This window comes from Gossypium hirsutum, chromosome A08, assembly GCF_007990345.1.
Source record: "Gossypium hirsutum isolate 1008001.06 chromosome A08, Gossypium_hirsutum_v2.1, whole genome shotgun sequence".
Taxonomy (NCBI): Eukaryota; Viridiplantae; Streptophyta; class Magnoliopsida; order Malvales; family Malvaceae; genus Gossypium; species Gossypium hirsutum.
In genome coordinates, this window is record NC_053431.1 from 16160445 (window position 1) to 16232533 (window position 72089).

A 72089-nucleotide genomic window follows, 5' to 3' on the forward strand; every position below is an offset into this window, starting at 1 on the left:
GAAGCTATTCCAACTCGCACACTTAGTGCCATTTGTAGCCGAAGCTATTTTGAACCGCACACTTAGTGCCGAACATAGTCGATTATCATCATGCTCAAACCGTAATAAAATATTTATACAATTTATGCATTATCAAAGCATTAAAACATAACTATAACATCATTTATCATGTACGAACTTACCTCGTACTCAGAATTGACGATTCAGATCGTTTACTCGATAATCTTCGATTTTCCTCGATCTAAATTTGAATTCTTCTTTTCTTGATCTATATACATTCAAAATTAACCCTTTAAATCAGAAACACATTAAATTTAATACACAAACACATATTTGGGCATTTTTTCACTTTAGCCTCTAAAATTACATATTTTGACATTTTAGTCCTTATTACACAAAACACCAGATATATAAAATTCATCAAAACCATGCCTTATCCAAATTTTCCTATGGTCCCTATTTGCCCATATTTATCTTTATTTTACATTTTAGTCCCTCAATTTCTCATTTTTATAATTCAGTCCAAAATACTCAAATTCATCAAAAATCCCGATACAAAACATAGTAATCTAACACATATCTTCCATTTACTATCATCAGACTTCATAAAACTCACATTATCAACAATATCTCAACTCAAAATCATCAACCATTTCCAAAATTCATACATGGGCATGATAGTATACAGAGCAACGATCACTAAAACGTAGAAATTATCAAAAACCAAACAAAACTCATACCTTAATTGATGCTTGAACTAGCCGAACCCTAACTATCTCTTTTTATTTTCTTTTTCTTTGATTTTTGGTAAAGGATGAACGTAAATGACCTTATTTTCATGTTTATTGTTTTATAACACATATTAATAATCAAATACCAAAATTGCCCTTTGTTTAAAACATTATAAATCATCCATTTTAAGGTCATTTATGACCAATCCCACTAACCATGGTCAAATTACAACATAAGGACCTCATAATTAAAAAGCCATAGTAAATGGGCACACTTAACATATAGCATGCAACTTTTACAATTTACGCGATTAAGTTCCTTTTATCCAATTGAGCACACAAACAATTAAATTTTCACACGAAACTTTCATAGATATCAATTCACATATTATAAGTACAAAAAATAATATTAAAATACTTTTTAGACCTCAAATTTGTGGTCTCAAAACCACTGTTCCGACTAGTGTCTAAACCGGGCTCTTACAGCCTGTCTCTATTATTTCATATGGAGACCCTTGGTTTACATCTCGATTCTGGAGCAAATGGAAAGAAGCTCTGAGTACTCAATTACACTTTAGTACTACATATCATTCCTAGACAGATGGTTAATCTGAACGAGTAATACTAATCTTGGAAGATATGCTTCAATGTTGTATACTTGAGTTTGAAGTTAACTGGGAAAAGTATTTACCTTTAGGTTAATTTACTTACAATAGCAATTATTAGTCTAGTATCAAAATGGCACCGTATGCAGCTCTGTATGTCACAAATGTAGAAATCCATTGTATTGGACAGAATTCAGTGAGAAAAAGTTATACGGAGTTGACTTAGTCCATGAAACTGAGGAAAAAGTGAAAGTGACTCGGGATAATTTGAAAGCAGCTTCTGATCGTCAAAAGTCCTATACTGATCTTAAACGGAAAGAAATAGAATTTCAAGTTGGTGACAAAGTGTTTTTGAAAGTATCTCTTTGGAAGAAAGTTCATATCGGTTAGCTTTACCACGAGAACTTGATCGGATTCATAATGTTTTTCATGTGTCTATGCTATGACGGTATCAATCCGATCCTTCCCATGTTATTTCTTCAACAGAGGTAGAGATTTAGCCTGATATGATATATAGTGAAGAACTGATCAAAATCTTAGCTCGGGAAACAAATGAGTTAAGAAATAAAAAGGTAGCATTTGTAAAAGTTCTTTGGCGACGACACGGTACAGAAGAGGCTACATGGGAACCAGAGGATTTTATGAGGAAGCAAAATCTGAACCTTTTTACTAGCAAGATTTTCGTGGACGAAAATCCTTAAAGGGGGGAGAAGAGTTGTAATAGCCCATTTTCAGTGAAATGAACAGTGGTTTCGGGACCACAAATCCGATCCGAAAATAAATTTTATTTTTATTTTATTTTATGGTCCGTATTATGATAGACATGTTGTGTGAGAATTTTGATACGAAAATTTAATCGGTTAAGTGTTTAATTACGAGAAGGACTAAATCGCATAAAATGCAAAAGGTGAATTCTAGTAGCTATAAGAATTAAATAGCTATAGAATTCAAAACTAGAGGTGCTTATATGGTAAGTAGACTATTAAAGAAAAGTATGTAGATTTTTGGTGACTCATCCATGGAAATTTAGAAAAGGGCAAGGACTAAATTGGAATTTGAAAAATATTTAATTAATTAAAAGATGAAAAGAAAATATCATCTTATTTTCTCATCTTCTTCAGCCTAAAATACATGGAAAACCTAGGAGAGAGAGAAGAAACTTTCATGGCTTAATTGGGTAAGTTTCCTCGTCCCGTTTTTAGTAATTTTGATATTTTTGAAATCTGGATAGCTTAATCTATCTATTTGGGGGATTAATTTGAAAAGTTATCAATGTATGAAATTTTGGTCATGGATGAGTATGCTGAAAATTAGAAATTTATGGTAGAAAATGAAAGGTTGTTGATAGATAAACAACTTTTACAAAATGATTTTTGATGAAAACATGATTTAGGAACTAAAATGTAAAATTGTGAAATTGAAGAAAAATGATGAAATTTTATAAATGCATGTGCTGTAAATTTTGTAATGTGATTTTGGTTAGGCTAGGAATAGGGAGTAAATTTCACAAGTTTCATTTTCCAAGCCTAGGGACGAAGTTAGAATTTATGGAAAAGTTAAGGGGAAAATTGTAATTTTTCCTAGGAGGTAAATTGAGTCCAAATGAGTATGAAATATGAGGAATTGAAAATTAAAGCTATTTATATAGATCCAGACAACACAAATTTGAGGTTAGATCGTGGAAAAGAAAAGGTTCCAGATTAGTAGATTACTTACGCGAACAAGTGTCGAGGTAAGTTCGTGTAACTTAATCGAGCATGTAATTATGTTAATTGAATGTTGTGTTTGTATGTAATGTGACTTATATTGAAATGTATTACTTGAATGCTATAATGGAAAATTGAATATATTCTTGAAATGGTGAAAAAGGGGTAAGTCCCGATTGAATATTAAATTCCAATGAATATTTGTGCTTTTCCAAAATGGATGAGGTCCTGCATTTGTTGCAGACGGGATTTAGCTCGAACGAGTAATTCTGATAACCTCATTATAGAAAGGATTTAGCTTGGATGGATAATCCTGATATAATGCCTCTCGAGTATATGTTATGATAAGGGTTTAGTCTGGACTGGTAATTCTAATTGAGCTCCTCTGAGCATACGTTATATATTAAGGATTTAACTTGGACTGGTAATCCTGTCATACGATATGTGGCTCGAGAGTGTGTTCCTTGGTTAAGTGCCCTAATGGGTACTCTTGAAGAAAAATTGACGGATTATTGAATCGAACACCTCAAGTGTACTATTTGAGCATCCATCAGAATTTCAATGATTCAATGGACACGAAATCTCTTGGTATGATAAGAGAATTATGTAATGAAATGAATTATGTCTTGAAGAAAAATTGTATGAAGAGATCACTTATGTTTATTTGATTGATATGAAGATTTTGGTGACTAACATGTCTGATTGAATGCATGTGTTTAGGCAAATTTTGCTAATGGATGAAAAATATGATATAGTATGCTTAGATTTAATAAATAGGATTGGTAAGTTTAGTTTTCGTTATACGAACTTACTAAGCATGTAATGCTTACTCCGTTTTATTTCCCTTGTTTTATAGTTCTCAGAGGCTCGTGAAGGTTGGAGATTATTGGAGCATCGTCACACTATCAACTAGCTTATTTTGGGTATACATAGTAAAATCATTTTGGTATAATGGCATGTATAGCCTAACTTGGCCGTAGATGGCTTAAGTATGTGGTGTAACACCCCTAACCCGTATCCGTTGCTAGAATAGGGTTACGAGACATTACTAGACAAAACATCTCATTTAGATACATTTAAGCATTCATAATCAAAGTCCATTCAATACATTCATATTGTCCCTTATAAGGCTCTACGAGACCTTAAAACATGCTTAGAAGTGGTTCGGGACTAAACTGAAAACATTTATGTACTTAGGGAAACTCAGAAAATTTTCCAACATTTAAGGGTCCCACGCCCGTGTGCCTCATACGGCCACCAGACATGCTTATGTCATAGGTCGTGTGAAAACAGGGTATACATTCTGACATGTACCACACGGCCGGAGACACCATGGCCGTGGGAAAATTAGGGAGGTTACTGACTGGGGTCACACGGTCGGCCACACGCCCATGTGCCAGCCTGTGTATTTCACATGACCAATAGACATGCCCATGTGTCTAGGCTGTGTCAAAGCTGTAGGGTATATTGCCTTAATTCGAAAGGGGACACACAACCATGTAACATGACCTTGTGTCACACACGGCTGAGACACATGCCCGTGTCTCTGCCCGTGTAGACAAAAATAGGCCATTTGTAAAGCCAATTTGCCGCCCTTCTCCCAAACACACTTAGCAACCAAAATGATACCATTTCCATACACTTATAGGCAGCCAAAACATACCAATTCACACACATATCATACCATCTAGTATCAACCATTCCAACTACTCAATTCCACATTCAAAACCTAGCATATCATTATGCCAAAATCATCACAACTTGCGTAAGTTCCATATACATTAATTTATCATATTATCATCTAGTTCATATCACAAAACACATCATTAATGTAACACCCCTATCCTGTATCTGTCGCCAAAATAGGTGAAGGGGCATTACCAGACTTGAAACTCATATCAGAACAGTAAATTTTTTTTTGAGAACATTCCTTTAGATAAATACTAAAGACAGTCAGGGATACAAATTTAAACTTCTATAAGTACACATTCAAAAGGTTCCATTTTCGCATGGCTTATATACATTAACCAAAATATTCTTCGGCCACTGGTCTATTCTATACATGCCATAAAATAATTCAAACATAACAGCAACAAGCAGTGGATAGTGATAGTGTGACTAGTTGCTGACGATCCCCGAGTCTGTAGCTTCCAAATGAGATCTATAAAATAGAGGAAACAAAGTAAACGGAGTAAGCATTACAATGCTTAGTAAGTTTTAAGCAGTGTCAACAGATAACAATCAAATTATAACATAGTTGTTCATATTTTTATTTCACTCTTCCTTCGGGCATACCATCCCTTTTACCGAATATGCACATCTCATCATATACAATAGGCAGATAAACTTTCACATAAAAGTGAGCTCATGTGACATAGATATATTGTTTAATTTCACATAACCTCTCACACTGATCCAATATCACATAATCATAGGAATAGTCTCATAGATTGCTCACGTATGTATCACATAACTACCTTATGATTTAGTTCAAATCAAGCTCACATATAAACTTGGAGTACATACCTGTTTAACCTTTCGTATTAAATATATTTATAAGTAATTCTTATTGCGAAGTCTTATAGCTTTAAACTCTACTCGGATTATCAGCGAGACCTTTAGCTCAGATGAAATCTCCACACGAGTCAGCGGGTCTTAACCCAGACATAGTCACCACATATGGTCATCTGGTCTTAAATCCCGGGTTTACATCATAGAGTTTCATGCATATTTATTCACATGTTACAACATTCACATCGACTATCATATTTGTAATTTCATTTACCTCATAAAATATCTAATAAAACACACCTTCCGCCGTTTGTCATTTGGCCACAATATATATATATACACATCGCATACATATCTCACATTAGCCATTTGGCTTTACCGCATGTCCATCTCATACACGTTTCGCATTAGCCATTCGGATTTACCTCATATCCATCTCATACACATTTTGCATTAGCCATTCGGCTTTACCACATATATACACTTCCACGTTCATCACATTGGCCATTCTGCCTTGTCACATATATGCATGTTCACATTCATCACATTGGCCATTCGGCCTTATCACATATATGCATGTTCACATTCATCACATTAGCCATTCGGCCTTATCACACATACGCATGTTCACATTCATCACATTGGCCATTCGTCCTTATCACACATATGCATGTTCACATTCATCACATTGGCCATTCGGCCTTATCACACATACGCATGTTCACATTCATCACATAAAATCCTAAATCAAAATATAAATTTTCATGTATTCACATCGCAATTATCCAAATATACTTCACATACCACATATACTTTCATGTATACACTTTGTCTTGGCTGAATCTACATCTATCATTTTCCGATGAATAATTCAATTTTAAGCCATACTATCATTTCATATTCGAATACTTATAAACTTACAATTTCACAAATTTTAATATCAAAGATCCATCTAACACTCATATATCATTTTATAATATCACAATTTAGAATTCACGTATGGGTTTAATCAATAGCTTATGAGCAACTAAAACAAGTTTTATCCATGTTTACAACATAACCACAAATTCTCTACAAGCTGTTTTTCCTGAGCAACAGTCATTAAATTATTTGTAACTGGGGCTACGAAATTCCAAATTATGTGCCGTTAATTTTCCATGAAAATAGACTCGTATATCCTCTATCCAAAAAATTTTCAGAATTTTTTGTTTGGCCAATCAATACCAGATTTTTCTTAAAGTTTCCCCTATTTTACTGCTTGACTACTCTGACTACTCTTCACTAAGAATTTAATTTCTCATTGTACAAAATTCAAAATATGTTTTCGTTTATTTTTTTTAAAACTCGACTCATTAAGGAGTCTAGGCATATAATTTTATCTTATAATAATTTTTGTACGATTTATAATGATTTTCCAAATACTGAACGGGGGATTTCGGAGCCATTCTGACTCTATCTCACACAACTTTGAAAATCTCATTATCGGCAACCCCTTTACTTACACGATTTCTTTTATATGGAACTAGACGCGTCAAGCTTTAATTACATAATTTATTCAGCCTTTAACTCAACTCCCACAATTTATGGTAATTTTTCCAAAACACGCTACTGCTGCTGTCCCTAGCAGATTTATACAATTTACTCTGTAAAATTCTCATTCACATATTTAAAACATAATATCATATATGCCGTCATTCAGAAAATTCATTGACCTTAACGTATATACATAATTCATATTCATCCCGTTTTAAAACTTAAAACTTACAAAGGAATCAAACTCAAATACTTAAGAACTTACCTAGTATCTTTCTGAGTAGTTACGGGTCGGCTATTTCGTCACTTTAGCTTTCACCTTATCCGAAGTTGTCCCTATGTGCTCTTAAGCTTAATTGAGTAAATTAAGTATATCAATTTCATATACTTCACTTAATCAAAGAAAGAAATACAATTATCCTCACTATCTCACACATATACGTTCAGTCAATCATTACTATGTTACAAGTCAAGCCTAGCTTAGGCTAGATCGAACATATATAATCTTCTAACTCACATTCGGCACATAAAAACATACACAAAATTTTCCACACAAGCTAGTATATGATACAAATTAAACCAAAAGTTTCCAATAAAATTACGAGGTACATACATAGGGCCCATATACATGTTTATTTTAAAACACCACCCTTTAAACCCTCTAGCTCTACTTACAAAAGACTCTCATAACTAAAATCCATAAGTAAGTCATCCAATTCCACCATTTAAAATCCATAAGTAAGTCATCCAATTCCACCATTTCAATAAGTATTTTATACCAAATCTAATAACTAAATGTTATTAATGAGATTCATACCAAGACCGAATATTCATTAACAACTAAAGCATATATTCAACAATTTAACAATGTGTTTAACCTCCATGGCCGAATAGATCCTTTCTATTCCATTTAACTACCATAATTTAAAGTATTTAAATCAAGTTCATGAGTTTCTAATTTCATTACTTCAACCATTCAAAGCCTATCTAATTTCTCAAATAGATTTCTAATACAAGAATTAAGCCAACCTACTAACCTTAACACCCACTACTTATGTACAAAAATTTATCCACCCTAGCCTATAGTTCATTCGGCCATTCTTCACTCAACCAAACAAAATTTCATAGCAAACTCCTATGACCGAGCACACACATATACTTACATCCCAATACTCATAATATTCAAAATTCACATTTTAATAAATTATCTTAAACAATGCCGAATCTTTAAGTGATTAAACATCAAATTTTACTCAATTCAAAACATATAAACAACATTTATTCATGACATCAAGAATCTTTATTTCGGCTATTACTAGTATAAGCATTAACCATTCATGTTTTTAGAAAGACCAATTTCTTTCCTCAACACATTCATCATCAAAATTCAAATAAAACAATCAAAATTCCTTCCTTTATAACCATAACCGAATGCTCCATTCACCCATCATTATTGAAAATTTTAGCATGGGCTAAGCAAGAACCATGATAATTTACCTAAAACAAGTAAACATTTCACAAATTTAACACAATATACTAACGTCCCTAAGGATTCAAGTGACCGAAATTCCTCCCCTCCTTTCTTTCTTCTATTTGGCCAAGTTGAACAAAGAGAGAACTTTGTTTTCATCACCAAATTTCCTTATTTTTATTTAAAGTATAAAACCATTTAACTAAAACTAATACATATTTTAATATGAGTCCATCATCTTGGCCGGCCACTACTAGCAAAAGGGGTTATTTGACATGCAAGTCCAAGCATTCTTATAACATGCATTAATAAGTTACTTCAACATTTGCCTAACACATTTCTAAATTTTCTCACATAAGTCCTATTTAATAATTTCGCATACAAATGATAAAATTAAAGTATGAAACTTCCACACATTCATATTCACATATAATAAGCATCGAATATGACTGTTAATTATTTTTATGACTCGGTTTCGCGGTCCCGAAACCACTTTCCGACTAGGGTCAGATTAGGGGTGTCACACTCTCCCCCCTTTAGGGATTTTCGTCCCCGAAAATTTCTACTGATGCATAGTTTAGGATAACGTCCTCTTTTTGAATTATATCCATATAAACATTAGCTCATCGATAGCAATTGTAATCCATTACTGATTTCGCATCGATCTATAAAATCATTTTCTTATCTTAAAACAAATACATAAACATTTCTACAAGTATGCACATATATCTCATTTTCTTGATTTCATAAGCAATAATCACTTAATTTAATTCACAAATGCATTTCAAACGACATATTAACATGTATAATTCACATCATCAACCCACATATTTGTAACCCACATTTTCATTCATGTATAAGATGTAACCTGACCGAAAGTACACATATACTCAAACATCCCAATAAATATCCTTTATAACTCCATCATATCTCACTATTCAACTTAACCTATTTCCAACAGAAAATCAACTTCCACATACTTGAACATTGGATTCATTTAGCACATTTAATCACCGTTAACGATACCCGTATACAATCGATTTGGCATAAAGCCTCATATAGTATACCGGCATGGGATTTATTTTAGCACATAACCCATATATCCAAAATTATCAGCATTCATCAAAAATTCTTACAGACTTTCAAATGTCGAACTTAATCGAAATAATTTCTTGAACATGATTAACAAAAATAAGGGTCATTTAGCAATAGCACATATGACTTCATATACCAAGCATCCCCTAAACTAAATCCATAACACATTTATAACATGAATTCATTTCTTAACAACATATCCACCATCTTAAATCAATGCCTTCGTTCCATACGAGGTCTTACATGAATCTTGTTTTACTCGCTTAATGTCTACTGACCGATCTCGCACGCATAGTGCTCGGTTGAAGAACTTGCACTCTCAGTGCCTCTAATCATTTGCACACATAGTGCCCCTATTCATTTGTTGTTACACATTAAAATGACTTAACCAAGTCTATAAACATCATGTATGTACACTTTTAAACAATCCTCTCATTTAACTTTGAATTCGTATAGTAATGAACACTTAAACTTTGTTCAAATTACCAGCACGAAGCCTACTAGGCACGAAGACCCGAATACACATCACCAGCATGAATGCTCTTCGGGACTTAGCCCAGATATAACACCAGCACGTATGCTCTTCGGGACTTAGCCCGGATATAACACCAGCACGTATGCTCTTTGGGACTTAGCCCGGATATAACACCAGCACGTATGCTCTTCGGGACTTAGCCCGGATATAACACCAGCACGTATGCTTTTCGAGACTTAGCCCGGATCATATATAACTCTCAATTCTCATGTACATATACATATATAACAATACACATTAGTATATCATTTACATTACTTGAATACAAACACAACATGCTTATCGACCATTCAACTTTCAGTTCCATAGCCACATACAAAGATCACATTTATAGTCATAACACTCTTTCAAAATTGCATCACTTATACCCTTATAATTCAATCCAAATCAAAATTCAAATACGAGTACATGATACGTACCTGATCAACTTAATAATTTAAGCATATCCAAGTGAAGTTATATCGCAAATTCTCATAGTCAGAAGCTTGCTACAGCTCGATCGGGATCAAGATTCATTACAATACAACAAACACATTTTAATAGTAAAAAATCATCACACTATCATTTTATCACTTTATGGCATGTATAAATAGACTCACGCATTCTACATTAGTCTTAGAATCGACTAAACCGTGGCTCTGATACCAAATAAAATGTAACACCCCTATCCCGTATCCGTCGCCAGAATAGGTGAAGGGGCATTACCAGACTTGAAACTCATATCAGAATAGTAAAATTTTTTTTGAGAACATTCCTTTAGATAAATACTAAAGACAGTCAGGGATACAAATTTAAACTTCTATAAGTACACATTCAAAAGGTGCCATTTTCGCATGGCTTATATACATTAACCAAAATATTCTTCGGCCACTGGTCTATTCTATACATGCCATAAAATAATTCAAACATAACAGTAACAAGCAGTGGATAGTGATAGTGTGACTAGTTGCTGACGATCCCCGAGTCTGTAGCTTCCAAATGAGATCTATAAAACAGAGGAAACAAAGTAAACGGAGTAAGCATTACAATGCTTAGTAAGTTTTAAGCAGTGTCAACAGATAACAATCAAATTATAACATAGTTGTTCGTATTTTTATTTCACTCTTCCTTCGGGCATACCATCCTTTTTACCGAATATGCACATCTCATCATATACAATAGGCAGATAAACTTTCACATAAAAGTGAGCTCATGTGACATAGATATATTGTATAATTTCACATAACCTCTCACACTGATCCAATGTCACATAATCATAGGAATAGTCTCATAGATTGCTCACGTATGCATCACATAACTACCTTATGATTTAGTTCAAATCAAGCTCACATATAAACTTGGAGTACATACCTGTTTAACCTTTCGTATTAAATATATTTATAAGTAATTCTTATTGCGAAGTCTTATAGCTTTAAACTCTACTCGGATTATCAGCGAGACCTTTAGCTCAGATGAAATCTCCACACGAGTCAGTGGGTCTTAACCCAGACATAGTCACCACAAATGGTCATCTGGTCTTTAATCCCGGGTTTACATCATAGAGTTTCATGCATATTTATTCACATGTTACAACATTCACATCGACTATCATATTTGTAATTTCATTTACCTCATCAAATATCTAATAAAACACACCTTCCGCCGTTTGTCATTTGGCCACAATATATATACACATCTTATACATATCTCACATTAGCCATTTGGCTTTACCGCATGTCCATCTCATACACGTTTCGCATTAGCCATTCGGCTTTACCTCATATCCATCTCATACACATTTCGCATTAGCCATTCGGTTTTACCACATATATACACTTCCACGTTCATCACATTGGCCATTCTGCCTTGTCACATATATGCATGTTCACATTCATCACATTGGCCATTCGGCCTTATCACATATATGCATGTTCACATTCATCACATTGGCCATTCGGCCTTATCACACATACGCATGTTCACATTCATTACATTGGCCATTCGTCCTTATCACACATATGCATGTTCACATTCATCACATTGGCCATTCGGCCTTATCACACATACGCATGTTCACATTCATCACATAAAATCCTAAATCAAAATATAAATTTTCATGTATTCACATCACAATTATCCAAATATACTTCACATACCACATATACTTTCATGTATGCACTTTGTCTTGGCTGAAACTACATCTATCATTTTCCGATGAATAATTCAATTTCAAGCCATACTATCATTTCATATTCGAATACTTATAAACTTACAATTTCACAAATTTTAATATCAAAGATCCATCTAACACTCATATATCATTTTATAATATCGCAATTTAGAATTCACGTATGGGTTTAATCAATAGCTTATGAGCAACAAAAACAAGTTTTATCCATGTTTACAACATAACCACAAATTCTCTACAAGCTATTTTTCCTGAGCAACAGTCGTTAAATTATTTGTAACTGGGGCTACGAAATTCCAAATTATGTGCCGTTAATTTTCCATGAAAATAGACTCGTATATCCTCTATCCACAAAATTTTCAGAATTTTTGGTTTGGCCAATAAATACCAGATTTTTATTAAAGTTTCTCCTATTTTACTGCTTGACTACTCTGACTACTCTTCACTAAGAATTTAATTTCTCATTGTACAGAATTCAAAATATGTTTTCATTTATTTTGTTTGAAACTAGACTCATTAAGGAGTCTAAGCATATAATTTTATCTTATAATCATTTTTGTACGATTTATAATGATTTTCCAAATACTGAACAGGGGATTTCAGAGCCATTCTGACTCTGTCTCACACAACTTTGAAAATCTCATTATCGGCAACCCCTTTACTTACACGATTTCTTTTATACGGAACTAGACGCGTCAAGCTTTAATTACATAATTTATTCAGCCTTTAACTCAACTCCCACAATTTATGGTAATTTTTCCAAAACACACTACTGCTGCTGTCCCTAGCAGATTTATACAATTTACTCTGTAAAGTTCTCATTCACATATTTAAAACATAATATCATATATGCCGTCATTTAGAAAAGTCATTGACCTTAACGTATATACATAATTCATATTCATCCCGTTTTAAAACTTAAAACTTACAAAGGAATCAAACTCAAATACTTAAGAACTTACCTAGTATCTTTCTGAGTAGTTACGGGTCGACTATTTCGTCACTTTAGCTTTCACCTTATCCGAAGTTGTCCCTATGTGCTCTTAAGCTTAATTGAGTAAATTAAGTATATCAACTTCATATACTTCACTTAATCAAAGCAAGAAATAAATTATCCTCACTATCTCACACATATACGTTCAGTCAATCATTACTATGTTACAAGTCAAGCCTAGCTTAGGCTAGATCGAACATATATAATCTTTTAACTCACATTCAGCACATACAAACATACACAAAATTTTCCACACAAGCTAGTATTTTAGTAATTAATATGATACAAGTTAAACCAAAAGTTTGCAATAAAATTACAAGGTACATACATAGGGCCCATATACATGTTTATTTTAAAACACCACCCTTTAAACCCTCTAGCTCTACTTACAAAAGACTCTCATAACTAAAATCTATAAGTAAGTCATCCAATTCCACCATTTCAATAAGTATTTTATACCAAATCTAATAACTAAATGTTATTAATGAGATTTGTTGACACCATTTTTTGATGAAAATGGGGTCGACTTGGATTTTGAAAATAAAACGAAAAATGGGAGTCGCCACCAATCTTTTTTCATGAGGTGTGATCGGGTCACCTCGTAAAATGGTTGTTTTTAATAAACGATTTAGATTTTATTAAAACAACGATTTTTGTCTACGAAATTCAGAAAAATTGGGTCGGGAGTCGGTTACGCACGAGGAAGGATTAGCACCCTCGATACGCCCAAAATTGGTACCTAGTTGATTAATCATTGTCATAGTGCCGAAAATTGAAAATTTGAAGAGTTTTTTAAAAAAATACGATCCTTAAAAGAAACTCGGATAACGTGAATTGAAATATAAGATTCTCTTGTTCCGAAGGAATATCACATCCAGCACGTTAGGACACGATACTCTATACCATCGAAACCAAGACCACCTTATAGCTTATTGAAGCCATACTTTGAAGCTTTAAGAGGATATTTGGCTATTTAGTCAAACGAGAAATCGAAACCCAGCACGTTAGGGCACATTTTCTTGATTTTCCAAACACGAAATATCGCATTATTTGCAAAAAATCTTATCTCGAGGTAATAAGATGTCATATCCGGTGAGTTAGGACACAACACCTCAAATCTCAGAGAGTAAGCATTTTATTTAACACTCGTATTATGATTTAAAAGAATATGCCGTTATTTAGGTTAAACGAGAAAAATCGAAACCCAGTAAATTAGGACACGATTTTCTCGAATTTCCAAGAACAGAATATTGCCTTATTTTATTTTTGTATATTCAAATAAATATGTATGCAATGTTTAAAACCATGCATATCATTTGAGTTTCAGTGTAAAGAATGAACCTTTAACATGGCTCATGATGTGATTGGAATAATAATAGAATGATAACACGAATAAACAACATAACGACTTATCTATAATAATAAAACAACGAGTATGCCGGGGCAATTAGCAACTAAATCTAATATTAATTAAACCATGATATACATAAGAATAATAATGAAAGAAAGTGGAATATGTATAAAAAATGAATATGCAAACATCAAAAAGAAATAAATAAATAACAAAGAAGGGTTAAAATAATATAACAATGACGATAGTAAGATTTGGTGAAAACATGAGATTATAGACAATCATATTTAAGAAATATATGTAATAATGAACAAAAAAAAATTGAAATTATATAAATAAATAAATCAAACAACTTGAAGTAATACAAAATTTAAGGATAAATAGGTGTACGTGTAATATTACATTTAGAAATAAAAATAGCAAACAAATAGTTAAAAGTAATGTTGGATAATAATCTAGGTAGAGTATTAAAAAGGAATAATAATAAAAATACTATGATAGTAATGATGACAATATTAATAATCAAATTGCAACAACAAAACGAACAAAGTGGCTCAAAATAAAATCAAAATCAAAATAGGAGGTGCATAATAATAAAAGGTAAAATATAAGAAATACATAATAATAATAATAATAATAATAATAATAATAATCCGCGTAGTAGAAAACACAAATAATCTAGATTTTAAAATATACGTGTATATATATATATATATAAAAGTACTTAAATGGAATATTATACAAAATGTTAGGATAATATAACATGAAAATTCCAAAATAATGATTTTTCAACAAGGCAAAACCAATAAAGCAATTTCGGCAAAAAGAGAAAAATAATAATAAATAAATAAAAATAATAATAATAAATAAATAAATTGAATGAATCCTTTTGGAAATAAGTATTGAATAGATAATAAGCCTAATTAAAATAAATTTAAAATAAAAGGGGTAATCTGAAAATAAAGAAACCAACATGGGGGATCACTGTGTAATGTGCGCAAATGCACAAGGACTAAAACTGGAAATAATCCAGGTCCCATAATGTAGTGCTTAGACGCGGACCGAATTGCCAACATGCGTAAATTTTGAAGCCAAATTAAAAAAGGAAGTGAAATAAATAAGGCATGGTTGAGTGCTTGCACAAAGGGGGAGGAGTCAATGTGAAATTCCCCTATTTTCAACATAAAAGGCGCAGATCAGGCCTGTTAAACAAGTTGAAATGCGGGCCTTCCTTTTTACAAATAATTAAAAACCCCTTTTTCAAATGCAGCCACCTTTTAACTAAAAAAATCTATAATCCTAAAATCAATTAAACATTGCAGCAAAAACACAAAAAATGGAAAGAAAAAGGGGAAACCCAAAATGTTTGCCCCCGTTTGGTCTGCCGTTCAACCACCATCAGTCCACCATGAACGATGGATGGTGGTCTACCAAAGCGTTCCCCTTATGCCTTCATTTAAAGCCTAGCCTCAAGGCTCATCAATTTCGGCCTCAAAACCCCTCTCAACCTTCGACGCCGGCGAAGAAGACGAGGATTTGGTGGCTCGTTCGCAAAGTAAGTCTTCTATCTTCTCTTTATTATACTAAAACGCATGCAGAGCAAAAAAGAAAACAAAATAGACCTGAGAAAAATAATGTACAAGACTTTTGAAATCTTTTTTTCTTTTTGATTGCTCTTTTTTTTTATGTTTCAATCTATGTGTGTATAAAAATACAATGTTTTTTTTTATTCCCGAAATTCCCCTATTTTCAATCAGTTCCCTCTCCCCAAAATACCATCGATCCCCCCGTACAATTTTTGATTCGGGTTTTTATAACCCATTTTCATCTAATTTCCTATTGTTTCTGTTTTGTCTCTTTGCATGGGATGGGCACGATGGAGGTGACAGAGGCATGGGGTGCAGACGGTGATGGGCATGCGTGGAGGCTGGCGCGGAGCAGAGGCGTGCGAGGTTGAGTGGTTGCGCACATGGGGCAACAGCGCAAGTGGGCAAGCGGGGGGTTTGCTGGTATGGGCCCGGGCAGATTTTGGGCTTTACAGCTGCCCCTCTTTGCTCGTTGTCGTGTAACGAAAACTGAGCAAAGACCAAGGAAGACCAAATTTGCCCGGGCTTGCCGAGCCTTGGCTTCTTTTGGTGCTTTTCTTCTTCAAGTAGCCTCGTTCCAGTCTGCTACGTCTTGTTGCTTCGATCCACTCTACTGCAACTTCAGATACGCCTTGTAGCTTCAATCTACTCTGCTACGACTCCATGGGGATGAGATTTGTGTTTTTAGTCTGCTCCACTACTACTTAGGGAGATAAGACTTGATGCGATCTGCTCCACTATTGCTTAGGGAAATAAGATCTGTGGTTTTGTCTGCTCCACTACTGCTTAGGGAGATAAGACTTAATGCGATCTACTCCACTACTGCTTAGGGAGATAAGATTGTAATCTTCGATCTATTCCACTGTTTCCCAGGGAAGTAGAACTACCAGCTTCAATGTACTCCACTGTAATCAGGGAGGTAAAATCCGCCGTCTTCAACCTACTCCACTATTGCTTAGGGAGATAAGATCTGTAATCTTCAATCTATTCCACTGCCAAATACAGGGAGATAGAGTTATCGGCTTCAATGTATTCCACTATAGTCAGGGAGGTAAAATCTGACATCTTTGACCTGCTTCGTTGCCAAATACAGGAAGGCAAGATCTGCAATCTTCAATCTATTCCACTGCCCAATACAGGGAGATAGAGTTATCGGCTTCAACGTACTCCACTGTAGTTAGGGAGGTAAAGTTTGCCGTCTTCGACCTGCAATCTATTCTTCTGCTAAATACAGGGAGATAGAGTCTGTTTTTTCAATCCACTTCCTACCAGTATAGGAAGACCGGAACTGTTATCTTTGATCTACTTCACGCCAATACATGAAGACAAGATCTGCTTTCTTCGGTCTACTCCCTACCAATATAGGAAGACAAGACCTAGTATCTTTGCTCTACTTCACGCTAATACGTGAAGACAAGATCTGATTTCTTCGATCTACTTCGCCACCAATATGGAAAGATAAGATCTGCTTTCCTCGATCTACTTCCCCACCATATGGGAAGACAAGATCTGCATCTTCGATCCACTTCCCACCAATATAGGAAGATAGGATCTGCTACCTTCGATCTTCTTCACGCCAATACATGAAGACAAGATCTGCTTTCTGCGATCTACTTCGCCACCAATATGGGAAGACAAGATCTGCATCTTGGATCTACTTCCTATCAATATAGGAAGATAGGACCTACTATCTTCGATCTACTTCATGCCAATACATGAAGACAAGATCTGCTTTCTGTGATCTACTTCGCCACCAATATGGGAAGACAAGATCTGCATCTTCGATCCACTTCCTACCAATATAGGAAGATAGGATCTGCTACCTTCGATCTTCTTCATGCCAATACATAAAGACAAGATCTGCTTTCTGCGATCTACTTCGCCACCAATATGGGAAGACAAGATCTGCATCTTCGATCCACTTCCTACCAATATAGGAAGATAGGATCTGCTACATTCGATCTTCTTCACGCCAATACATGAAAACAAGATCTACTTTCTGCGATCTACTTCGCCACCAGTATGGGAAGACAAGATCTGCGTCGTCGATCCACTTCCTACCAATATAGGAAGATAGGATCTGCTACCTTCGATCTTCTTCACGCCAATACATGAAGACAAGATCTCCTTTCTGCGATCTACTACGCCACCAGTATGGGAAGACAAGATCTGCGTCGTCGATCCACTTCCTACCAATATAGGAAGATAGGACCTGCTATCTTCGATCTACTTCATGCCAATACATGAAGACAAGATCTGCTTTCTGCGATCTACTTCGCCACCAATATGGGAAGACAAGATCTGCATCTTCGATCCACTTCCTACCAATATAGGAAGATAGGATCTGCTACCTTCGATCTTCTTCATGCCAATACATGAAGACAAGATCTGTTTTCTGCGATCTACTTCGCCACCAATATGGGAAGACAAGATCTGCATCTTCGATCCACTTCCTACCAATATAGGAAGATAGGATCTGCTACCTTCGATCTTCTTCACGCCAATACATGAAGACAAGATCTGCTTTCTGCGATCTACTTCGCCACTAGTATGGGAAGACAAGATCTGCGTCGTCGATCCACTTCCTACCAATATAGGAAGATAGGACATGCTATCTTCGATCTACTTCACGCTAATACATGAAGACAAGATCTGCTTTCTGCGATCTACTTCGCCACCAGTATGGGAAGACAAGATCTGCGTCGTCGATCCACTTCCTACCAATATAGGAAGATAGGACCTGCTATCTTCGATCTACTTCACGCCAATACATGAAGACAAGATCTGTTTTCTGCGATCTACTTCGCCACCAATATGGGAAGACCAGATCTGCGTCGTCGATCCACTTCCTACCAATATAGGAAGATAGAACCTGCTATCTTCGATCTACTTCACGCCAATACATGAAGACAAGATCTATTTTCTGCGATCTGCTTCGCCACCAATATGGGAAGACCAGATCTGCGTCGTCGATCCACTTCCTACCAATATAGGAAGATAGGACCTGCTATCTTTGATTTACTTCACGCCAATACATGAAGACAAGATCTACTTTCCGCTATCTCAATCCATCCCACTGTAACTTCAGGGGTATAGGATTTGTTTCTTTGATCTGTCCTCTGGGGATCATGACCTGCAAAATCTATTTCATGGACCTATTTATGCCTAGTGTTTAGGATGACATGATCAGAATGAATCAAATGCTCCTAACTAGATGTGTATGTATTATATTTGTAGAATATCATGAGAATGATCTATTTTAATGCTTAGGTTGTCATTCCTCATTGTTCATCAAGGTTCTATCACTGATGCCTTCTTGTTCAGCCAGTACCTTTGACAGAAAACCCAAAGAAATAGTTGCAATTTAGACTATTCTTCCTCCAATGCTTCTAACCCTTAAGTTTGGTCAATTCTAAACAATAGTCCTGTTTCAGGTCCTCGTACTATTTAGAAGCTTTTAGAGTAATATGTAGAACTCCTTCTACTTGAATATTACCAGTCCAGTAATCATTATTTTAATGAAAAATGCTTGAAAAAGATTATCAAGATGGACAAGATAAAATTTTGCTGAGAGCAAAACTCGAAATGAATAAATCAATCAAGATAGCAAATTTTGCTGAGATATGATGAAAAAGATTATCACAATGAATACGATGGAACTTTATTGAGAGCAGAGCTCTAAATGAACAAATAGCAAATTTTGCTAAGATGTAAATAAGATAAAAACAGGTGCCCCAGATATCGCAGCATGAGCTTCTCTGCACAAACTCTGTGTTTAGAAATCCTAAAAGACTTTGTTGATGCCCCAAGATGTAGCGTCTCTCCTTCTTGTTAATTCGGAGAAGACAAAACTACTCTATGCCTCATCTTTGATCAAAAATTTGAATTGCCCATTCCTGGGTTTTCAATTCAAAGCCCCTTTGGTCTCAAGGTGCCCTTTGCGGGTTTTCGCCTTGGCCTCTCCCTTTTTTTTTTTAGGCAAAGTACCTCTTCACTGAATCCGAAGTCACAGGATTGGGCAAGCTTTTGCCATCCATCCAGTTAAAATTAATGCCCCTCCTGAAAATGCCTTTTTTACTACATAAGGTCCCTCCCAGTTTGGCATCCACTTTCCTCTGAAGTCTTTTTGTATGGGAAGGATCTTCTTCAGTACCAAGTCCCCTTCATGGAAGTTTCTAGGACGAACTTTCTTATTGTAAGCTTGCATCATTCGTTTCTGGTACATTTGACCATGACGGATAGCTCTTAACCTCTTTTCTTCAATCAAGTTCAGCTGATCATATCGGGATTGGACCCATTCTGCTTCGTCTAACTTTAGTTCTGAAAAAACTCGGAGAGAGGGAATTTCAACCTCAATTGGTATCACTGCCTCCATTCCATAAACCAAAGAGAATGGTGTTGCCCCGGTAGAAGTCCTGACGGACGTTCGATAAGCATAGAGGGCGAATGGCAACTTCTCGTGCCAATCTCTATAGGTCTCAGTCATTTTCCCCACAATCTTTTTGATATTTTTATTGGCTGCCTCCACCGCACCATTCATCTTTGGACGATATGGCGATGAGTTGTGGTGCTTGATATTGAATTGACTACAAACCTCTGCTATCGTGCTATTATTCAAATTTAATGCGTTGTCAGATATAATCCTTTCGGGCATTCCATACCGACATATGATTTCCTTCTTTAAAAACTTGCTGACAGCTGCCTTTGTGACGTTGGCGTAAGAAGTAGCCTCTACCCACTTAGTAAAGTAGTCAATCACTACAAAAATGAAATGATGTCCGTTTGAAGCCTTTGGCGATATCGGCCCAATGACGTCCATGCCCCATATGGAGAAAGGCCATGGGGAAGTCATGACGTGAAGAGGTGATGGAGGCACATGAATTTTGTCTCCGTAAATCTGGCATTTATGGCACTTCTTAGCATATTTGATGCAGTCTCCTTCCATGGTAGACCAATAATATCCAAATCTCATCATCTGTCTGGCCATTGTGAAACCGTTAGCGTGTGTTCCACAAATACCATCATGGACTTCTTCCAAGATCTGCTTGGCCTCCACAGCGTCCACACATCTTAACAGCACCTGATCTTTTCCTCTTTTGTACAAGATCTCTCCATCTAAGACGTAATTACTGGCCAGCCTCCTCAACATTCTCTTGTCATTCTCAGTTGCTTGGTTTGGGTATTCACGATTTTTCACGTATCGCAATATATCCTGATACCAAGGGTTGTCGTCCTTTTCTTCTTCTTCGTCAATGTTACAACAGTGGGCTGGAGCACCATAAATGCTCTTTTGGATAGGCTTCACATCCTCTGGTCTATTTACTTTGATCATGGAAGCCAATGTAGCTAAAGCGTCGGCCATCTGATTCTCGTCTCGTGGGAGATAACAAAAAGTGATGTCGTCAAACTCCTCAATCAATTCTAGGACTATCCTTCGGTACTAATCAACTTAGGGTCTCTTGTTTCCCATTCGCCTTTGAGCTGATAAATTACCAATGCCGAATCCCCATATACCTCAAGTACCTTGATTTTGCGTTCCATAGCCGCGCGGATTCCCATGATACATGCTTCATATTCCGCCATGTTATTTGTGCAATCAAAATCTAGTTTACTGGTGAAAGGATAATGATCACCGTTTGGAGATACCAAGACTGCCCCAATCCCGTTGCCCATGGCATTTGAGGCTCCGTCAAAATTTAATTTCCATGTATTGCCTTCTTGTGTGCTTGCTTCAGTAGTTGCCACATACATCAGATCCTCATTTGGGAAATCAAAGTTCAAAGGCTCATAATCGTCCAGGGCTCTACTTGCTAGAAAATCTGCTATCGCGCTCCCTTTTACAGCCTTTTGATTCACATAGGTTATGTCAAATTCAGATAGTAGAATTTGCCATCGGGCCATCCTTCCGTTTAGAGCAGTTGACTCCATCATGTATTTCAGAGGGTCTAACTTTGAGATTAACCAAGTCGTATGGTACAACATGTATTGTCTCAATCTCCGAGTAGTCCAAACCAATGCGCAACATAAATTTTCAATTGGCGAATAACTCGTTTCGCATTCAGTGAACTTCTTACTGAGATAATAGATCGCTCTTTCTTTCCGTCCTGACTCATCATGTTGGCCGAGCACACACCCCATGGAATTCTCAAATACTGCCAAGTATAGTATCAGTGGCTTGTCAGGGCAATGTGGCATCAGTACTGGGGCGTTGGACAAGTAATTTTTAACTCTTTCGAAAGTTTTCTGGCACTCTTTATCCCTTGGTATCAGGATATATTGCGATACGTGAAAAATCGTGAATACCCAAACCAAGCAACTGAGAATGACAAGAGAATGTTGAGGAGGCTGGCCAGTGATTACGTCTTAGATGGAGAGATCTTGTACAAAAGAGGAAAAGATCAGGTGCTGTTAAGATGTGTGGACGCTATGGAGGCCAAGCAGATCTTGGAAGAAGTCCATGATGGTATTTGTGGAACACACGCTAACGGTTTCACAATGGCCAGATAGATGATGAGATTTGGATATTATTGGTCTACCATGGAAGGAGACTGCATCAAATATGCTAAGAAGTGCCATAAATGCCAGATTTACGGAGACAAAATTCATGTGCCTCCATCACCTCTTTACGTCATGACTTCCCCATGGCCTTTCTCCATGTGGGGCATGGACGTCATTGGGCCGATATCGCCAAAGGCTTCAAACGGACATCGTTTCATTTTTGTAGTGATTGACTACTTTACTAAGTGGGTAGAGGCTACTTCTTACGCCAACGTCACAAAGGCAGCTGTCAGCAAGTTTTTAAAGAAGGAAATCATATGTCGGTATGGAATGCCCGAAAGGATTATATCTGACAACGCATTAAATTTGAATAATAGCACGATAGCAGAGGTTTGTAGTCAATTCAATATCAAGCACCACAACTCATCGCCATATCGTCCAAAGATGAATGGTGCGGTGGAGGCAGCCAATAAAAATATCAAAAAGATTGTGGGGAAAATGACTGAGACCTATAGAGATTGGCACGAGAAGTTGCCATTCGCCCTCTATGCTTATCGAACGTCCGTCAGGACTTCTACCGGGGCAACACCATTCTCTTTGGTTTATGGAATGGAGGCAGTGATACCAATTGAGGTTGAAATTCCCTCTCTCCGAGTTTTTTCAGAACTAAAGTTAGACGAAGCAGAATGGGTCCAATCCCGATATGATCAGCTGAACTTGATTGAAGAAAAGAGGTTAAGAGCTATCCGTCATGGTCAAATGTACCAGAAACGAATGATGCGAGCTTACAATAAGAAAGTTCGTCCTAGAAACTTCCATGAAGGGGACTTGGTACTGAAGAAGATCCTTCCCATACAAAAAGACTTCAGAGGAAAGTGGATGCCAAACTGGGAGGGACCTTATGTAGTAAAAAAGGCATTTTCAGGAGGGGCATTAATTTTAACTGGGATGGATGGCAAAAGCTTGCCCAATCCTGTGAATTCGGATTCAGTGAAGAGGTACTTTGCCTAAAAAAAAAAAAAAGGAGAGGCCAAGGCGAAAACCCGCAAAGGGCACCTTGAGACCAAAGGGGCTTTGAATTGAAAACCCAGGAATGGGCAATTCAAATTTTTGATCAAAGATGAGGCATAGAGTAGTTTTGTCTTTTTCGAATTAACAAGAAGGAGAGACGCTACATCTTGGGGCATCAACAAAGTCTTTTAGGATTTCTAAACACAGAGTTTGTGCAGAGAAGCTCATGCTGCAATATCTGGGGCACCTGTTTTTATCTTATTTACATCTTAGCAAAATTTGCTATTTGTTCATTTAGAGCTCTGCTCTCAATAAAGTTCCATCTTATTCATTGTGATAATCTTTTTCATCATATCTCAGCAAAATTTGCTATCTTGATTGATTTATTCATTTCGAGTTTTGCTCTCAGCAAAATTTTATCTTGTCCATCTTGATAATCTTTTTCAAGCATTTTTCATTAAAATAATGATTACTGGACTGGTAATATTCAAGCAGAAGGAGTTCTACATATTACTCTGAAAGCTTCTAAATAGTACGAGGACCTGAAACAGGACTATTGTTTAGAATTGACCAAACTTAAGGGTTAGAAGCATTGGAGGAAGAATAGTCTAAATTGCAACTATTTCTTTGGGTTTTCTGTCAAAGGTACTGGCTGAACAAGAAGGCATCAGTGATAGAACCTTGATGAACAATGAGGAATGACAACCTAAGCATTAAAATGGATCATTCTCATGATATTCTACAAATATAATACATACACATCTAGTTAGGAGCATTTGATTCATTCTGATCATGTCATCCTAAACACTAGGCATAAATAGGTCCATGAAATAGATTTTGCAGGTCATGATCCCAGAGGACAGATCAAAGAAACAAATCCTATACCCCTGAAGTTACAGTGGGATGGATTGAGATCGCGGAAAGCAGATCTTGTCTTCATGTATTGGCGTGAAGTAGATCAAAGATAGCAGGTCCTATCTTCCTATATTGGTAGGAAGTGGATCGACGACGCAGATCTGGTCTTCCCATATTGGTGGCGAAGTAGATCGCAGAAAACAGATCTTGTCTTCATGTATTGGCGTGAAGTAGATTGAAGATAGCAGGTCCTATCTTCCTATATTGGTAGGAAGTGGATCGACGACGCAGATCTGGTTTTCCCATATTGGTGGCGAAGTAGATCGCAGAAAACAGATCTTGTCTTCATGTATTGGCGTGAAGTAGATCGAAGATAGCAGGTCCTATCTTCCTATATTGGTAGGAAGTGGATCGACGACGCAGATCTTGTCTTCCCATACTGGTGGCGAAGTAGATCGCAGAAAGTAGATCTTGTCTTCATGTATTGGCGTGAAGTAGATCGAAGATAGCAGGTCCTATCTTCCTATATTGGTAGGAAGTGGATCGACGATGCAGATCTTGTCTTCCCATACTGGTGGCGAAGTAGATCGCAGAAAGCAGATCTTGTCTTCATGTATTGGCGTGAAGAAGATCGAAGGTAGCAGATCCTATCTTCCTATATTGGTAGGAAGTGGATCGAAGATGCAGATCTTGTCTTCCCATATTGGTGGCGAAGTAGATCGTAGAAAGCAGATCTTGTCTTCATGTTTGGCATGAAGAATATCGAAGGTAGCAGATCCTATCTTCCTATATTGGTAGGAAGTGGATCGAAGATGCAGATCTTGTCTTCCCATATTGGTGGCGAAGTAGATCGCAGAAAGCAGATCTTGTCTTCATGTATTGGCATGAAGTAGATCGAAGATAGCAGGTCCTATCTTCCTATATTGGTAGGAAGTGGATCGACGACGCAGATCTTGTCTTCCCATACTGGTGGCGAAGTAGATCGCAGAAAGCAGATCTTGTCTTCATGTATTGGCGTGAAGTAGATCGAAGATAGCAGGTCCTATCTTCCTATATTGGTAGGACGTGGATCGACGACGCAGATCTTGTCTTCCCATATTGGTGGCGAAGTAGGTCGCAGAAAGCAGATCTTGTCTTCATGTATTGGCGTGAAGAAGATCGAAGGTAGCAGATCCTATCTTCCTATATTGGTAGGAAGTGGATCGAAGATGCAGATCTTGTCTTCCCATATTGGTGGCGAAGTAGATCGCAGAAAGCAGATCTTGTCTTCATGTATTGGCATGAATAAGATCGAAGGTAGCAGATCCTATTTTCCTATATTGGTAGGAAGTGGATCGAAGATGCAGATCTTGTCTTCCCATATTGGTGGCGAAGTAGATCGCAGAAAGCAGATCTTGTCTTCATGTATTGGCATGAAGTAGATCGAAGATAGCAGGTCCTATCTTCCTATATTGATAGGAAGTAGATCCAAGATGCAGATCTTGTCTTCCCATATTGGTGGCGAAGTAGATCGCAGAAAGCAGATCTTGTCTTCATGTATTGGCGTGAAGAAGATCGAAGGTAGCAGATCCTATCTTCCTATATTGGTGGGAAGTGGATCGAAGATGCAGATCTTGTCTTCCCATATTGGTGGCGAAGTAGATCGAGGAAAGCAGATCTTATCTTTCCATATTGGTGGCGAAGTAGATCGAAGAAATCAGATCTTGTCTTCACGTATTAGCGTGAAGTAGAGCAAAGATACTAGGTCTTGTCTTCCTATATTGGTAGGGAGTAGACCGAAGAAAGCAGATCTTGTCTTCATGTATTGGCGTGAAGTAGATCAAAGATAACAGTTCCGGTCTTCCTATACTGGTAGGAAGTGGATTGAAAAAACAGACTCTATCTCCCTGTATTTAGCAGTAGAATAGATTGCAGGTCGAAGACGGCAGACTTTACCTCCCTAACTACAGTGGAGTACGTTGAAGCCGATAACTCTATCTCCCTGTATTGGGCAGTGGAATAGATTGAAGATTGCAGATCTTGCCTTCCTGTATTTGGCAACGAAGCAGGTCAAAGATGTCAGATTTTACCTCCCTGACTACAGTGGAATACATTGAAGCCGATAACTCTATCTCCCTGTATTTGGCAGTGGAATAGATTGAAGATTACAGATCTTATCTCCCTAAGCAATAGTGGAGTAGGTTGAAGACGGCGGATTTTACCTCCCTGATTACAGTGGAGTACATTGAAGCTGGTAGTTCTACTTCCCTGGGAAACAGTGGAATAGATCGAAGATTACAATCTTATCTCCCTAAGCAGTAGTGGAGTAGATCGCATTAAGTCTTATCTCCCTAAGCAGTAGTGGAGCAGACAAAACCACAGATCTTATTTCCCTAAGCAATAGTGGAGCAGATCGCATCAAGTCTTATCTCCCTAAGTAGTAGTGGAGCAGACTAAAAACACAAATCTCATCCCCATGGAGTCGTAGCAGAGTAGATTGAAGCTACAAGGCGTATCTGAAGTTGCAGTAGAGTGGATCGAAGCAACAAGACGTAGCAGACTGGAACGAGGCTACTTGAAGAAGAAAAGCACCAAAAGAAGCCAAGGCTCGGCAAGCCCGGGCAAATTTGGTCTTCCTTGGTCTTTGCTCAGTTTTCGTTACACGACAACGAGCAAAGAGGGGCAGCTGTAAAGCCCAAAATCTGCCCGGGCCCATACCAGCAAACCCCCCACTTGCCCACTTGCGCCGTTGCCCCATGTGCGCAACCACTCAACCTCGCACGCCTCTGCTCGCGCCAGCCTCCACGCATGCCCATCACTGTCTGCACCCCATGCCTCTGTCACCTCCATCGTGCCCATCCCATGCAAAGAGACAAAACAGAAACAATAAGAAATTAGATGAAAATGGGTTATAAAAACCCGAATCAAAAATTGTACGGGGGATCGATGGTATTTTGGGGAGAGGGAACTGATTGAAAATAGGAGAATTTCGGGAATAAAAAAAAACATTGTATTTTTATACACACATAGATTGAAACATAAAAAAAAAGAGCAATCAAAAAGAAAAAAAGATTTCAAAAGTCTTGTACATTATTTTTCTCAGGTCTATTTTGTTTTCTTTTTGCTCTGCATGCGTTTTAGTATAATAAAGAGAAGATAGAAGACTTACTTTGCGAACGAGCCACCAAATCCTCGTCTTCTTCGCCGGCGTCGAAGGTTGAGAGGGGTTTTGAGGCCGAAATTGATGAGCCTTGAGGCTGGGCTTTAAATGAAGGCATAAGGGGAACGCTTTGGTAGACCACCATCCATCGTTCATGGTGGACTGATGGTGGTTGAACGGTAGACCAAACGGGGGCAAACATTTTGGGTTTCCCCTTTTTCTTTCCTTTTTTTGTTTTTTTGCTGCAATGTTTAATTGATTTTAGGATTAAAGATTTTTTTAGTTAAAAGGTGGCTGCATTTGAAAAAGGGGTTTTAAATTATTTGTAAAAAGGAAGGCCCGCATTTCAACTTGTTTAACAGGCCTGATCTGCGCCTTTTAAGTTGAAAATAGGGGAATTTCACATTGAGTCCTCCCCCTTTGTGCAAGCACTCAACCATGCCTTATTTATTTCACTTCCTTTTTTAATTTGGCTTCAAAATTTACGCATGTTGGCAATTCGGTCCGCGTCTAAGCACTACATTATGGGACCTGGATTATTTCCAGTTTTAGTCCTTGTGCATTTGCGCACATTACACAGTGATCCCCCATGTTGGTTTCTTTATTTTCAGATTACCCCTTTTATTTTAAATTTATTTTAATTAGGCTTATTATCTATTCAATACTTATTTCCAAAAGGATTCATTCAATTTATTTATTTATTATTATTTTTATTTATTTATTATTATTTTTCTCTTTTTGCCGAAATTGCTTTATTGGTTTTGCCTGGTTGAAAAATCATTATTTTGGAATTTTCATGTTATATTATCCTAACATTTTGTATAATATTCCATTTAAGTACTTTTATATATATCTATATATATACACGTATATTTTAAAATCTAGATTATTTGTGTTTTCTACTACGCGGATTATTATTATTATTATTATTATTATGTATTTCTTATATTTTACCTTTTATTATTATGCACCTCCTATTTTGATTTTGATTTTATTTTGAGCCACTTTGTTCGTTTTGTTGTTGCAATTTGATTATTAATATTGTCATCATTACTATCATAGTATTTTTATTATTATTCCTTTTTAATACTCTACCTAGATTATTATCCAACATTACTTTTAACTATTTGTTTGCTATTTTTATTTCTAAATGTAATATTACACGTACACCTATTTATCCTTAAATTTTGTATTACTTCAAGTTGTTTGATTTATTTATTTATATAATTTCAATTTTTTTGTTCATTATTACATATATTTCTTAAATATGATTGTCTATAATCTCATGTTTTCACCAAATCTTACTATCGTCATTGTTATATTATTTTAACCCTTCTTTGTTATTTATTTATTTCTTTTTGATGTTTGCATATTCATTTTTTATACATATTCCACTTTCTTTCATTATTATTCTTATGTATATCATGGTTTAATTAATATTAGATTTAGTTGCAAATTGCCCCGGCATACTCGTTGTTTTATTATTATAGATAAGTCGTTATGTTGTTTATTCGTGTTATCATTCTATTAATATTCCAATCACATCATGAGCCATGTTAAAGGTTCATTTTTTACACTGAAACTCAAATGATATGCATGGTTTTAAACATTGCATACATATTTATTTGAATATACAAAAATAAAATAAGGCAATATTCTGTTCTTGGAAATTCGAGAAAATCGTGTCCTAATTTACTGGGTTTCGATTTTTCTCGTTTAACCTAAATAACGGCATATTCTTTTAAATCATAATACGAGTGTTAAATAAAATGCTTACTCTCTGAGATTTGAGGTGTTGTGTCCTAACTCACCGGATATGACATCTTATTACCTCGAGATAAGATTTTTTGCAAATAAGGCGATATTTCGTGTTTGGAAAATCAAGAAAATGTGCCCTAACGTGCTGGGTTTCGATTTCTCGTTCGACTAAATAGCCAAATATCCTCTTAAAGCTTCAAAGTATGGCTTCAATAAGCTATAAGGTGATCTTGGTTTCGATGGTATAGAGTATCGTGTCCTAACGTGCTGGATGTGATATTCCTTCGGAACAAGAGAATCTTATATTTCAATTCACGTTATCAGAGTTTCTTTTAAGGATCGTATTTTTTTTAAAACTCTTCAAATTTTCAATTTTCGACACTAAGACAATGATTAATCAACTAGGTACCAATTTTGGGCGTATCGAGGGTGCTAATCCTTCCTCGTGCGTAACCAACTCCCGAACCCATTTTTCTAAATTTCGTAGACAAAAACCGTTGTTTTAATAAAATCTAAATCGTTTATTAAAAACAACCATTTTACGAGGTGACTCGATCACACCTCATGAAAAAAGATTGGTGGCGACTCCCATTTTTCGTTTTATTTTCAAAATCCAAGTCGACCCCATTTTCATCAAAAAATGGTGTCAACAAGATTCATACCAAGACTGAATATTCATTAACAACCAAAGCATATATTCAACAATTTAACAATGTGTTTAACCTCCATGGCCGAATAGATCCTTTCTATTCCATTTAACTACCATAATTTAAAGTATTTAAATCAAGTTCATGAGTTTCTAATTTCATTACTTCAACCATTCAAAGCCTGTCTAATTTCTCAAATAGATTTCTAATACAAGAATTAAGCCAACCTACTAACCTTAACACCCACTACTTATGTACAAAAATTTATCCACCCTAGCCTATAGTTCATTCGGCCATTCTTCACTCAACCAAACAAAATTTCATAGCAAACTCCTATGACCGAGCACACACATATACTTACATCCCAATACTCATAATATTCAAAATTCACATTTTAATAAATTATCTTAAACAATGCCGAATCCTTAAGTGATTAAACATCAAATTTTACTCAATTTAAAACATATAAACAACATTTATTCATGACATCAAGCATCTTTATTTCGGCTATTACTAGTATAAGCATTAACCATTCATGTTTTTAGAAAGACCAATTTCTTTCCTCAACACATTCATCATCAAAATTCAAATAAAACAATCAAAATTCCTTCCTTTATAACCATAACCGAATGCTCCATTCACCCATCATTATTGAAAATTTTAGCATGGGCTAAGCAAGAACCATGATAATTTACCTAAAACAAGTAAACATTTCACAAATTTAACACAATATACTAACGTCCCTAAGGATTCAAGTGACCGAAATTCCTCCCCTCCTTTCTTTCTTCTATTCGGCCAAGTTGAACAAAGAGAGAACTTTGTTTTCATCACCAAATTTCCTTATTTTTTTTAAAGTATAAAACCATTTAACTAAAATTAATACATATTTTAATATGAGTCCATCATCTTGGCCGGCCACTACTAGCAAAAGGGGTTATTTGACATGCAAGTCCAAACATTCTTATAACATGCATTAATAAGTTACTTCAACATTTGCCTAACATATTTCTAAATTTTCTCACATAAGTCATATTTAATAATTTCGCATACAAATGATAAAATTAAAGTATGAAACTTCCACACATTCATATTCACATATAATAAGCATCGAATATAACTGTTAATTATTTTTATGACTCGGTTTCGCGGTCCCGAAACCACTTTCCGACTAGGGTTAGATTAGGGGTGTCACAATTAAACTTTATAAACAACTAAGGCCAACATACCCAAATCAAGCCAATATATATAAGGCATTATGCATATCACTTAGGCCAACTTAAATGACCAAATACATACCAACATTTTCAAACAAAAGTAAGCCAATTCTCGTTGCTTAAATCATAATTCAAAACATATCATCAACTCACTAGCCTATACATGCCATATACTATATTTACAAGCATCCAAAAATACCAACAAGTAGTCGATAGTATGATGATGGTTCCCGATGATCCCCGATGTCCGAGCTAGCTTTGATACTCTATAAAACAAAGACAAATAACACACAATAAGCTTTATAGCTTAGTAAGTTCGTACTAAATATTTATGCAACAGTTCATAATATACAAGTTATCAATTGATAAACACTTAGTAAGTCTCATATCATCATTCGATTCTAATTCATGACCATTTATCATATATATACAAATCCATCAAGCTTCATACACATAGTATCAACTACCACATAGGTATCGTATGTACCTGTACTTTTTGTATTTATTTATTTCATTTTCACCTCATTGTTCAATATGTTAAACCATTTGGAAATCTTTCCATACTCAAAGAACTTGCACATTTAGTGCATAAATGATTAGCTGAAGCTATAACGATATCGCACACTTAGTGCCATTACATTAAACTGAAACTATCTCATTATCGCACACGTAGTGCCACATATAGCCGAAGCTATTCCAATTCGCACAATAAGTGCTTTATATAGCCGAAGCTATCTCAAAATAGCACACTAAGTGCCAAACATAGTCGATTTGTCATCGTACACAATTGTAGTTGCATATATACAATTTATGCAATATTAAAGCATTTAAAATATAATTGTAACAATGTTTATCACGTACGAACTTACCTCGGATACTAAAATGACGAACTGAATCGTTTAGTTGATAACTTTAGTTTTCCCCCGATCTAGATCTGAATTCCTCCTTTCTTGATCTAGATGTATTCAAAATTAACTTATTCAATCACATTTTTATTCAATTTAATCCAAAAACACATATTTGGGTATTTTTTCACTTTAGCCCCTAAAGTTTAACATTTATTCAATTTAGTCCCTATTTCATAAATACACAAAATTCAATGATTTCAATTACACCCAATCTAGCTAAATTTCTATAGGCTCCATTACAACCAATATTTATCAATATTTCACACATTTAACCTCACATTTTCATCTTTTCATAAATTAGTCCCGTTTATGAAATTTCACTAAAAATCACTTTAGAAAACATGATAATCTATCAACAAATACTCATTTTCCATCATCAAACATTCAAGATATCAAGCATTCATCAATGGAACTTTAAAAAATCATCAACCAAATAAAAATTAAAGCCTGGGCTAGCTAGTACTCAAAGCAACGATCACAAAAACGTAAAAATCATCAAAAATCGAGTGAAAACACTTACCAAATTAAAGCTTGAAGTTGCCAAATGCTTTAACCCTAAAAATGGTTCTCCTATCTTCAATTTTCAGCATTTAGAGACAAAGATGAACAAATTCGATTTTGTTTTTGTTTCAATTAACTTTTATTACCTAATTACAATTTTAATCTTAAGGATTAACATATAAAATCTCATAATGGATGTCCAAGAATGTCCATAAACATTATCCAAGTTATAATTCATAATAAGGACCTTTAATTGAATGTCTCATGACAGTTAAACACCTTTAGTAAATAGAATGCAACTTTTGCATTTTACGCTATTAAGTCATTTTTCTCAAATTGAGCTATTAAATGATAAAATTAGCTCTCAAAATTTTCATACATATATATTCAAATGCTATGATAAAAAAAAATAATATTAAAATAATTTTACGATCTCAAATTTCTGGTCCCAAAACCACTATTCTGATTTAGCTAAAACCGAGCTGTTACATGTGGTTTGTAATTTAGCCATTGGAATGGCTAGAAATGGTTGTTTTTGATGCACTTGTAATGTCCTACTATGGTAGTTATATACATGTTTAAAGGTTGTTCAAATTATGCCTATCATATGAAAAATACCAAGATAAGATTATAAACATGTATGCATGTAATGATATGCCTTGCTGAAACATGGAATTTGCTTAATTTGAATGTTTGAAATGGTTGGTATTTGGGTGTGATTTTAAGTGTAGGTCTTAGGTGTGATTTTGGGTGAGAAATAAAGCGAGAAATGACTTCATTTTGTCCACACGGGCAGACACACGGGCGTGTTTCTAGAGCGCGTGTGACACACGGCCTGGTACATGGGCGTGTGGTTAGGCTGTGTGTCCCCTGCACCTAAATTTTGAGAAACAAAATACTCAGAATTGAGCACACGAGCAGAGACACGGGCGTGTGTCTCAACTGTGTGTGCTACACGACCTAGAACACAGGCGTGTGTCTTGGTCATGTGAAACCTGCACCTAATTTTGAAGAAAATTAATTAACCACACGGTCTAGCACACGGGCGTGTGGTATGACCGTGTGCACAAGTCAGAGAGTTACATGAGGCAAACATGGCCTGCAACACGGGCGTGTCCTAGGGTCACATGGGTGTGTCCTAGGGTCACACGGGTGTGTCCCTTGGACCACACAGGCATGTCAACCCTGCACCTTGGAAAAATTTTGTAATTTCAAGAAAAATTCTTAGAGCTCTTGATTAAGTCCTGACTTGATTCTAGTGCTCGTATTGGGCCTCGAGGGTCCATTTAAGGGACGTTTTTAATAATCTTAGGAAATGAAAAGTGATTGACATGATTTATCTGCAAATGTTCTGAACGTTTTGGTAATACTCCGAACCCTGTTCTGGCGTCGAATACGAGTTAGGGGTGTTACAAACTGAATAACAAATTCAACCTCTCTTATTGGTGGTAACCCCGGTAATTCTTCTAGAAATACATCTAGATATTCATAGACTACAGGTACTGATTTAATCATCGATTCAGACACTTTTGTATCTAAAACAATAGCAAGATATGCCTCGCACCCTTTTCTCACATATCTCTGAGCTAACATAGACGAAATCACAACAGACAATTCACTCAATTCATCTGATTCAATTCGAACGATTTCGCTATTCTGACATTTCAATTCAATAATCTTTCGTCTACAATTCACAACAGCATCATGCAGAGTCAACCAATCCATACCTAGAATTATATCGAATTCATCAAATGGTAATAGCATCAAATCAGCCAGAAAATAGTAACCCCGAGTCATTAAAGGATAGTTTTTGCTAACTTTATTAACTAGAACATATTTGCCTAAGGGGTTCGATACTTTAATCTCAAACTCAGTAGACTCAACAGGTAAACTCTTACTAGACACTAGATTCTTACAAATATATGAATGAGTCGATCCAGGATCAATCAAAGCAATTACATTGGTGTCGTAAAGAGAAAATGTACTGGTAATAACATCTGTTGATGACGCGTCTTTGCGAGCGCGAATAGCGTAAGCTCTAGAAGGTGCTCTGGCCTCAAATCCCATAGTCGAATCTTTTCTCGCACCTCTACTACTGGTCAAATTTCTAGCATTTCTAGGTGGCCTCCCTCTAGTGGCTGTGTTACTCGGTCTTGCATGCTGAATCTTATCTTTTTCAGCTAATTCTGGGCAATCCCAAATAAAATAATCTCATGAGCTACATTTGTAACAAACTCTATTATTATTTTTCACCCAACATTCCCCAAAATGCCTTCTTCCATACTGTTGACACTCGGGTTTATTGTTGCTCACACAGCCAATGCTCGAGACTGAAGTAACTTGAGCTTTAGGACTTATGTATTGATTTCTATGATCTTTATTCTGATATCCCACTGAAGCATCGGATTGACTATACGAATCTCGTGATCGTTTTGATGAAGACTGATATGGCTTATTCTTTGGTCTTTTTCTCGAGTCTCTAGCCTCTGAATCTGCTTTTCTCTTTTCTTTGCTAAGCTCATTAGCTTTACAAGCTCTATCAACTAGAACAACAAATTCTTTCAATTCTTGGATTCCAACTAGAAGTTTAATATCCTTGTTCAACCCGTGAACAAACTATTTACACATAATTTCTTTGGTAGAAACATACTCCCGAGCATACTTGCTCAACCGTACGAATTCTCTTTCGTATTCAGTCACAATCATACGGCCCTGTTTCAGTTCTAAAAATTCTTTGTGCTTTTGATCGAGGAATCTCTGATTAATGTATTCCTTTCTAAACTCAACTTGAAAGAAATCCCAAGTAACTCTTTCTCTTGGCACCACGGATGTCAAAGTATTCCCCTATTGATACGCAGTGTCCCTCAGAATTGATACGTCACATTTTAAACACTTAGCTTGTACACAACAAGTCGAATAGTGTTTTCAAGCCAAAATTTTTAGCTCTTTCGGGATCATCATCAATAGTAGCTCTGAATTCTTTAGCCCTATATTTCCAGATCTTATCAGTTGGTGGCTTACTTAATCGTAGAAGTTCCACACCTTGAGAAGTTACGGGAATAGGTTGAGGATTAGGTGGGGGTAGAGGTTGTTGAACAGCCGAATTTGTCCGGACATATTGTATGAACCACTGGTTGAGGATTAGGTTGGGGGTGGAGGTTGTTGAACAGTCGGATTTGTCTAGACATATTTAACCACACGTTCATCATTTGGAAGAAGGCTTCCTTAGCCTTCTCTCCGTGACAACTTGATACATTTCTAGATTCAGTAGGCTCTGCCCTTTGAGTAGGAGCTGGCACATTACTCTCAACATCATCAGTTACAGCTCAATTCGGATCCATTTGCTATACGAAAACACAATTTAAATTGTCAGGAGTCATCACACTATCACAATTTATATATGGCATGTATAGCTAGAATTTCACACACGCTACGTTAGTTCTAGAATAGACTAAACCGTAGCTATGATACCAATAAATGTAACACCCTTCACCCATATTCAACGTCAAAATAGGGTTACGGGGTATTACCGAACATAATAAATAATTTCACATACATTTTACACACTTTAATCAATTTCATTCAAATGTCAATCAACAACATTTGAATTGTCCCTAATACGAGCCTACAAGGCCCAAAATATGCATTCAGGGTGGTTCGAGACTAAACCGATAACCTTGGAACAATTTAAAACACTGAAAATTTTTTTCTCAAAACAGGGGACAGACGCCCGTGTGGCCCGGTCGTGTGGAAATTTGAAATGGAAGCACATGGCCATGTCCCAGCCATGTCCAACCCTGTGTAACTCTTTGACTTGGGTCACATGGCCAAGACACACGCCTGTGTGCCCTAAAAATGGCCATACATGCTTGTGTGCCAGGTCGTGTGCTAGACTGTGCCAAACCTGTACGGTATACTGACTTATGCCACACGACCAAGTCACATGCCCATGTGTGAGGCCATGCGGAGTATACTGACTTGATTTCTAATTCAAAACCAAGGGACACACTGCCATGTAATTTGACCGTGCATCGTACACGACTGAGACACACGCCCGTGTCTTTGACTGTGTGGACAAAAATAGGCTATTTACCAAGCCATTTTGCCACCCAAACTTATGCTCACCTACATCAAACTCAAAGGCACCAAATCATAGCATTAATAAGCATTCTTCTAAACTCATCCAAACATAAATCATACCATTTTATTACCAACCACAACAAGGCACACATAATCTACATTATGCCAAACAATTTCATACCAATACCCAAAATCTCAAATCATCAATATGGATACATTCAAACATGCATTATTTCACCTAATATCACAACATATCATTCCTTAAACATGGACTATTTCATACTCCAAATACTAATTCAAAAACTACCCTTCACAATTAGCATTTATAGGACAATTACCGAACTCAAAACAAAAGTTATTTGCACACTTATATACATCATCAAAATCACTAATATAAGCCAACTCGCATGGCTATATATACAATCCAAAACATAAACATTTACAAGCGAATTCAAATGGCCAAAATCATTATTAACTTATAACCAAAATGACCATAATCCTATACATGCCATTAACCAAAACACAAGCTTAAAAGTACCAAATTGGTAGTTGGATAGTGTGATGGAGTCTTCGACAATCCCCAAATCCAAGTTAGCTTTAAATTTGTTATAAAACATAGAGAAATCAATAAAGTAAGCTTTATAGCTTAGTAAGTTCATATAACATTTATATCAACTCATCATATAAACTCAAATTAAGCCAAAAATATAACATAACATATCTCATAATAAATCATCAACCTACCACATTTGCATCAACCAAATTAGATGTAATTTCAATAATTTTCATCATTTCAGTGTATTACTCGGTTCTTGTACATACCTGTACCTTCCTGTATTTAACTCATATTCACTCACATCTTTGACATATCCGTTAAACCAATTGGAATATTTTTGGATACTTGAAAAACTCATATACTTAGTTCCAAATAAATAGCTGAAGCTATATCAATCTCGCACACCAAGTGCCAATATATATATGTATAGCCGAAGCTATCTCAATCTCGCACACTAAGTGCAAATATATATATATATAGCTGAAGCTATCTTGATTTCGCACATTAAGTGCACATAATTAGCTGAATTTTTGTCGAACACGATTGTAGTCTCGTATATAAAAATTATGCAATATCAGAGCATTTAAAGCATAACTATAATGATGCTTATTACATACGAACTTACCTCGGATGTGAAAACGACAACACGAGTCAACTAATCCGAGACTTTGTTCTTTCCTCAATCTAACTCTGAGTTTCACTTGTCTTGATCTATATGATATAAAATTTTGTTTATTTAATAACCCCTCTATTCAATTTAGTCCAAAACACATTTTAAGGCACTATTACACATTTTCCCCATTTGTTTCACCACTTTTACAGTTTAGTCCTTGTTTCATAAAAATACAATTTCATGCAATTCAACCACAACCCAAGCTAGCTAAAACTGAATTAGGTCCCTAGCAGCCCATATTTCTCATTTATTTCACATTTTAACCACAAAGTTTCCAAATTTCACAATTTAATCCCTAATTTGCATTTTCACTAAAAATCACTTAACAAAACTTGTATAACTATCATCAAACATTCAAAATCTATCATTAAAAATCAAAATACTCATGTATTCATCAATGGTAATATCTAAAATCTTTAACAATTTTGAAAAATAGTCCTTGGGCTAGCTAGACCTAGTTGCAACCATATCAAAAACATAGAAATCATTAAAAACAGGATAAAATACATACCAATTTAGCCAAATAAAGTAGCCAAAATTTTGAAAGCTTTAAAATGGCTTTTATACACCCTAATTTCGGATAGAAAAAGAAGATAAGGAAGAAAATAGCTTTTGGTTTTTATTAAATTATCATTTATTAACTAATTTACCTATTTTATCGTAGTTAAAAACCATCAAAATACATGATAATATGTCCATATATGTCGACCCACCTTAATAATGGTCTAATTACAACATAAGGACCTCCACTTTAATATTTCGCAACTATTTAATAGCTTTAACTATTAGCACATTACTTTTGCATTTTACGCAATTTAGTCCTCTTTATCAAATTGACCCATCAAACAATGAAATTTCTTAACGAAATTTTTGGACAAATATATTATCATGATATAGACATTAAAATAGTAAAATAATTATTTCAACTTTAGATTTGTGGTTCGGAAACCACTATTCTGATTTGACTAAAAATGGGCTGTTACAGAGTTCTCAATTGAAGTATATCCTGGTACAGCTCCAATGTCAATACCTCTGTGTCGTATGTCACCTAAAGAGTTAAAAGAATTGAAAGTACAATTGAAGGACTTATTGGACTGTGGTTTTATTCGTCCTAGTACTTTATCTTGGGGAGCTCCTGTGCTATTTGTCAAAAAGGAAGACGGTTCAATGCAATTGTGTATTGATTATCGACAATTGAATAAGGTGATGATCTAGAATCTATACCTATTACCTCATATTAACGATCTATTTGATCAGTTGAAAGGAGATTTTATCTTTTCAAAGATTGATTTGAGGTCAGGTTATTATCAGTTGATGGTGAAAGAAAATGATGTACTGAAGATATCAATGTGTACAAGGTATGGTCATTATAAATTTTTAGTAATGCCTTTTGGATTGACTAATACCCGGGCAGCTTTTGTGGATCTTATGAATCGTATCTTTCAACCGTACCTGGATAATTTTGTGGTGGTTTTCATTAATGATATTCTGGTCTATTCAAAATCTAAGTTTGAACATGAGCAACATCTCAAAATTGTTTTGCAAATATTACGAGAGAAACGGCTGTATGGAAAGCTTAACAAATGTGAATTCTGGTTATCAGAGGTTGTATTCTTGGGGAATGTTGTTTCGGTAGATGGATTAGAGTTGATCCAAAAATTATTGAAGCAATTTTCCAGTGGAAAGCATTGAGAAATGTATCAGAGGTACGTAGTTTTCTTGGATTGGCTGGTTATTATCGGAGATTTGTAAATGGATTTTCAAAGATAACTTTGCCGATGACAAAGTTGTTGCAAAAGAATGTTCCATTTGTCTGGGATGATCAGTGCCTGGGAAGTTTTGAAAAATTGAAGCAGATGTTAAATGAAGCACCAGTTTTAACTTTTCCGGAGTCGGGAAAGGATTTTATTATTTATAGTGATGCTTTTTTGAATGGTCTTGGGTGTGTTTTGGTGCAATATGGAAAAGTGATTGCTTGTGTATCTCAAAAATTGAAACCACATGAGCGTAATTATCCTATGCATGATTTGTAATTAGCTACTGTGATTTTTTCTTTAAAAATATGGAGACACTACTTGTACGGTAAGAAATGCTATATTTATACCGATCATAAAAGTCTCAAGTATCTTTTTTCTAAAAAGGAGTTAAATTTGAGACAACGTCTGTGGATAGAAATTTTAAAAGACTATGATTGTGTTATTGATTATCACCCGGGAAAGACAAATGTTGTAGCCAATGGATTGAGTGGAAAAGCAGCAATGGAATTACGAGCAATGTTTGCACAGCTCAGTATTAGTGATGATGGAAGTCTGGTGGTTGAATTAAGAATTAAATCAGTGATGTTTTATTAAATTAATCAGCACAGTTAGAAGATGACAAGTTAGTAAAGAAGAAAGAAATGATTCAGAATGGCATGATAGAGAATTTCAACATTAATGAGCATGGTTGTTTGAGATTTCATAATCAGATTTGTGTTCCAGATGTTTCTAAACTAAAAGAATTGATACTCTGATAAGCTTGTGATATTCCTTTTGCTATGCATCCTGGAGGAACAAAAATGTATCAGGATCTATGAGAATCATATTGGTGGCCGAAAATGAAAAGAGATATAATTGAGTATGTGGCTAAATGCTTGACTTGTCAACGAGTAAAGGTAGAGCATCAGGTTCATACTGGACTACTTCAATCTATTAATATTCCTGAATGGAAATGGGACTGTATCACGATGCATTTTGTAACGGGGTTACCATTGTCAGCAAGTAAGAAAAATGCAATTTGGGTGTTTGTTGATCGGCTTACAAAATCAGCTCATTTTATAGCAGTTAGAACTGTTTGGTCACTCCAGAAACTTGCCGAAGTTTACATTCGGGAAATTGTGAAATTGCATAGTATTCCTATATCGATAATCTCTGATCGGGACCGACAATTTATATCGAGATTTTGGAGGCAGTTGCATGAATTACTTGGTGCTCGACCCAAATTTAGTATAGCTTTCCATCCGCAGACTGATGGGCAATCTGAGTGAGTCATTCAGATTTTGGAAGATATACTTCGTGCTTGTGTTATTGATTTTGAATCAGGTTGGGAACGTTATTTACCGTTGGCTCAATTTGTATATAATAATAATTTCCAATCAAGTATTGAAATGGCTCTGTATGAAACTCTATATGGCCGTAGATGTCGGTCACCTGTGTATTGGATGGAATTGAATGAAAGAAAAATGTTTAGGCCGGAATTAATTCAAGAAACGAAAGACATTATGAAAAAGATTCAAGATAGATTGAAGATAGCTTGCGATAGGCAGAAATCATATGCAAATTTGAAATGTTGGGATATTGAGTAATCTGTCAGCGATAAAGTATTTCTTAAAGTTTTGCCCTGAAAGAAAATTTTGAGATTTGGTCGAAAAGGAAAGTTGAGTCCTCATTTTATTGGGCCGAATGAGAGTGTGGAAAGAGTTGGGCCAGTTGCCTAATGTTTAGCTTTGCCTCCTGAATTACATAAAATTCATGATGTTTTTCATGTATCAATGCTCAGAAAATATATATCAGATCCCTCTCATGTTATTTCGACAGAGGATATTGAAATTTGACCTGATTTGTCATATGAAGAAGAGCCGGTTGAGATATTAGCTCGAGAGATGAAAGAATTGCGTAATAAACGAGTTCCATTGGTAAAAGTGTTATGGTGAAGTCATAATATTGAAGAAGCAACTTTGGAACCGGAAGAAACAATGAGATCTCAGTACCCTCATCTTTTTTCAGGTAAATTTCGAGGATGAAGTTTATTAAGGAAGGGAGAAATGTAACGACCCAAAATTTACAGGCATCGGGAAGTGTATTTTTCGGTCTCCATTTTTGCAAAGCGGATTTGTAAACATTTACTAAAAATATTTATGAAGTTAGTTGTGTAGTTAATTAGGTTTTGGTTAGGTGAATTTGTCTAAATTAAGAGTAATAAGGTATAAAGACTAGATTGCTCATAGGGTAAAAGTTGTATTATAGAATAGAGAAAAGTTAAGGGTGTAACACCCCTAACCCGTGTCCGTCATCGGAGCAGAGTTTTGGAGCATTACCAGAACTTTCAAAACATTTTATAAATAATTTGTGTAAATTACTTTTCATTAACCAAGATAATTTCAAACGTCCCTTAATTGGACCCTCGAGGCCCAATACGAGCATTAGAATCGAGTTGGGACTTAATCGGGAACTCTAAGAATTTTTCATGACATGTCAAAAATTTTCCAAGGTGCAGGGTTCACACGCCCATATGACCCTGGAACACGCTCATGCTGCAGGCCATGTTCAACCTTCTGTAACTCTTTGACTTGTGCACACGGCGATGCTACATGCCCGTGTGCTAGGCCGTGTGGTCAATTAATTCATTTTGAAATTAGGTGCGGGTTTCACACGGCCAAGACACACGCCCGTGTTCTAGGCCATGTAGCACACACGGCTGAGACATACGCCCATATCTTTGCTTTTTGTTTCTCAAAATTTAGGTGCAGGGGACACACAGCCTAACTACACGCCCATGTACCCGACCGTGTGTCACACATAGTATAGACACATGCCCATATGTCTTCCCGTGTAGACAAAATAAAGCCATTTCTAGCTTCATTTCTCACCCAAAATCACACTTATGACCTGCACTTGAAACACACATCCAATACGAACCATTTCAAGCATTCAAGTTAAGCAAACTCTATCATTCAACATGGCATACAATTACATGCATACATGTTGAAATTCTTGCCTTGGTTTAGTCCATATGATAGGCATAAATTTTCAACTACTTAACACATATGTAGCTACCATATTATGACATTACAAATATATCAAAATAAACCAATACTAGCCATTCCAATGGCTAAATTACAAGCATCATTTACATTTACATGCCAATACGATCAATATAACCTATACATGTCATTACAACCATAATTGATTTACCATATATACCGATATAGGCTGATGGATAGTGTGAGTGATCTCTGCCAAGCTTTCAATCCAACGAGCTTCCGATTTACTCTAAAACAAGGAAATAAAACTAAGTAAGCATAAAATGCTTAGTAAGTTCGTATAACATGGTACTTAACTTACCATTCATTCTATTTTGAGGTAACTATGTAAGGCATAATCAATCATTTTGACCTCAAGCCCTACACACATTCTCATTGCCCTTGTTAGTCATATATTCCATAATAACATCAAATCATATATGGGCTCAACAATAATCAAGTTTCCAAGCAGTTATGCTTTCCACAACATGTATTCATTCAACATGCATAATTCATCTCATTATTTCAAGTATAATTTCATAATAGTTTATTTTGAGTTTAGATAATTTCATATCAGAACTTTACTCATATTTCTCGAAATATCAAGGCTACGATTAGCACACTCACGGTGTACAAGTCTATAATCAAGAATGAAAATATATTCATCAAATAAAGTCCATGTACAAATATCATCATCTCGTGTTTTCATATATCATTTGTCATGTATCATCATTTACTTGTATTTCAGACGGATACATGTAATAACTCATTTTATCATTCATAACTTCTCATGTTTGGAATTGTCACCTGTTGAATTTATTCGAAATATCAATGTATACGCAGGTAATACACTTGAGGTGTACGAATCAGGATCCGTCAATTCATGTCCGATGGTATCCATAAGGTACTATATCAGAGAGTACACTCTCGAGCCACACATGTATACAACAAGATTACCAGTCCAGGCTAAATCCTTTTTATGACATATGTTCTAATGAGCTTGATTTGGATTACCCGTCCGGGCTAAATCCAATCCATAACATATGCTTGAGAGGACTTATATCAGGATTACCCATCTAGACTAAATCATTTCATAAATGAAGTCAATAAGATTACTCGTCTGAGCTAAATCCCATAAACAACAAATGCAGGACCTCATTCATTTCAGAAAAATACATTTATCCATCAATTCTTCCTTTATTCAAACAAGATTTAACATTTCTCAAGCGTTAACAAGCATGTGATTATTTCCTACATCTAAATCATACATATAATTCAAATAGATACATTCCACATTCATTTCAAGCATATAAGTAATATTTTTATCACTTACCATTTATGGAGCATTATTATTTATCAAGCTATAACGAGTATGTAATCATTTCACATATTTATGACATTTATACAATTCACAAACACAACATTAAATTCAACATAAAAACATATACAATTTAGTTGCACGAACTTACCTCGACAATGTTCGTGTACGTAAAATCTACGAATCCAACATTTTCCTCTTTCCTCGTTCTATATCTATCAGGATCTATACGAGTAAATTTAACATCAATTTACCATATTTCACATTCAAGTGGACTTAATTTTCATCCTAGGCAAAATTACCATTTGCCCCTAACTTTTCCATAAATTCCTATTTTGTCCCTAGGCTCGGAAAATAAAATTTGTGCAATTTACTCCCTATTCCAAGCCTAATCAAAATGCCATTACAAAATTTACAGCACATGTATTCATAAAAATTCAGCATTTTTCATCAAATTTAACAACTTTACATATTAGCCCCTAAATCATGTTTCCATAAAAAATCACTTTGTAAAAGTTGTTTATCTATCAACAACCTTTCAATTTCTATAATAAATTTCTAATTTTCAGCATATTGATCCATGACCCATTTTCCATACTTTGATAACTTCTCAAATTGATCCCCCAAATAGATAGATTAAGCTATTATGGTTTTAAAAATATCAAAATTACTAAAAAAGGACAAGAAAACTTACCCAATTTGGCCAAGAAAGTTTTTTCTCTCTCTCCTTGGGTTTCCATGTATTATTTTGGGGAAGAAGATGAGAAAAATGATTTTTATTTCTATTTAATTAATTTATCAACTTTAATATCTACTAACTTTTTATTAATGGTCTAATTACGATATAAGGACCTTAAGTTTTGAATTCCATAGCTATTTGATCCTTCTAGCTACTAGAATTCAACTTTTGCATTTTATGCGATTTGGTCCTTCTTGCAATTAAACACATAATCGGTAAAATTTTCTCATCAAAATTTTCACATGACATTTATAATATAATACGAATCAAATAATAAAATAAAAATAAAATTTATTTTCGGCTCAGATTTGTGGTCCTGAACCATTATTCCGATTTCACTGAAATTGGGTTGTTACAAAGGGACTAAATAAGCAAATAATCCAAAAGATGACAAGTGTATGGTAATGATGATGACAAATGCAAAAATAAAATTCATAAATTAAATTATAATATAAATACTTACTTATTATTTAAGTATATATAAATATTATTATATTATATTATATTATATAATTAAAACATAAAATAAATAAAAGAAAGAAAAAGAAACAAAGAACAGAGAAAGGAATGAAACAAGGGAGAAGGAAAAAAATGAAAGAAAAAGAAAGGAAAATTGGGTTTTTAAGGTTTGAAGTTTAATTGGTAAGTCAATTTAGCCCATTTTTCTTGTAATTTTGATGTTTTTAGAATCCTAGAACAAAATACTACTTGATTTATGTTGAAATTTTAGAAGTTAGAGAATTTTTAAAAGTTTTTCACGTTGAATAAATTGAAGTGTTAGGGGTTAAACTGATAGAATTTCAAGTTAGAAGTGAAAAACAGATTGAATTGTAGAATAAATGATAAGTTTTGAGCAATAAGGACTAAATTGTGAAAATTTGAAATTAGTGTTTTATGGTGAAATTAGAGAGTTGAAATTAGTCTAAAGTGGAAATTGAATAAGATATGGAATTAGTTTTGGAAGAATAAAGTTAGTCTCGGTTTAGGGATTAAATTAGAATTTAGGCAAAAGTTGAGTATAAATGGAAATATTCAATGTAAAATTGTTTGTATTGATGATTTTAAATTGTTTTATTTTCGTAGCTAACGTCCTGCTAAAAACATCGGCTAAGAAGGGAAAAGAGAAAGTCTACGAGGAGTGACTCGAAAATTACAGTTTGTATTTCTAAAATCTGAATCTAACTATTAAATTGTTGTATTTTGATTTAATGTTCATGGTAAGTAGTTGAGGTGAGTAGATGATATTTTGGTATTGATTTGAATTGAATTGTTCTCATGAGTATATGTGATTATTTGAATTGATATGAATATTGATTGAAATTGAAAAGTGATTTGAAACCGTATTAGTTGTATCGGGCTGAGTCGAATATAGATGGCATACCATAGGATTGGAAGTGTTCAGGGATACTCCGACTTTGAGTCGATGAGACCCGGGGTGTCAAACTATTACTTCAGATAAATTTGATGAGGTACTGGGTACCAACTTACTTCGGCATGGCCGATGAAACACTGGGTGTCAATCTATTACTTCGAATTATCCGATGAGGCACTGGGTGCCATAATGGTGTGTTTTGGTTGGATCCGTGTATCCGCCAAAGTCCGAGTCGTGTTAATAGGGGTATATAATGAATTGGAAAATTGATCGATACTGAATGATATTGTTTGTGAATTGGAATTGAAATTGAATAGTGAAATGATTTATGCAAATGATGTACATGAACCATGGGTTCATGAATGGAAATTCTTATAGTTGAATGATGTGTAACCACAAGGAGAAAAGGCATTTGAGATAGATATTGATGAGAAATAAGTGAATGTATGAATTGATTTATTGAATGATTAATGCTTATGTTAAATTAAATACGCATGTTATATTATGATATTTTCTTTAAAGTGTTTAGATTATAGAAATACCACTAAGTTTATACTCAGCGTACGATTTGTTTTTCATGCGCAGGTTAGGTTAATGTAACAACCTGATTTTGGGTCTAGTCAGAACAATGGTTTTGGAACCACTAACCCGAGGTCAGAGAAATTATTTTTAATATTATTTTATGTGTTGTAGCATGATTATATGAGTGCATGAAAATTTTGGTGAAATAATTTTAGTGATTGCATTCTCAATTACGAAAAAGGACTAAATCGCATAAAGGGAAAAAGTTTTGTTTTTCTAAAAAAATGGTGTTAAAGAGATAAAGAATCATAATTATGGGTCTTTAAAGGACAAATAGACCCATTTCCATAGGGTGGCCGGTCATAGAGACGAGAGGAGTCAAAAAGTAAAAAATTTAGTAGGGTTGGTATTTGATAACATTAGCTAATTGAATAAAAAATAAAAATCAAAAGGGGTCATGTTTCCTCTCCATATTTTCCACTAAAAATTGAAGTGAAAAACCCCCATGGGAGCTTGAAAATTTTCAGCACAATAAACCCTTACATGTAAATCATTTTGATGGTTATTTTTGTTGATTTTTGTACTTTTTGGACTCTTGTAGCTTAATTTAGCTAATGGAGGGACTATTTTGAAAAATGGTTGAAAGTATAGGGTTTTTTCGTGAGAGTTTTCATGTTGTGTGCTGAATTTTTATGGAAGAAAATGAATCATGGTTGTTAAACAAACAACTTTTGTGAAGTAGTTTTCATGAAAACCCTAACTAAGGACCATTTTGCATAAGTTATAAATTATGGGGTAAATGTGTGAAATAATGGAAATTGTGGGCTGCTTCTAGTATAAATACAATTCGGCTAGGCCTGGTTAGTGAGAAAATTCAATAAAAATCAATTTACGAGCCTAGGAGTAAAATAGTAATTTTGTGAAAGTTTAGGGGCAAAATGGTCATTTTGCCAAAATATGAATTATGAAATGAATTGATTAATATGATGATTAAATTAGTGAATTTTTATCATTTTAGATCAATAAATACGAAATTTAGACCTAGACCGAAGAAAGGGCAAGCAAGTAGACTAAATTCAACTAGTCGCCCACTTTTTGTATACCGAGGTAAGTTGTACGTAAGTAAGTCAACTTTATTTCTATTATGTGTTGGATGATTGATTTTACATAATATGTTTGAACATGATTATGAATAATGTGTGATGAAATTAATGTGGTAAATTCCTGTTTGAGCCTAGGAATAGATTGGATATCCATGCCATGACATTTGAGTGATATGTGTGCCAGTGTAAGACCATGTCTGGGACATGGCATCAGCCACAATATGAGAGCCAGTGTAAGGCCATGTTTGGAACATGGCATCATCAATGAGACGAGAGCTAGTGTAAGACCATGTATGGGACATAACATTGGTATAGATATGTGCGCTAGTGTAAGACCATGTTCGGGACATGGCATCGACCACGATATGAGAGCCAGTGTAAGACCATATTTGGAACATGGCATCGGCAATGTAATGAGAGCCATTATAAGACCATGTTTGGGACATGGCATCAACATTGATATGTGCGCTAGTGTAAGACCATGTCTGGGACATGGCATCGACCACATTATGAGAGCCAGTGTAAGACCATGTCTGGGACATGGCATCGGCAATGAGACGAGAGCTAGTGTAAGACCATGTCTGGGACATAGCATTAGCCTCAACATGTGAGCCAGTGTAAGACCATGTTTGGAACATGGCATCAGCAATTCACCCTCTTGTGTAAAGCTTGTCAAATATCCTTCAGTATTCCAAATGGTTTCTCGGGTTATTTTAAAAGCTTATGAAAATGATTATGGAATGATATAATCATGTTGTGAGTGGTATAGGTTCTTATTTGAAACTCATGAGATATGAGCCTATGTATGTTGCCTTGATGGTAAGAATGACATGAGTAAGTTCTAGCTATGATCTTGGGACGATATTGAAATCTTTGGTTTATACTTGCGATTTTCTTATAGTGCCACCAAGCTAGTATCGGGGATCAAGGGACGTCGGAGGCATCGATCACACTATCACCTAAAGCTTTGGTATAACTAGTTTAACATTTGATTTTGGCATGTATAGGGACTTGAATCTTTTGTTTAGTGTCTTGTTAGTTTAGCCACAAGGGTTGGCTCATACGATGGATGTGATATTCATTTTGTATAGACCATTAATGTTGGTTAATATTGATTATTATTAAATGCATTTGATGTAAATTTCTCATGGTTGTGGTTGATTTGGTTATATGTGTTATGCTTGGATTGGTTTTAGTTGATATTGTGTAGGTTGGTGCAAGTAAGGGTGGCAAAAAGGCTTGGTAAATAGCCTTATTTTTGTCCACACGGGCAGACACACGGGTGTGTGTCTAGCCCGTGTGTGACACACTGTTTGCCCTACGGGCGTGTAGTCCGGCCGTGTGTCCCCTGCACCTCTATTTTACAAGTCAGTATGCATGGTAGTAAACATACGGGCAGAGACACGGCAGTGTGTCTCAGCCGTGTGAAGGACACTGCCTAACACACGGGCGTGTGACTTGGCCGTGTGCCCTTAATTGATTGATGACGTCAGAAACAAAAGGTCAAGGTTTTTGTACATGAGCTAAGACACGTGCGTGTCATGGCCGTGTGAAGGACACAGGCCATGGACACGGGCGTGTGCTAAGATGTGTGAAAACCCGTGTAGGTTCAAATCAAAAAATTAATTCACACGGGCTAGGGACACGGGCGTGTCCCGATATGTTTAGGCCGTATGAGTCACACGGGCCTTCAACATGGCCATGTTAAGAAGACGCACGGGCGTGTCACCTTTCCACACAGGTGTGTGCCCCTATCAGCTTGAAATTTTACAAAGTTTTTTAGAGTGCACAGATTAGTCCTGAATCAATTCCAAAGTGTGTTCGGGGCCTCGTAAGCCTATAGTAGGGACATTAAGGTATTATAAAAAGTTTTAATTTGGAGCAAGATTTCATATCTAAGAAATGTATGTTTGTATGTGTTTAAGTCCAGTAACACCTTGTATCCTATTTCGGCGTCAAACTCGAGTAAGGGGTGTTACAGTTAAAGTCAGATAGTTGAATCAGCATCCAAGAACCCGAAGTCAAAAATGTGGTGAAGTATATTTCTTTTTGGTAATGACATGTACTTAGGATGTGTAACACCCCGAACCCGAGACTGTCACCGGAGTCGAACACGAGGTGTTAACAGACTTTAACCACTTATAAACAAATTTCCCAGACACTGCCAATCTGCGTACTAGTCGCTTTAAAAATCATATCTTGAGTTCAGAAACTCGGAATCCAGTTCCGTAAATTTTCCATGAAACTAGACTCATATGCCCATCTACATATTTTTTTCTAGAATTTTTGGTTGGGCCAATTAGTACAGTTTATTAGTCAAAGTATCCCATGTTACAGGGATCGACTACACTGACCTTTGCGCATTTCGACTTGGATATCTCCCTGTACAGGGCTTCAATACTGATGTCGTTTGTTTCTATAGAAACTATACTCAAAGAGAATCTATACATATATGGCATGACTCCTAAATCTCTCTGGTTAATTTATAATGAATTTCCAAAGTCGAAACAGGGAATCCAGAAACCGTTCTGGCCCTGTCTTACGAGAACCTGAATATCTCTTAACATACTGTCCATATGATCGTTTTGTTACTTTCCTATGAAAATAGATTCATCAAGGTTCGTTTACATAATTTATTCACTATTTAATTCCCTTCCTACTATTTTTAGTGATTTTCCAAATCTAGATCACTGATGCTGTCAGCATCTGCCTTTAAGGTAGACTTTACCTATTTCATAGTTTCCATGATTCAACTAACCCTTTTAGCATAAATAGCACAAATTATGATAGTGATTAACCATTCCCATGGCCAATCCTTGTTAAGCATATCCACACCTCTCAATAACCATATCCATACCAAATGATTATAATATTATACTCAAACATATATAAGCCATTTTCGCATGGCTATCCAAAATTATACAAGTCCAAAGGGTCCATGACCCCCAACAAAAAGGGTAGTCCTATACATGCCATTTCGAAGTTCAACCAAAATTGTACCAAAAAGGGGGGGCTTTGATAGTGTGGGCGACTTCGACTTCAAAATCCCGAGTCCGATAGCTGGAGAACCAAAATCTATAAAAAAGAGAATCAAGGAGACGGAGTAAGCAATTTATGCTTAGTAAGTTTTGAGCAAGGGATTCCAGCATAACAAAAGTATAGCATTCATGTAGCTAAACGGATAATTTCATATGCACAATTTTTCAATATCATACTTACTTCACATTACCAACCCTTTTATTCATACACAAAGATCAACTTAGCCAAAGGCCGATAGCTCATTTATCAACTGAGCGAATACTTATTTGTAAGGGCTCAACTAATTCAAAGCACATACGAAACATACCTCAATGTTGGGATGTTTCAAGCGTATTAACTGAAATTTTTACAGCAAGATCATTCATTCCCAAATCACGTACCTTCGGAATTTAACCGGATATAGCTACTCGTTCAAATGCCTTCGGGACATAGCCCAGTTATAGTAACTCGCACAAATGCCTTCGGGACTTAACCCGGATTTAGTAACTCGCACAAATGCCTTCGGATCTTAGTCCGGATATGGTCACTTAGCACAAAGCCTTCGGGACTTAGCCCGGACATCATTCAAATAACCATGCACATTTAACAATAAATCATGGCACATTCGTATTTCGTTTTCGTTAGCAAAACTCAAACACAAGACACTTATCATTCTTGTAATTTTGGCTCAATAGCCACACACAAGGAGCATGATTTTGATTTGCTTAAAACATGATCTAATCAAATCATAATTTAAGCTCTTTTACTCAAGAACTTACCTCGGATGTTGTCGAACGATTCCGATGGCTACTCGACCACTTTTCCTTTCCCTTATCCAACTGGGGTCCTCTAAGCTCTTGAGTTAATTCAAACAAATTTAACTCATTAAAGTCTCATTTTGCTAGCTTATGGCCGAATATGACAAGGAGTTTGATAGGTCATATGGCCACCCTTTTAGCTCAAATACACAATGGTCATACGCATTTTTAATCACATCAAGCAATTTAATACAATTCATTCGAACATCAAAAGAGAAGCTCAAGGTACTTAGCCCATATATACATTAGACATTAGAGTCACATGTGTACGAAATCACGAATCGAATTCAACATACTAGCTAATATTTCCCCTTAGCCGAATTTTCTAAGTCAAGCTAAAGCCATCAATAGGCTACCTATGGCCGAACATACACATAGCTTATGTACTTATTCATGTGGCCGAACATACATGTCTATGTTGGGGCCGATTGCAACACTTAATACATTCTACAAGTATGGTTACTTGTATTGACTAAACACCATTTTGTTTCAAGTTCAAAACTTGGCTAATACACACATATATACACTAGTAAAGCATCCTCTCCCTTTCCATCAATTTAACACATGCATTACTCATTAATATACAAAAATTATATTCGGCCTTAGCACACAACTTGCTAGCCGATTCTTCTCCATCTAGCAACCAATGCACATATGTGCTCACTCAAAAATACTAAAAAGAAGATTCAAGAATCATCAATCCACCATCACATGCATCATTAACAAGCTTCATATTTAGCATGCAATGGCATTAACACAAAATCCACCTAGGCCGAATATCATCCCCATGACATAACAAAGATTTGAACCATGGGCTAATTAGAACTCAAGCTAGCAACTAAAAACATGCATGAATCTCATGGCACAACCTCAAACATACCTTGATCTAGATACAAGTATGGCCAAACCTCCTCCCAATCCTCTTCCAAACCAAACATGAAGCAAGAACTCCTTCCTCCTTCCTTAGAATTTTCGGCCAAAAGAAGATGAAAAAGGATGAACAAAATTTTTCTTTTCTTTTCTTTAACTCACGGCAATGGGGGGAAACAACCACACATTTTTTTTGTTTCCATTTCTTTATTACCCATACTCCTTATTTTATTTTTCCTAACATACCTCACTAACATAACATGTTTGTGACATGTTTCCACTCATAGCATGGCCGGCCACTATGCCTTAATTTGGGTAAATTGACATGCAAACCCATCATTTTCACAATATGCATTAATAGGCCACTTTGCATTTGCCTAGCACATTTCAAAATTTTCTCACATAAGTCCTATTTGATAAAATTCACTTACAATTAACAAAATTCAAACACGAAATTTTCACACATGCACATGTACATATAATGAGCATCAATTATGACGGTTAATTATTTTTATGACTCGGTTTAGTGGTCCCGAAACCACTTCCCGACTAGGGTCAATTTTGGGCTGTCACAGGATGTCATATGTATGTCATTTTGGAAATGATTGTAAACAATGTTAGAAGATGTTATTAGTTATTTTATATTGAGGTATAAAATGGTATGTTTTAAGTTAATGTATATATGAGTAAGCAATAGGCCAAAATTTGAGTTAAATTGGCATGAATTAGAAATTGTTGATGGATTGTTTTAATAATATAAGAAAGGTATCTATGAGGTTCATTGATTAGGGACTTAGGATGTTTATTTTAACAAGTTTTAGAGGTGTTTAATCATGTTTTGAAGTGGTTGCACGACTAGTTATTGAGTTGCTTGTTGTTTAAGTTTGTAGGGTTGATAAACTTGATGTTAAAAGTTCATTTTGGGCCCACACAGCTAGCAAACGAGTACGTGCTCCGACCGTGTTAAAACTGCACCTAATTTTTGAAAAATAAAATGGCCACATGGCTTAGCACATGGGCGTGTGACTTTGCCGTGTGAGGTAAGTCAGAGAGTTACACGGGGTAGAACACGGCTTGAAGTACAGACATATCATTGGGTCACATGGGCATGTCCCTTGGCCACACAGACGTATGTTTCCTGCATTTAAGAAAAATTTTGAAGTTTCGCGAAAAATTTTTAGAGAACCCGAATAAGTCACGAATTATTTTTAATACATATTTAGGGCCTCGAGGGCCCAATAAAGGGATGATATGATTAATTTATGAAGTGTATGTTAAGAGATTTGTTTAATGTTCGTATTTGATCTGAAAAGTCTGGTAATGCTTCGTAACCCTACTCCAGCGACGGATAAGGGTTAGGGGTTGTTACAGTAGTCAAATGGTAAGTTTAATTTTGTATCACACGAACTTACTAAGCTTAATTGGTTATTCTGTTTATTTTTCTGTGTCTTATAGTTTTTCGGAAGCTCGCTCGGATTGGAAGTTTTCGGAGATCGCATCACACTATCAAACGTTATTTTGGTACTTATGACTTTATATTTTGGGTTAAATGGCATGTATAGGTCATTTTGGCTAATGATAGCTTTTATGTTTTAATATGTATTTAGCCATTTGATTTGGCTTGAATTTGGTATATTTTGTTATGTAAATATGTAAATGGCCTTATTGTATATGATGTATGATTGTTATGTAATGTTTTGTTGTGAATTGGTATTAGGGTACCAAATAGTTGAAGTTCAAATGTGGTATGCATGTTGAATTTAGGCACAAGATCTCATAGTTGAGGTTAACCATTTAAATATATTTTAGAAGAATATTTGGTAGGGTTTAAAGTGATCATTTGAATGTGTTTATGGATAACATGTTGTAGGTGCGGATAGTATATGATATAAGCTTGATATTGGTTGGTTTTGAGTGCCTATTTATGTCATGATTGTATGTGCCTTGTTGAGTTTAGGTACCACATTGGGTGAGAAATAGGGCTTGGAAAATAGCCTGTTTTTGTCCACACGGGCATGTGTCGCAGCTGTGTGTGACACACGGCGAGGTGACACTGCTGTGTGTCCCCTGATACTTCTATAGAAAGTAAGCCAATAGCTTCACATGGCCTAGCAGACGGGCGTGTGGCTTGGTCATGTAGAACAAGTCAGTATATCCTCTAGTTTTCACATGGCCTAGCACACAAAGCCTGGCACACAGACATGTGAGGCCATTTCGAGTTGTACACGGCATGGCTACACGAGCTGGGACACAACCGTGTGTCCCTATTTTGAATGCCCACATGGATTGGCCACACAGGCATGTGTCCCCTGCACTTTGAAAAATTTTAATGTTTTTCTAAAAATTTCTTAAATACTCGGTTTAGTCCCGAACCACTTTTAAAGTTTATTTAGGGCCTTCAGGGCTCATATTAGGGACTGTATGAATGTATTTGAATGGTTTTTGATTTGAATGATAATTGATTTTGAAATGTATGATTTTTAAGTTATAAGTCTGGTCATGCTCCGTAACCCAGTTCGGGCATCGGATACGGGGTAGGGGTGTTACATAGCTAGCATAATTGAGTGGAGGTGCATGCAATCCTAGAAATAGGACGACATAAATCTATCAGATTAGAGTCAAATCTAATAAGGGGATCCATAGATCGAGTTAATGCAATAATAAGATTTTTAATTAGATCGAAATTTCAATTAATCAACCTAGAGTTAGTTGCTATTACTCTTGAAAGTGACATTAGCATAATTTAGGGATTTCTACGGATCAAGATATTAAGTGAAGTTAAACGAGTTGAATCCTCGTTCAAATTAACAAACCCTTGATTTTTCATGAACTCATTTTGTAAATAAATAAATAATTAGAACTTATTTTCTTAACTTATTACATTTAATTAATTCTATCGAAGGAGATTGGAACTTAAGCGGGACCGCTGTGACCCCTCCAACCTTTCCTGTGAATTAATTTAATGTAATTTGTTAAGAAGAAATTTTCTAATTAAGATTTAAAATTTTTAAGCTTCATTTGTTTTGTTTAAATTTTAAATTTTTATGTTAATAAAGGGGGTCAAATTTGGCCCAAATACTAATCAGTTTTTGAGTAAGTTTGTAGATACAGTCTGAGTTTGAGGCCTAAGACAGCAAAAAGGAGGAAAAAAATCCACACTTTGTCGCCACTCCCATTACTTGCCGCCTAAGTAACCCTAAAGTAGCTAAATTTTCGCTACATGTTGCCCTAGTTCTTCCTTATATAAACCCCTCTCCATTCTACTAATTTTCATATCCCTCAAAGCAATTTGCTTAACCCTTAAAAAAATCCCTAAATATCTTTTTTTTGCCTTCAACCTCAAATCCCGAAAGAAATCTTAGTTCTTTTCCCTTTTTGTCGAAACCATCGATTGCCGTCGTAAGAAGATTGTCGGAGCACCAATGTTGGGGCTGCACATTGCTGTTGTCGTCGCCACATGCCACCATTGCTGTCGTACATTGTTGTTTCTGCCATACCATCCTTGCTGTCGCAAGATTTTCGTCGTAGCAAGTCCTTACCCACCTTATCGATTTTCTTTTTCCCTTTGTGCAGAAACTTGGCCAATTTTCAAGAAAAGATACCATGTCTCGTAAAAGAACTAGATCTTCAAAGACTACTCCTGAAAACCTGATTTTGATAGGTGAAGAAGTGAAAGAGTGATTTGATTCAATCTTCAAGCATTAACTTATGAAGCAGGAAAAAGGTTTTGACTTGAAGAGTAATGATTTGATGGTTGTTCCTATACCGATTGGAAAGAAAATCAATGCTCTCAAGTGGGAACGATTTTGTGATGTTGGTTCAGTTCCCAATGATGAACTAGTACGAGAATTCTATGCTAGTTTGACTATGCAAGATGTTACTGAGGTCATCATTCGAAAGAAAAATGTACCTCTTACTTCTAAGTCCATCAATGATTTGTTTAATTTACTTGATGTTGAAGAAGATGAGTACTACCCTATGATGAACAATATCAATTGGGATTTTTTTCAACAAGTACTTGATGTTGTGACAAATCCGGGATCCCAATGGATTATAAGAAAGTATGGGAGCCATTCTTGACGAAGGGAATACCTAAAAATAGTAGCAAAGGTATGGTTTTATTTCGTTTGCTACAGTTTTATGCCTATCTCACATAGTTCCACCATGTTGATGGAACGGATGCTCTTATTATATGCAATCTTGACAGAAAATTCCATTAATTTTGGGAAAATTATTCTCAAGGAGATTCATGATTGTGCTAAAAAGAAGACAGGAAGTGCTTATTTCCCATCATTAATCACTTCACTTTGCTTAAGGGCCCATGTTAAAACACACGCAAATCTGAAGGGGCAATATGTTCAAGGGTGCATTACAAATCATGATCTTGAAAGGTTAGTAGAGAAGGTGCATGAGCTGAATCAAGGTGAGCAAGAAGAGCCAACTGAGCCAGATAACGAGGAGTTAACAAATGAAACTGAAACTGAAGGTAATTTAGTTACAGATACTGAAGAAGAAGAATCTGACAAGGAATCGAACAGTCCTAAACCAGTTGAAGGATCTGCAACCCCTGAACCAAGGGTTGAGCCAGAAGAAGAACCACTTAAGCTAAGTATTGAACCTAAATCTACAACTCCTATGCCGACTTCTGCAACTGCTTCAAAGAAATCAGAGTTGTCAATTTTGATATATATGTGCAAGTTCATGCACAATCAACAAAAAACTTACTAGGAATATGCAAAAATTAGAGATGACTCAATTCGAAATCCTTTTAAGAATATCCCTAATACTTATGTTCCTGAGTTCCCAGATGCTATCTTTAAGACATGGATGGAAGGTACTGACTATGCAAGCGGAGATGGAGCTGAAAAAGATAAGGGGAATGAGTCAGAAAAATAAAAGGGGGGATTCTTGTCTTGTTATTTATTTAATTATTTTTTGCTCATTAGGAATTTATTTCTTTCATAATTAGATTTAATTTCTGCAGAATAAAATGTAGCAAGCATGAATAAACTTAACATTTCTTTAGAAAGAAAAAGACTAAGTGATGTGGTAATGGGAATGAACATGTCTAGGATTGAGTTATTAGGAAAGATTTGGTATTTAAGTAGTCTTAATGACTCACCTCTCTTTCTTTACAACCCTACCTGGTGTTCAGTTTTCATTCATTACTTTGTTTTTGCAATGAGGGCATTACTTCTTTTTACAGGGGGTAAGGCAAATAAATTGCTCAAAATTTTAAATTTTTCAAGTATGTTTTCAATCATTTCTTTAATAAGTATGTTTTAATAAATGAATATTTAGAGACATTTTTTGTTAATGAGATAGTTTGTATGCAAGTATGAATGATGATTTTATCTGAGTGAAAGTATGTTATCATAAAGAATGGAATGCTTGTATGATTTTAGCCTTAGTAATGTTTGTCATGAAAACCTAGTTTCTCTTGAGATTAGACATGTATGAAGGTTTATATCTTCAGAATTGACTTAGTAACTTTCTTAAGGCGAAATCCTAGGGGACATAAAAATCTAAAATGATATAGGCACTATTTTTTTGGATTGTTTGACCTTTTTCAAGCAAACCCTATGATATTAGACCCTTGAAACTGTAATTTTGAGCTTAAAGGCTTGCTTGTTGCAATGAGCCTACATTATAAGCCACATTACCATCTTTTAAAGTTATCCTAATTTTGTGCACCCATTGTAACTAAAGTTGTCTTGGTAATCAACATTTGAGGAAATTTTCAAAAAGATGTATGTGCTCATACTAAAAAAAAAAGAACGAATGAGGAGTGAAGAAAAGTTTGCTCAGTCTCCAAAAAGGAAAAATGTATGAACTTGAGTTCAAAATAAGTTTGGGTGTGTTCCAAAGGTTCACTTAAAGAAAAAAGCTATATTTCGAGATATCCAAGACAAAGTTAAAGGTTAGATTTTGAAACCAAAATGTCCCATCTCTTAAAATCCCTACCTTTAGCCGAGCCCCATTACAACCTTATAAAAGACCTATTGATTTGATAATTATGGCACTTACATTAGTGGAGAGGAAGTACTCAGTTTAATATATAAAGATCATAAATAAGCCTTATGATTGCTTGCTTGATTGATAAGAAATTATGTTGAATGAAGAATGTTATGTGTAACTGTGACATACATACAAACTATGATTCACATTGGCATAATTTGAAACTTAGTATAAAATTCTATAAATGTTTGCATATGAATTACTTGTTACTAAAGAAAATGTATGAACATGAAGTTATTAATGCATGATTATGGGACAAAGATTGATGCTACTTACATAGTTAGCGATTTTGCCTTAGCGAGACCTTTTTGCTGTGCATAAACATTACTCGGGACGAGTAATGATTTAAGTTTGAGAGTGTGTAAATTGAAAAATATATAGGATTTTTCCTATGTAATTTAACACCTTCTTACTTAAATTTGTTGTTAAAACTAAGTAATTTTTTTAATAAATTAATGAAATATGTGAAAATATGAAATTAGGACATATAAATTATTAAAATGTGATTTTATGCTTTATTATATAGTTTTCATGCATAAAATGACTTATTTTATATTGATTTGAACATATGACATTTTTTAAGACATAAAATGGGCCATGCATGATTAAATTAAATAATAAAATATAAAATTATATTTAATAAATCATTTTAAATATTTCATTAATAATTTGGGTTGTAATTAATTATTTAAATTGAATAAATTTTATTCTTCGGTACTTTAACTTATTGATTTATTTTGGACAAGTCTGATAGCTTTGTTGGATTACAAAAACGTCCAAATTAAAGACCAAGTCAACCCAAATTCAGCTACACATGGCTGTCCATTTAAACCACTTTTTGGTTTAATTACACAAGGTCCTTGCATTGTTAAAGAAATTAGAGATTTGCCCGAAGATTTACATTTGACTGAGTCTCAGTCCTGAGTTATTATGGCATTTAAATTGCTTAAAAATCAAGCAAAAATCAACTCAAATTCCACTAATTGTGGCCGGCCACTGATGGAAGAAGTTTGAAGAGACTAAACCCAACTATTTTTAGCAAACTACCCACCTCTCTTTACCTATAAATAAGACCCCTTCATTCCCTCATTCATCATCCCTCATCCATCATCATTCTCTCTTCTCTCTCAATTCTCTTAGCATTTTTCCATTTCTCACGCCTAGCATTATCTCTTCATAGAGATTTTAGCAATTAAATCCTCTTAAACAGCCCTTGGTCGGCCATCCTGGAGAGCCATCAGCAAATGAGCAAAGTGAAGAAACGAAGGAGCCTCGTTAGTCAGAGTCTTGGGTGACAGCCACTTTGATTTGGGTTTAATCTTTATTTTCTTTAATTTAATCTAAAAAAATTTTCTATGTGTTCTTTGTTGTTATTTACAACAATGTTAGCTTAATTTTGTTTAAGCTAGGATGATTGCTTTGATTAAATAATATTTATTTGATTCATGCTTATAATGTTTGTGCCTCAATCGATCATGTTTTCAATTAAAATCAAGTCTGCATTTCATTCATACGTGATTAAAATGCACCTGAATTAGTTGAGCAATCCTAACCAGATGACGGCTAGCGGACACATAATTGAAATGTGCATGTTCAAGTTAGATCCTAACCTGATTAAATTGCAGGTTGCATAACAACTCTAACCAAGCTCTGTTATCTGCATAGTTTTTAGATTTGGATGATTAAACTATTTCAAACCTAACATGTCCTTGTTACCTCACACGAATGATAAGAAACCCTTAGTAAATAAGGATTAGTAAAATGCGTATTTACTAAGTAAAGGATTCCCAAAGTGTAACAGCCCGGTTTAGACCTTAGTCGGAATAGTGGTTTTGAGGCCACAAATTCGAGTCAAAAAAATATTTTTAATATTATTTTTTGTGCTTGTTATATGTGAATTGATATGTGTGAAATTTTCGTGATTTAATTTTACCGTTTGTGAGCTTAATTTGCAAAAAGGACTTAATCACATAGAATGCAAAAGTTGCATATTACTTTGTTAAAAGTGTTAAATTGACTTTGGCTTTTAAAGTAAGGGTCCTTGCATGGAAATTATACCATTTGAATGGTGAGTGGATATTAATGGACATCTATTATATGTTTATTATATGTTTTAATAAAGGCTATTTTAGTAAATGGATTAATAAAGGTTATATTAAAAAAATAAATTTTAAGTTTTCATCTTTCTCCTTGCCGAAATTAAAAAGAAAAAGAAGAGAAAATAAGAGTTTTAAGGTTTGGCACTCACATTGGATAATTTAGGTATGAGTTTTGTTTGGTTTTTGATGATTTCTACGTTTTTGTGATCGTTGCTTAGTAATCTATCAAGCCCATGTCTCAATTTTTGATTTTTTTGATGAATTTGAGTTATGCCATTATTGATTTTATGAGTTTTATAATTTTAGTAGATGAAATATGGAAGCTTGATGATAGATACATATGTTTTGTATTGGGATTTTTGATGAATTTGAGTAATTTGGGCTAATTGTGAAAATGAGATTTTTAGGGACTAAAATGTGAAATAAATGAAATGTGTGGGCTTGTATAAGCTAAGTGAATATTCAACCTAATATGTGTAGAAGGGAAATTTGTGTATTTTGTGATTTTATGAATTAGGGACTAAAGTGATAAAATGTGAAAATGTGAGGACCAATTTGTAAAATGCCCTAAATATGTGTATATGTATTGAATTGAATGATTTTTTGAATAATAGGGTTAATTTTTAATCCATATAGATCAAGAAAAGAGGAATTCAGATTTAGATCGAGGAAAATCGAAGATTATCGAGTAAACAATCCGAATCGTCAATTCTGAGTACGAACTAAGTTCGTACATGATAAATGATGTTACAATTTATGTTTTAATGTTTTGATAATATATAAATTGTATATATTTGAGCTTGGTTTGAACATGATGATAAATCGACTATGTTCGCACTAAGTGTGCGATTCAAACAATTTCGGCTATAAATAGCACTAAGTGTGCGAGTTGGAATAGCTTTGGCTGTATAAGGCACTAAGTGTGCAATATCGGGATAACTTCAGTTAGTTGAGATGGCACTAAGTGTGCGAGATCTTTATAGTTTCGGTTAATCATTAATGCACAAAGTGTGCGAATTCCTAAAGCATGGAAAGACTTCTGAATGAATTAATGTATTTGAACAAGATGTGAGAATGAAATGAATAAATACGGGAAAGTTCAAGTATGCTCGATACCTATGTGGTAGATGATACTATGTGTATGAAGCTTGATGAATTCGTATGAACATATTAAATGAGATGGAATAGAATTGATGGATGCATTGTGAACTACTAAGTGTTTATTAGTTGATGTTTTGTATTATATAAACTATTGATTATTTACGGTACGAACTTACTAAGCTCTAAAGCTTATTGTATGAAATGTTCTTTGTTTTACAGTGTTATAAAGCTAGCTTAGATCTGAGGATCGTCAGCGACATCAGTCACACTATCGGATAACTATTGTGGTACCATTTTGAGAGTTGTATATATGGTATATGGAATGTATAGGCTAGTATCATTTTGATATGTTTTGTGTTGTGAATATTAGCCATGAGTTTTGGCTTGCAGATGTTGATATGTATTGTCTCTTAAGTTGGCCTAAATGGTGTGTTTGATAAGTAAGTTATATGATGTATATATTACTTATATGATGGTTTAATTGTGAAATGTTGAGTAGTAAATTGGATGTTGTTTCAATGGCATGGAATATGTATGAATTGGTTGATTTGGTTACATATAAATGTATGCAAATGATGCAAAAATGTTGTGGATTTGGTGTGATTGAGATAGGTGGGAAATGTGGCTTAAACCAAGCCTAATTTCACCCCACACGGTTGAGCACACAGGCGTGTGTCTCGACTGTGTGTCTACTATAACTTAGTTATACAAGTCAGTCTCGAGTATGGCCTAGACACACGGGCGTGTTTGGTGGCCGTGTGAGGCACACAGCTTTGGCACATAGGCGTGTGTGGCCATTTCGAAGGGTACACAGGCTAGACACATGGGCGTGTGGTCGGCCATGTGACCTAAGTCAGTTTCGATCATGGCCAAGGCACACAAGCGTTTCTTAAGGTCGTGTGGTGAAGTCAGTATGTATACCCTGTTTGCCACACCTAGACACATGGACGTGTCTAATGCCGTGTGAGGCACACGGCCTATTCACACGGCCGTGTGACCTTTATAACTTTGAAAAATGTTTAAGTTTCAAAAATTTTGTATGAGCTCAGTTTAGTCCCGACCCCTTTCTAAAGCATGATTAAGGTCTCGTTGACCTTCGTAAGGGACTCTATAATGATGTGTGACCTTAATGCTATGATGTTTGCGAAATGAATGCGAAATGTTTAGATGTGTCTGATAATGCCTCTTTACCCTAGTCTGGCGACGGATACAGGTTAGGGGTGTTACAAAAAGGACCTAAAGTGATTTCCAAACTCATAAAAGATCTAGTTGCCATAGAATGTTTTTCCGAATCTTATTTAACATGTTGATAATAAATTGAGTTTAATTAAATTAATTGTCCTAGTTTTTTATGTTATAATTGTTGCAAATTGTGTTTAATTTTGCTAAATTCTATTTCATTCATATAGTTTGCATACTTAGGATAATTTGCATTAGGGATCATTGCATTTAGTTTAATATATTTTAATCATCACTTCTCAACCATATTGTGTTTTTCTTTACCAAATTGTTAAGGGTAATTTTACAATCAAGTGATTTAACACAAATACAATCCCTCTAGAGACGATAACTCGATACTTACTTATTACTTGATAACGACTTTCTACACTTGCACAAACCTACACGTTACAAGTTTTTGGCGTCGTTGCCGGGGATTGTTAACTGTTGCTATAGTCATTTTTGTGTGAAATTAGTTACTTCCAATTTGGTTTATTTCTAGCATTACTAACTTGTTCTTTTTAATTTTGTGATTTTCTTTTCAGGTGTTTATGAGCATAGATTGAATTATTGATTTACTTTCTGTAGACCCTGAAATTGAGCGAACTTTCAGACAAAGAAGACGTGAATGAACAGCTCAAAGACAAGTCGAGATGGACCTTGGAAATTAGAATCAAGACCAAGGTAAAGAAGTCGATCATGAAAATCAAAGGTCATCTTGCCAAACTTGTTTTGGAAAGACCACAAGTTAGCTTACCTAACAACATTGAAACTAACTGAAAGGAGAAAATCCACGTAATCACTATTTGAAACGTGGAAGGGTTAGTCGAGGTGAAAAAAAAGTCGAAGCTAGAAGCTGTTGTGAAAAGTGATAAAGTTGAGTAGAGTAAGAAAGAGTATAAGTCGGAAATTAACAAACCACGAGTTCCAAATCTAGTAGCATTGAAAAGAGACCACTTAAAAGAACAATATGGTTAATTTCTTGAACTCTTAAAAAAATTGCACATTAACTTACCATTTGTTGAAGCCCTTTCACAAATGCCAAAGTATGTAAATTTTTTAAAGGAGCTATTAATAAATAAAAGGAAGTTGGACGACTTGTCGACTGTAGAGCTCAATGCAGTTTGCTCGGCCATTCTCCAAAACGAACTACCCAAAAAACTTAAATATCTAGGGAGTTTTACTATTCCTTATCTTAGTGGTAGTTTAAATGTTGAAAAAGCTTTGGTTGATTTTGGGTATAGTATAAATGTCATGCCTTATAAGATGTTCAAACAACTTGGTCTTGGGGAACCCAAACCCACTAGGATGTGTATTCAATTAATGGATAGATCAATTAGATATCCTAGGTGTATTATTAAGGATGTACTTGTGAAAGTTGATAAATTTATATTCACCGTTGATTTTGTTGCATTGGACATGGATGAGGATATTGAGGTACCTATGATATTAGGTCGACCCTTTTTAGTCACTGCTAGAACTGTTATTGATGTGAGTACTAGTGAACTTGTGCTTTGTGTAGGTGATGAAAAGATTACTCTTCAAGCACATGATTTTGTGAGAATCCTTAGTGAGTGAGATGATACTAATTGTTCTATTAATGTTAATAATAATGTGGCTCAACGTTCTTTGTAGGAAATCCCTCATGAAAACATTTTGGAGCCATATTTTATTTAAAGTGATAGAACTCGAGGGACAAGTGAAGAGCGAATGGTACAGCTCGATGAACTAAATGAATGGCGAATGAAAGTTGATGAGAAATCGAGAAAGCAAAAGGAAGTAACAAAGCAACGCCATGATGTGCATGTAAAGAGAATGAACCGATTCAAAGTTGGGACAAAATGCTATTAGACAAATTGAATCCACAAATTTTTCCTTAAGAGTTTAATTCAAGAGGGTCTGAACTATGTGTGGTAGAAACCATTTTTCCATTCGGTACAATTGATGTAACACATCCTAAATACGACACATTCAAGATAAAATGTGATCGTCTCAAACTTTATTTTGGTGGTGAAACTAATAACTAAGGGTGAGTATTCGATCGGGTCGAGTCGAATCGAGTCAAAAATTTTCGAGTTAGTCTAGTTGACAAATCCTATTTTAGCAACGAACTCAGTTTGAAATTTTTTCGAATCGAATCGAATCGAGTCAAAAAATTTTGAGTCAAATCGAGTCGAGTTAATGAATCCTATTATTTATACTTAATGTTGTGTTTAGATGGACCGATTTTTAACTAGTAGATGAAGTACAAGATTATTTAACTACATGAATAATATAATGATTTAGTCTTTTAACTTAATGAGTAAACATTTATCCAAACGACTTAGTTTTACCTTTTAACTTAATTATTTTGAATTTTAACTTTTAATAAAGTAAACATTTATCAAAACTACGTAGTTTTGTCTTTTCTTATTTGGATTTTCGAATAACTCGAATTGTGTAATTCATATTCGAGTTAAACCAAAAAACTTAATTTTTTTATTCGAGTTGATCCGAATAACTTGATTAACTCAAATAACTCGAACTATTTAATTCAAAATTTGAATTTTTTATCGAGTTTTTCAAATCGAATCGGATTTTGCTCTCCCCTACTAATAACGAAAGATAGGAGCTTCAGCTCCAAGATCCGCCTTAACCGTTAACTTGAAAAGGGAAGTCGATCTTAGACTCTAAATAAGCGCTTATCGGGAGGCAACCCGAGTGTTTTTATTTTTTTAGTTTACTTTCATTTTTTTTGAAACAAAAACAAAAAAAAACCAATATATATACTATAGTTTTTTTTATCACATTAAAAAAATAAAAAAATTGAAATTAATTTTTTTAATTTTTTGAAAAAAATTGAAAAGAAAAAATTGAAAAATAGAAAAAAAATTACACAAAAAAATTGAAAAATGACTTTTGAAAAAAAATTGAATTTTTTTGAAAAAAATAAGTAATCCACATGTCTTGGGGGTGATCCACACGACCGTGTGGTACACACGGACTGGACACATGGGTGTGTCTCAGGTCGTGTGCATAATGGAGCTAATTTTTTCAATTATAATTTAACTCACACGGGCATAGAGAGTTACACGGGCTGGAGATATAACCGTGTGAGACACACGACCTAGCACATGGACGTGTAGTAAACTGTATTTCTTACACGGGCTCACACACGGGCGTGTAATAAAGCGTGTGGCTCACATGGGCTTACACAAGCGAACAATCATGGTACATAGGCGTATCCCAGGCGTGGAGGCTAGAGCTTTTTTTTTTTATGCTTTAAATGGCACACAGGTTGAGTGTTGGTAGGCCACACGGCTATGTTGCCCATATGGCCATGTAGCCTAGTTCAAGGCTAGGGTTTCCTTCTTTTTGTCTTCTATTTTTCATTCTTATTCTTATATTATTATTATTTTTTCTTCTTTGTCCTTCTTCACAAGCCACTGCTTACCAACCCCCCTAAAAAACCCTAGCTGCAGACCACTTCATCGTCGCGCCATACCAGCCACCGGTCTCTTACCCTTTTCGATCTCTTCCCTCGTCGCTCTATTTCTGTCGCTGCCCAAAACTCCCTTTTTTCATCCACTGCTCTGCGTGATCCCCTCCCTCCATCTTCCTTAATTGACTTCCCTTTCCGTCGATCTCCCTCTCCCCCTCGCTGGTTTGTGCACGCCACCTTCGTTCAAAGCCCACGCCTAGGCATTCTTATCCCTTTTCCGATCTCAACCACCATACACACACACACACCATTCCCTTCTCCGTTGCTTTTTGACCACATCCCCGTCTCCTCTACCACTTTCCACCATCAGTCATACCCCAGATCTACCTTCAATCACCACTGTTCATGCCGACCACCGCACTTCAATGCCGTTTGTCCCTATCGCCGCTTATGCCACCGTGGTAAACAACCCAAGTTTGTGTCCCCTCCATTCCTATTTTTGTATTTTAGTTCATTAATATTATTTATTATTTATTATTAGTAGTTTATTATTATTTTGACTATTATGTATTTAATTTCTTTCATTCTGTTTTGCTATAGTAGGTTTTGTTTTTAATTGTAGCTAATAGTTTTAGTATTATTCTTTAGTTAGTTTTGTTTAATGTGGTGGTTGTGATTGGCTTTTGTGTAGGTGTATATTCTAACAGGTGTCGCTATTTCACCGTTTCTGGATATTGTACATTCGAATACTGTCAATACTGAATTTGTTTTTTTTATAGGATAGGTGGCAATGTTATTACTTACTTGTCCTGCTGGAATTTTCTACATATTTTTTGTTCCCTTGCCATGCGAACCTATCTCTTTTCTCCCCCCTGTCACTGAGTCACCTTAAGGCTGCTTCTGTTGTTACTCTTGAGGATCTTTCTGAACGGTTTAATCGTTTCTAGCAGCAATGCTTTGATTGGTTCGATAGCATTGACTGGGCTTTGCATTAGATTCGCCTGCACCTCCATATCTCTCATCCTGATCATGCGCCTCGCGACCCCGACACCTCTCACAACGCCGATCACTGACCTGATTTCATTTTATCGACTTTAGTTATTTTTATTTTCGGTTCTACTTTTATTTATTTTATTTGTGAGACTTTTATTTTATTTTTATTATGAACTTTTATTTTATTTTTATTATTTTGATCGTTGTTTTTGTTTGAGTTTGTAATCTCTTTATCTTTTTATTTATTTTTGTTTATCTTCTTATTAGTTTGCTCAGAATCATACATTTTATTTAGAATTGCTCACGATTTTAATTTTCACTCTTTTGGCGATTTCATTCCAATTCAGGGCAATGTATCCGTTATGATATTGTGCTTATTATGTGATCAAAATTGAAGTGCGGCATTGAGGGCAATGTACATCTTAAGTGCGAGGAAGAATTTATATGTTTATGTGATATAGCCCCTGAATTATTGTTTGTGTTTAAGTAATTTTCTAGAACCTAACATTGAAGTAATTTATTTTAAGTTGGAGTTTTTATTGATTCAATTCTGGAATAATTTTTGGATTTTTTTTGCATTGTGTGATTTATACTTTAAGATACGAGAGAGTCAAGCATTATAAGTTATTTTTTAGAAATTATAATTTCAGGTTGTCTCCCTGAACTAAAAAATTACTTTAAAATTTTAAATTTGCAAGTTTGACATCAAAATCATAATTTTCTGTGAGCTTTTGAGCCTATAAAGTATGTATTTTATTTCGTGCTTATTTTATTTTTGGTTGAGAGTATGTCAACTTGATTTGTTGTTCTAGAATTTCCTTCGGTTATGCATGTCGAGATTACATCATTGATTTGATATACCGAGATAATAGAGACACTTAGGATTTAACCCACTTAACCTGTAAAAAGCTTACCTATTGAATTAAACCTTAGTAGGCCCCATTGATCTTAACATATTTTTAATCCGTTTTTATTAACCCATAACCCATATGTATGTTGTAAAATTATCCTTTTTATTAACTCCCTTTTTGTCGAGATTTGATTTGGTTGGTTGCCTAACAATGATTAATTTTTTGAATTGCTAAATTTTATTTTTGTTCTAAAAAAATAAAAAAAGAAAAAAGAAAAAAAATTGATTGAGCTTGAATTGTTAGTTGCATATTCTGTTAAAAACTTGTTTTTATTCTTGATTAGTCTTGGTGATGTAAATTATGCTAATTCAACAACTGATTGTTTTTCTAGTTTGGTAACTTATCAACTCGATCCCGATTATAACTAACTTTTCTGGCATTTTCCATATGCTTAACCTAAACCCCATTACAACCTTTTAAATACCTTTTAATTGGTATGACATCTCATTTTATAGTGGTGGAAGCAAGCTTATGGTAATAGCATTTATCGTTCGACTGTTGAGTGCCTAATATTTGATTTTCAAGCAAGCTTCTGGTAATGGCATTTCTCGTTCAACTATTGAGTGCCTAATATTTTAACCTTAAACACTTTGAATGCTTTAAGTAATCTTGAGTGAGAATGTAAATTCTTGTTGACTTTTAAATTTAAGATAATTATTTAAATAAGAGGAGGCACTTACGTTTTTGTGCTTTAAAAAATTTCGGCTTGGATTGCTTGAATCTTTAGTGTTCTTTTGGTTGAATTTTCAATGCATGATTGTTTGCGAATTATCTTGAAATATTATTGATGAAAATAAAAAATTGAGAAAAGTTAATTTGAATGTGGGGGTTGAGAATTTTTCTTTAGGACAAGCAAACGTTTAAGTGTGGGGATATTTGATAAATGCCAAAAGTAACATGTTTTAATCTTGTTATTAATGTGTTTTTGGATGATTATTCGATTTAAAATGGTGAATTATATGTTTCTAATCCTTTAAATTCATGTTTTTCTACTTAGGAAAGCATTTGGGAGCAAAATGAGCGGTAAACAAGCAAAAATTGAAAAATCAGAGTAAGTTTTAGGAGCCACATGGGCTTGGCACACGACTGTGTGGAAATCACAAAGTGCACTCCAAACATACAGAAAATCACATTTTTTTAAGTTTTTCGGGCATTCTAAGACCTATACATGACAATAGTAAGAAGAGGGGAGTAAGCTGTTAGAGAATATTTAAGGAAACAACTAAAAAAAACACCATTGGAATTAACTTTGAAGCAGATTTTTATCAAGTTTGAAGACCTCCTTTTGATTTCTTTGAAACTTATTATGAGTTTCTTTATTTCTTGTGGTTATACTATCTTTGAGATGTTTTTATTTGCTATTATGAACTAATTTTCCGAATACCTAGGGAAATAAACCCTAGGACGAATTTTGTTATTTGATTTCTATTTTTACGCAATAAATACTTGGGCTTGTTCTCATTTATGTCTACTTAATTCTAGGTTTAAAATTTTTAAGCAATTAATCCATGTTTGATGTGCTTAAATCAGAGGACGAATAGACTCTGTTTAAGAATAGATCTAGCATAATTGAGTGGATTTGAATGCAATCCTAGAAATAGGACGACATAAATCTATCGGATTAGAATCAAATGTAATAAGGGATCCATAATTCGAGTTAAATGCGATAATAAGAGTTTTAATTAGAAAGAAATTTCAATTAATCAACCTAGAGTTAGCTGCTCTTACTCTTGAAAGTGATATTAGCATAATTTAGATATTTCTTCGGATCAAGATACTAAGTGAAGAAACTGTTTAATTTAGATTGATAATGATAGATGAAATCTAGGTGGATTATTTCCTGGGTATTGTTTCACTTCTTGATTGTTTACTCGATTATTTTCCCGATCTATTCTTTGTCGTGTTCTTTAGTTAATTTAATTAGTTAATTTTAGTTTTTAATTAATCATTCCAATTTGCCGGTTAAATAATAGAAAGACGGTAATTACTAGTACTTTTAATCGTTGTGGGAATGATATCTTTACTCACCGTAATTATACTATTAATTGATAGGTGCATTTGCTTTTGTTGAAATTTTAGTTAGTTTACGGCTACAATCAAAGGTAACAATTCTTATAGTGAATTAAAAAAATCTTTAATGATGAAAAGCTAAACTATAAATCCTTTAGCCACACTATTTATATGGTAAGTTGTCATGTTTATGTGGGAAGAGAACAAATTACTCAAAAAATTTAATATGATCTACTTTTGAGTAATATATGACTAAATTATTTGGTTGATTTTGAAATTGATTAAAGTATTTACTTTTATTTTATTAGGCTTGTGAAATCTCGTTACTAGTTTTCTTGGTAACAACTATAAATTTTATTTTTCATCTTTTAACTTATTATAATAATTTTATATAATTAATTTTTTAAAATTAATTGAATTAAAACTCAAGATATAAATATATAATAAATTTCGAATTTAGATATTCAAAACCAAAAATTTCTACCTTTACCATGAGAGTCGGACACTTAAGGTAGAAACTTAACTAAAAAGAACAAATCTTTTGATGAAAACATATTATATCGGAATCAATTTCACCAAAATTTGACGTTAATAATGGAAAGCAACAATGTAACTCTAGGCAGTAGGACAAAGTTATGATATGATATCTTCATATCATAAAATAGTATTGGTATTATTTTGGTCACTCTAATTAAGATAATTGCTTGCGTAAAAAAAAACCCGTTAATCCATTAATAGATTGTTGATGGGACATTTTTTTTACTTTTGACTAAAACTAGGGATATCTTTATAATTAGTCGAAAATATTTTTCTTTTTGGTTTATTTGATACCGTTCTCCAATGCCTAGCTTTCCATAGTCGAGAACTTTTAGCTTTTAAGGAAAATTTTGATAACCTTTTGGAGTTTTATATGAATCAAAATAGGCTATCACCACTACCACCACCACCATCATTTGGATCTAAAAAACAAAAAGTGGAAGAAAGCTATAAACTTACATGAAAATTGTCGTCATTAGAATCGAAAATCAGTAACAAAAGGAAGAAACCTGAACAAGAACAACTTGAAAAGGTGATAGAAAGCTATCGACTTAAACAAAAGTGACCATCGTTATCATTGAAATCCGAAAAGGAGATAGGTAAACCCAAAGAAGAAGAGCTTGAAAACATAACAGAAAGGTATAAACTTAAACGAAAGCGACCATTGTCTTCATCGAAACCCAGAAGGAGATTGTTAAACTCGAAAAAAGCTTGAAAATGTGACAAAGCTATAAACTTCAATGCAAACACCCATTGTCTTCATGGGAGCTCGAAAGGAGATCGATAAATCTGAAGAAAAGCTTGAAAATGTGATAGAAAGCTATCATCTTCCACTAGAGAATCTACAAGTTATAGTACTGGGATTAATGACATTGGGAAACAAGTGTTGAATTAGTGACCAATTCATAGTTTATGAGTTATCAAATTAAATTAATTAATTTATCAATAGTTTATAAATTTATAATGTTCTAAATTCATAATAAAAAATTAATTAGGGAACTTAATAATTTATTGAGTTAATGTTTTTTATTTCACTCATTCAAGATTTTTTTCATTTAATAAAATATGATTAATATATTTTTTCATGTGAAATTTAAATATTTTATTAAGATAAAT

At 34.9% G+C, this 72089-nt stretch overlaps 1 protein-coding gene and 1 long non-coding RNA gene across 3 annotated transcripts; both read left to right on the top strand.

The window, feature by feature from the left end:
* Positions 1 to 16609: 16609 nt before the first annotated feature.
* Positions 16610 to 41150, top strand: LOC121204997 (uncharacterized). Its single transcript, XM_041075925.1, has 6 exons — positions 16610 to 16700; positions 39111 to 39302; positions 39426 to 39483; positions 39729 to 40104; positions 40345 to 40437; positions 40779 to 41150. Exons 1-6 carry the CDS (start codon positions 16610 to 16612, stop codon positions 41148 to 41150), a joined length of 1182 nt encoding a protein of 393 aa, XP_040931859.1.
* A 25209-nt stretch (positions 41151 to 66359) lies between these two features.
* LOC107952031 (uncharacterized) lies at positions 66360 to 68093 on the top strand. 2 transcript variants are annotated; one of them, XR_001698716.2, is made up of 2 exons: positions 66360 to 66983; positions 67214 to 68093. It is a non-coding gene; the product is annotated as an uncharacterized lncRNA (long non-coding RNA). The 2 variants fall into 2 exon arrangements; XR_005899549.1 differs by having other exon boundaries at positions 66360 to 66996; positions 67214 to 67857.
* The last annotated feature ends 3996 nt before the right edge of the window (positions 68094 to 72089 follow it).

Bases quoted from the DNA above. Each gene is read 5' to 3' on its own strand.
- LOC121204997 (XM_041075925.1), top strand. From the start codon at position 16,610: ATGGGCATGCGTGGAGGCTGGCGCGGAGCAGAGGCGTGCGAGGTTGAG. The intron at 39,484-39,728 runs GTATGGTCATTA...TCTGGTTATCAG, and splicing joins AAGATATCAATGTGTACAAG to AGGTTGTATTCTTGGGGAAT. The intron at 40,438-40,778 runs GTGGTTGAATTA...CAACGAGTAAAG, and splicing joins TTAGTGATGATGGAAGTCTG to GTAGAGCATCAGGTTCATAC.